The sequence below is a fragment of the Oenanthe melanoleuca genome, chromosome 3 (assembly GCF_029582105.1).
Source record: "Oenanthe melanoleuca isolate GR-GAL-2019-014 chromosome 3, OMel1.0, whole genome shotgun sequence".
Classification (NCBI taxonomy): domain Eukaryota; kingdom Metazoa; phylum Chordata; class Aves; order Passeriformes; family Muscicapidae; genus Oenanthe; species Oenanthe melanoleuca.
In genome coordinates this window covers 35,783,608-35,855,696 of record NC_079336.1, presented here as the reverse complement: position 1 = coordinate 35,855,696, position 72,089 = coordinate 35,783,608, and positions in this window count along the sequence as shown.

The following is a 72,089-nucleotide window of genomic DNA, read 5'->3' as shown; positions in this document are numbered from 1 at the left end:
TGTAGATATATAGCACTATGTCCAAATGAATGCATCAGTTACAATGCAAAAATAGGCAATACTTTGTTTGATTTCCAAACACTGTGAATCCAAATAGACTACTTAAAAGTTACTATTTTGAAGCTTAATTGGAAAAAAAAAGAGAACAGGCTATGACAGAGAAATTAAAAAACAGCATTGGTAGCAAATTAGTAGAAAAGTATTTAAAAATTAAGAAATGTCTCCCTTTTATTCCATGTTTACTAAAAATTAAAATACCATGGTGAAGTTTTTTGAGATCAGTCTCAGCTGTCACGTTAACTTAATTTTTAATAAATTCAGTGATGGTTCAGTAAAAGATAGAGGTTCAATATTACACCAAAAGTAAAATGAGGATTTTATCAAACTGATACTATCTTGAAAGGTCATTTATATTAAAGAACAAATAAGCTGGCACAGAAGATCAAATTTAGTGTCTTTATTTTTCAGGAAGCAAAAATTCCAAGGATAATTTTGTTGCTGGGTGAGTTCTGCTGGGTCATGCTGGACTTGCTGTATATTTAGTCTTTTGCTGTTGTTGCCGCTGATTTTTTTTACAGTTTCTAATTTTTCTGGGTTTTTATCCAGTTTGTACTGAACTGAATTCCTTAGGAATGGGGCTTCTCTTTATTATTGTCTTTCCTCTACCTGCTCTCTACCAAAATTGCTCAACCAGTGTCTTCAGTGTGTAGCTCTGCTCACACTCATCACAAACTTGTCATTAATACACGGTTCTACCCTGTTCTTGGTGCCCACTACTGCTAAATCTCCTTTGTGCACTCCAGTTCTACACGGGAGAAATAGTTAATTTATTTTTTCTTCCTCCTCTTGCAGCTGACTTACACATTTCTAGTGCATAAGTACACTGGGAGACAGGGTATTTGTACTCCTTGTTTGCCACCTGTGTGCTCAAAAGCAAAACCACATCATATAATTCTTTCCAGCATCACTTAGATACATTCATATACTATGTTTATGTCCTCACTGGGTTCATATAACTCACAAGACTCATGTGAAAATTAGTGGCAATAAGATCTTCCTCAAATTTTAATTCCTTATAGGCTATCAGTACTACTATTAATTCTGGATAAAATACCAATGCATTTTATTTATACAAACTTAGAGATATATCCTACCTGATATTTTTAATAAAATCACTTTTATCTCTATGCACTTCACCAATTATCTTGTTGTTTGGTTGTCAGAGTTTTTGTTTGTTAATTTGTTTTTGGTGGTTTTTTGGGGGGGATTGTAAAATTTTTTCTTGCAAGAAGAAAAATCCTAACTAAAAAGTCAAAGCACGTGTTCCCCATAGTTTAGATTTAGCTGGAATACAAATGTACTAGAGATCTGTGAAAGAAAAAGCCCATGTAAGTTAAAAAGAAGCATGAATGCAAATGCACAGAGAAATTCACACTCCTTACACATGCCAACACACATTAGTGTATGTAATTAAAAATTCTGCAAAGCACTTGGGCAGATTCTGACTACTGAAAGTGATAATTAATAAAAAAAATTATAATAACTGTCAGAAGAACTTTTAACAGTGTTCTTTTGCATGCTTGTATGGCCTCATGCAGGTCAGTAGATCTCCCCTTTACCTCAGTTAAATTCCACGTGAACCAGGTACTCCATTCCCTCAGTGAAAACCAGAACTTACATTAATTTGATGTGAACAAAAGGTATAGCTCACACACATGGACAAACACAGAACCTGAGTTACTGCAGATGCTTCAAATCATGCAAGTATTTTCACATTCTAATCACAAATCTAATTTGTAGACACAGAATGCCACATCTATTTCCAGTGTTGGGAACGTTTATATTTTATCACACAATGATGTAAAGCCAGGTTGTATATGTTCAACAATTTAGAACCATCTGTTCTGCAGAAAAAAGGTAACTACTGAGTCAGCCTGAGGTCAGAGATAAAGTGTAACTTGAAGTGCAGCAGGCAAAAAAAGGCTTTTTCTATTGAAGCTAAATTGCAGGAAGGTAAACCACCCATGAGGTGCCCAGCTGGGAAGTGAGAAGTGAGCAACAAAAGCCTCAAGGTGAAACTGCTTCCCTTACACATACTGTCATTTATATTGTTGTAGGCCTCCTTAAACTTTCATCATCATTTAGAAAGTAAAAAGTATGAAAAAAAAATCATATAGATGGCAGGAGTTAAGTATTGAAAGAATACTTTATAAATAATATCGTGGACTAATTTGATGCATTATTTTGAGATCCATTTACTTAAGTTATTAAGCAGAAACCTCATAAAGCCTTTTAAAAATGCTTTTAAAATACTGATATTTCATTTTTAATGAAATTTTATGCATGCTTAGATATTTAAGAGATGAATATATATATAAATATGTTGCAGAACATTTTATTCATTAATATCAACTCTTACAGTTAATAGCTTATGCTTCCTTTGAGAGTTTCTCAGCAAAGATTTTTGTCTTTCAGTCTTGATTCTGGATTTTAGTGGAACTTCCCTCAATAAGTGTCTGTATATTAACAGGTAGAAATTTATAAAATATTTTCCTGTCCTACTTGTTCTATATGCCTCATTGTCATATTGCACTACAAGGAAACATATAGCCTGCTAAATAATTCTTTTGATCTCTAACTAAAATGGACACTGAATCAGCAATCCTGTTTGTACATCTGTGATCTTAAACCTATCTAATCAGTGCTAACTTTGACTTTCTGTCTTTGTTAGGATTGCATCACCTTGTGCTGTGATCAAAACTGATCACTAATACATTTAAACAGAAATACTCAGGCCTTTTTTCAGGTTTGAGTGCAAACTCTTTGAGAAAGAAATCTTGCCAAAATAGAGATGTAATTCACTCCTCTTCAGTGTGAGGTTTTGCAGGAGACTTATTCAGCTCACATTCATATTACTGATATTGTTCGAATTGTTACTTCAAATAACAGCAACCAGAATAGCAGAGGAGAATATTTTTACATTGTTATAAATCACAATAAAAATGTGTTCAGGCTCTTGTATTATTGCTGAATATACAGGCATTATAAACACCATGCAAAACCAAAATTGTTCTGAGGATGGATTGCCTTTCTACATGCATGTTCTATGTATGTCTGTTGTTGTTTAGCCTGTCAGGCAGCTGAACACCACACAGCTGCCCACTCACACACCCCCCCACACACACCCCAAAACACACCCTCACCCCCTCTGCAGTGGGATGGTAGAGAGAATTGAGGAAAGAAAAAAATAAATTTGTATGTTGAGATAGAGAGTTTCATAGGACAGAAAAGGAAGGTAATAACAATACATTAACAATAAAATTAACCTTAAAAATAGCAATATTATCATTATAATTATCATTAATGTTATTATTACTGTTCAAAAATCAAGGGATGCATAGTGTGATTGCTCACCACACACCAACTTTATTCCAGGTGAAACCAGGACAACGTCTCAGACACATCTTATTTAAAGTGCCTAATTTTTAAGATTATTCAACTAAGATCCCTGTTAAACAGGGTACAGGACAGAGGAGTTTTATTTTTGCACTAACACTTTTAATCTCGCTTATTCATAAAAGTTTTTAAAGTGCATAGACTGCAAGTGGATTTAAAGTATCTGAACTGTAATTACTGTCATTAGTGCTGTACCATCTGCATCTTTCAGGAACCAGCAGTTTGAACTAATCACCAATAATTGTTTTCAAGATGTTTAGCACATCTTAAATTTAAACATCAAAACAAAAGCTTATATTTGGCACTGATTTCTGCCAGTGTACTTTTTCCAGCATCCTATATCTACAGTACTTTGGTGTGCTGGATTAAACCCTACATGAGCTTCTCCCCTAGCTAAGACCTGATACATACTTTTGGAAATTGTTTGATAGTTTCTAGTTTCTTTTCCCCTTTAGTAGCCCACATTAGAGAACCATTGTGCATCATTGTAGGGGATCAGAATCCTTGTGGGGACCATAGCATGGAACATTAATTACTTTCCAATACAAATACAATGGTTCTTTCTCAAACCACCTCTTATATTCACTGAAGAAATGTCTGGGGAAAGTTTTATCTGTGTAAATCTATCACACCTGACACAAAAGGAACAGATCACTTCAGCTTTAATAGAAGCTACCATGGTGTTCTGACTAAGATAAAATCATTTTTAGCTAATGTATAGGTATGCACTTTTAATAATTTAACTTTGTCAAAAAGTTTTCTTACTTTCTATGGTTGCTAAAAGAATTGGACAAGCCTCATGTGAAAATGACACTAATATTGTACTTTGTGTCAAATACAAGTACACTTAATTCATATATTCAATATTTCCATATGACTGCCAAAAAGAAGACATTTTAATGAAACAGGATTTTTAAAGAAAGTTTAAAAAATGCAAGATAAAGAATTTTCTTCAGGCTTCTTAGTGTTTTATTCCTTTTCTTTTAGACAGTTAAACTTTGACAAACTGCAGTAGGTATCTGATGACTGTTCATACATAGAACAGCTTTGCTGGAAAGAGATTTTAGAATGGAAATTCTTTAGGACAAATGTATTATGCCACCAGTTTTATTTCTTAACCTTAACAAAATCTACTTATATATCAGCCTCTGGGGTCCTAGTAATATTGTGTAATCTTGCCCCAAATTATTTTGATAGAGAATAGATATGAAAAGGTTCTGTCTCTTGCAGCCCTTTAGTTTTATGGTATTGTTAGCCACAGAATAACCTGAATTATTAAATAGCACAGATAACCCTCTGACATGCAAGAGAATTACCTCAGATACTTATAAAATATCCTACCAAACCAAAACCTGAACTGTACAGACCTGTTCATTCATGCTGTCCTTCCTACACCAGCTGTAGCTATACTGAATCTCATCTGTGTTTTATTCTCAGCTCCTTCATTTGATGAACAGTAGGGTCAGAGCCTCAGTGTGACTTTAGCAAAGAAATAGCCCCAACTCAAACTTCATTCCATATATTGAGGCCAACATCTAACTTATAAGTCATAGGATAGTAAGCAACTAATAACTCTCTGCTTCCTGGATCAGCATTAATATTTTGTTTCTGATCAGGAAAGCAGTCCTGAGGAAAATACAAAATAGATGATGCCCAAAACCAGCTTTGTTCCTTTGTCAGATCCACCTCATTGTACTGCATTAATGATTACAACCATGGATCAGTCCATAAGCATAGGACTGGAAGAGGTTTTTTTTCTTTTAATGGAATAACAGAATCTATTTAATTGGTGGAGACTTGTACAGATAAAACAATCAAACTAATCCAACCACTCTAAGCAGGTCAGCCACAACAGATTGCTCAGATGTCACAGTCCAGTCACACGCTGAATGTCTCTACAGAGACTTTACAGCCTTTCTGGGCCATCTGTGAGAGTGTGTAACCACTCTTCAAGAACAGAAATCTATTTTCTTGTATTCAGAGGAAACAATGAATTTCCATTTGCGTCCATTGCCTCTTTTCCTGTCAATGGGCACTTCCTTCTTCATTACTTCCCATCAAAATTTTATGTACATTGGTAATATGCATTCTGAACTTTCTGCAGACTTAATAGCCCTAGTTCTCTCAGCTTTTCCTCATATCAGGTTCTCTAGTCCACTGTTTCTTTTGTTGCCCTTCACCACACTCAGTCCAGCCATTCATTTCTTTCTTGTCATGGAGTGCCCAGAATTAGGCACAGCATCCCAGGCATCACTTCACCAGGACTGTGAGCAGGATCACCTTGCTAGACCAGCTGACATAACTCTTGCTGATGCAGTGGAGGAGGATGCTGGCTGCCTTTGCAGTTTGTTAAGGGCTTCTTAACTTGGTGATCTTCCTTTGATGGTGAGTCCTCCTAACTACAGATTTTCTCTCTGATCTCAGGGGCCTGAGACACCTGTTTAACTGCTGAAGACAGAAGTAAATAAGGCACTGAGAATCTTAGCCTTCTCCATATCTGTTGTCACCAGTTTCTCTGTCCCGTTCAGCAGCAGCTCACATTTTCCTGATGGTGTTTTTGCAGTTTATGTATTTGTAGAACATTTTATGGGTCCTTTTATGATAATTGTAAATTTAATTTTTAGAGCTTTTTTTCTTTTTTTTAAGAGCTACAGATCCCCTTAAGAAAAAGGTATTTATTTTTTTTCAACAGCTCCAAAGTTCTTTTAGTGAACTGTTCCATGAGTCTGAGTCTCCTTGGAAGGCTTTTAACAAACTGTACATACCTGAATAATGGTATACTGGGGTCATTTGAATATTAACTCCACTGAATCAATCCAACTTCTTGAGGATTGTTGTAGTTTAGGAATCATATTTCCTATTTAGTGTTTTCACTGAAATACTCCAAACTGTGCTGTTCACTCACTCCTCCCTTCTCCCCTGCCATAACCCTCCATCCCCAGTGAGATGGAGAGGAGAATTGGAAGCAAAAAAAGGTAAAGATAAGCATTAAGATAAGAGCAATTTACTGAAAACAGCAAATGAAATAAGAAAATGAACAGTAACAGCAGAATTTTTAATAACAGAGTGTCACCACTCTTGTACATCATATTATTATTAAATATTCTATATTCTATAGAATAACCTCAGGGTCCTGGCCATCAATTACCCTGCTGGATCAAGTAGCCCTGTCCTGGCCAAAACCAGGACAGGTATGTAAGTCCAGCTAATTAAACAGAACATGTTTGGAATGTTGTTTTTAAAATATTTTGGTATTCAACCATTTTAACAGAGCAGTGTAGTATTTATTTATTGTCTCCTTTCCTTGGTTTGATTTTAAAGATTTTTATCAGGTTTATAAGATTTTATTTATTTTTTTTTTTATTTACCAGTAGAAATCTTACATGAAATACTTCCAAGTGATAGTGGTAACTTAAAGAGCAGAGGATGGAATCAATCAAAAGCAGAGACTGACGTTTTTCAGCTTGGCCCTGATTCCTTCAGCCTGATAAACATATAATTATGTATTCTGAGTCTCTTTAAATATATCTAGTAGGATATATATATACATATAGCATTTTCTGGGAGTGTGCACACACAAAACAGTCTCTGAATCAAGGAAAAAGAAGCAGATAGGCTTTATAGCATAATCAGGTCTAATCTTTCCAATTTTTAATTGGAAAATGAAATCCAGAGCCCTGAAAGTCTTTGTATATTGTAAAGCTACTGCATGCAAAGCCCAAGATCCTAAGTCTGAAAGCTGTAATCTTATATTTACAGATTTAGAAAATCATCAAAGGTTATTTGAATTTAGCAGACAGAGAGATACAAACATCAATCAAGGCATTTGATCTAAAACATGTATTTTGATTGGCCATTTCAAGTTTTCAGATCAATAAACAGAATTTGGAAGTCATTGATCACAAAATTATAATAAAATTAAAACAATGTAAATGGTTTCATAAAGATTTTTCATTCTTATGATGTGTATTTTACCATCTTTATTACCCATAACTCTTCTAAGATATAAATTTTGGTTTTTTTTTCACTTAGCAACAATAGAATTAATGTGTATTGCAAAATGGAGACTTCAAAAAGCAGTAGTTTACTCTGTTCATATGGATCTCTTGCAATATTTATTGACATGTTTATTCCAAGAGAATTTTTTTCAATGATTTTTAAAATGGAAAGATGATGATTGTTCACAAAATTTTCTAAAGGCATCCCTACGCTGTAGCAATGACACAACATAAAAATTAGAAGGAAATATTACTTTATGAGTGGTGTGGACAAACACTTAGAATTTAGAAGTAGGTCATAGAAATATCCTGCCCAAGTATCTTGGCTGTTGTGTAATTATCATTCCATCCTACATCTATTTAAAAGATTGCTTTTCCTTTAAAGCAAAGAAGACATACAACTTTTGGAATGTATTACATATATCATCATTTATCACATGCATTGTCAGAGGATTTAAAGATTAAATAAACAAAATTAATCACATACTTATCCATAGAGGGGGGATCTATTACACCCAAAAATTTTGGGAGGTAAACGACCTATTGAAATACCAAGACTTTCAATTCTGTATTACTACATATTACATGAATGCTTTGAAGTCCTTGATCTGTGAATTTTAGTGAGAAACCATAACAATTTCAGAGCCCATTTATTTTTTTCCAGTAGGAAAAAAGTTTAACATTCACAAGCTCACTTGCAACAGAATGATAACAAAATAATTTAGATGTGTACCTACAGAAAAAAATCCTCTGGGTTACTACTTTATTATCTTGCCTTTGACCTCGAACTTGTGGCTGCAATCAACCTCCAGTACCTAGATTACAAAATTATACTCAATTAGATACATAGTTATGATCTCTAAAGCAAATTTTTTTTATGTTTTAGAAGAAAGTAAAGCTGACTTAAAGTATGTATTTCAGATCCATCTAAAATAAATGAAAAAACAGCTGTTAGATATGGAATATATCAACTCAGTACTTGCTCTTTGATTGTTGGAACAGGTTATCAAATGAGTAAATAGAGACTTTTCCTTTTTATTAAAGATGACATATTATCCTTAAAATATATTAAACAGCCCTAATTTTATTTGTACAACTATGTATATTTGGATGAAACTCCCAACAGAAAAAAAACAAATCTGCAGGAAAAAACCATTAGCAATGCTCATGCAAATTAATCTATGCAGGGGAATTTAGGTAATCACTTTGACAGTTTGAATTTGGCAACCTTCTAATGAGCATGCAGCAATAGTGTTTTGTAACTTTGATGACTGGACACAACTCAGATATTTTAGTTGAAAATAGTATAACTCCCAGAACCATGGATGAAATTTTCTGGAAGTGATGCTTGAATATATTTGTAAAATACCTTTATCAATTAAACTTTCTAAAAAAAAAAAAAAAAAAAAAAAAATGAAAGTGACAATGAATTCTTCTAGAAATTGTGTGACTAAAAGGCTGCCATTCATCCTGAATTGAATATTGCACCAAAATTTATCAGGTCTTTGTTGGTTTCTAGATTCATTACATATGGACTCCCCACGTATGGAAGTGGGGAAAAAATGCTTTTAAAGATTGGAAATTGAAGGAAAATCTGGATTAAGTCCTGACTGAGGCAGAAAGCAGAGACAAACTTTCTCTTGGACAAATAGATTGTAGATAGAACCTGTTGTAGTAATTGTTTTGTATATTGTCATTTTTGTACAGACTAGAAATATTATAGAAATAAATACTTTGTACTGCATGCTGACTCAATAGAATAAATAAGAAAAATTAGTTATCCTTTCTCTTGGATCATTCTTGTGTTTGATGTGGCTACAACTGGACCAGAAAATGGAATCAGACTTTATGAACTTTTAGATTTCTACATTTGTTTTGCATCAATATGTTAGAGCAGAAGTTGACAAGTATGGGGTTAGCCATGAATCACTGTTGCAGAAACCAGTGCCCCTGTCAAAACCGTGGTTTGAGCTGTTCACTGAGGTTGTTCACTGGTATCAGAGGCTTCAGAATCATCTCGTGCCAGGGAAAAAATCACTACTGATAATAACAGCATTCCAATAATTAATTTATATGTAGGATGGATAGCAGCAGATGATCATCTTGAGAGTGTTAAGCATCGGGATAAAGTGTGGGGTGTTTCAATATGTAACTATTTTGATCAGGGAGAAATATATGTTACAAATAGTAGGTGCAGCCAGATATTCCTCGTTTTACATTAATTAACCCAATATTTGTATATGTCATGAACACAAAACTGTGTAAGACTGAATCCACATTAAAGCTTTGATCGCTTTGCTGGTTTTTATTGTTGCTGGGGTTTTTTTTTCCTGTTAAAAAGAACATTTAATCCTCTCAAGTTCTATTTATTTTCTTTTCATAAAGATTTTATTGGCCTCAGGGTAGATTGAAGTAAAAAATATTTCAGCACTGGAACCTTAATTAATATAATTAACACAGGTATTCACACCTGACAGGTTTTTTCTTCTTTTTTTTTTTTTTTACTTTAACAACATATCTAAAATTTCACCAATTGGGACGATTTTGGTGATGTCTATATCTAATTTGTATTTTTACTTATAAATATTTATGAGAAGAAACAGAAAATAGAAGCTCACAGAGATTCATAGCAGAGAATGTTTTGAAATTCATGTTTGTTTGGGATGATAGGCTGTAATGGAGCTGTTACTGCTGCTCATGCCCACCCCTACTCAGGGTGTAATCCATGGATTACAAACACAATGGACCACAGCAGATCCTGCTGCATGAATGGCTGCTGATATGCATAACACCCAATCATTCTTCAGATAATTATTTTGTCTAAATTTAGAATGTGGAACGTTGACACCATCAAAGGTACTTTTAGCTGGGCATCAGAGTAGAAGGTGTTACAGGATTTAGCATGTGTTAGCATTAATTGACTGTTATGTCTGTCATGCAGATAAACTAGAAAATGGAATTAAACAGAACAATAGAATGAAAACTGCCTGGAATGCTACCATAAGAAAATGTAGCTGGAAGATGGAAATTTATAAAGAAATTTTGCACAAATTTTCTTCATGAACTTTGTTATGAAGTCGTTTTACTGTACTTACATTTAATTTGTGTTCTTTGAATGCAGCAAACTTCTAAGAAAAAACTTTCTGAAAAAAGATTTCTTTTCCATTATATCATTCTAAAATATCTGTATCTTGCCGTTTCATTTTTGATGGGGGTTTTACACTGATAAATTAAATTGCTACAGGAGTGGTTTGTGTGTGAAAAATGCCTTTTAATTTACTATAATGTGGAATTTGTAAATTTTTTTACATCTTTTTGTTTTGGTTGATTTCTTAGTTTTTGCTTTTGATACCTAGACATAGGAAATTAATTATTTTTTTCCAGCTAGATATTTTTAGAAATAGATATTTTTAAGTTGGAAAGAAGAGAAAATTGTAGTAAACTTATAACTGCATTTCTGTGTTAGCTTCAGCAGTGAAACTTTGCTCAGTTGGGCCAACAGAGAAAGTTACAGTGAATATCTGACTTCCTGCCATAAAGCTCAGCATGTAATAATAAATGCCAATAACAGTTGTTGTTATTGCTCACTGTAAAGACAGAAAATTTTGCTTTCTAAAGGACACCTTGAGGAGTAAGGACACTGTGGGTTAGCAAATGAAAACTTGTGAAGGAAGTCATGAAAAAGATCAAAATACAAAAGAGTTGTTAGTATTAGTGGTCTTTAGCATATTCACAGACAAGTATTTCTTTATTCCACCCTTCTTATAATCAAAATTCATTTAGTTTCATTTTATTTTTTGGTAACTCATAATCCATAGAGCACTAAACTGGAGAACACTAAAGAAAAGCACTGAGTTTATTTGAATGACTATGAAATGGTCATTCAGCAGCAACATACTCTTTTAATTACACCCTATTCATTAGCAAAAGGCTTTGTATTTGGATACAGTTATTACAAAGGCAACACAACTTTTCTCTTTGTGTGGGTTATTCAGTTACAGGTGGAAACTTTTACAGCCTCCACGGTATAGACTTTGTGCAAACAGAACTTCAATTATCTTTACTGACAATCTGCACAGATACAGGAGGAAGGAGAACATAAGCAAAAACTGCAGAAATATTTGCCTGGTGAGCCAGAGTGAAGTTCTAGAAGAATCTATATAATTCTAGTCATTAATAGAACCAGTGGAACCATGATATTTGAGGAACTGGAGACTTGAGTAGGCATGAGAGTTTTACATCAACTACTTAATGATTCAAATTGGGCAGGCCTCTGAAGCAAACAGTACATGCTGAACACACTCAGGGCTTTAATGGACATGTTAAATGTCATTCTGGTGTCTGAGGGCCATAATTCTTTCTCATTCTTGCCACATCCAACTGCCCCCGTCTGTCTTTCTAGAGTCACTTCCACATCATTCTTGCCCTGTGGTTTACTTCTGAAAAAATTCCATGGGTTTCAAAGAACAGCAAGAGCTCCATTTCTCATTAATTTTTGTTGTGGAGCAGTGGATTTTTACAAACACTACAGGTATGGGATCTGATTCCGTGGTTTCTGCTGTTAGTTGCTCAAGTACAAAGGTAATATTTAAATTGTGTCAAATGTAAAAGAGGTTCTTCCCTCCTTCCCCCACATGCAGCTTATCATTCTGGACAATTGATTTACTAGTTGCAAAAAAAATGAAGCTTGATTCTGTAGGTGAAATAAATTTCCTATTGGTCAACTGATGTTGCATCCAGAACTAATTTTTTTTTTCTTTAATTAAACTGATAGTGTAAGCTGTAATATTTCACTGGTTTAATGCTTTATCACACTTGTGCTTAAGGTAAGTGTAACTTCAGATTCACAAGGTTTATTTTTCTGAAGATCTGAATTTACAGGCAGGAAACATGCAGGAAACATGCAGGTATTTCCCAGAAACTTCCCTGACAATTTGTACAAAAGTTTAATCAGCATATATATTTGGATATTTTTAGATAATGTCGGATATTTTGATCTATAAAAGTTTTTCAAATCAGGAACACGTCATTTTCTTAAAAATATTTTAAAAGTAGTGTGAGGAAAATAAATACAATAACCTGTGTCAAAAACAGGCTATATCAAAGCCTGAAAAGTCATATTACACATCCTTGTGACATCATATGGAAGATATAATAATGATTTACTTGGCACTGCTGTATTATGAAGCATAATGAGATCATAAACTCATGAAAAATAAAGCAAATATAATGAGATCATAAACTCATAAAAAATAAACCAAAATGCAATTAATATTTATATGCTGTTGCAGTTTACTGCTGATTTCTTATTATAATAAAATATTAATTACAAAATTAGATAGGAACTCTCAGTGGAAGCAACACTATTTTATTTTTTTAAAAAATACTTTTATGAAATGAAGAATATTTTAATAAATAATATCCATACACCTGTAGAATAACATTCTAAGTTTTTGTCTGATTTAGAAATATATTGTGATAGTTAATTTTAGATGCACTGAGAGAGTAAAGTATGAGTGTCTTAGTGAAAAGAAATTGCATTAGGAACTAGAGAATACAAAAAAGAGTCATATACTGGGAATCAGAGCTCTGCAAGCTTGGAATAAAATCACAGCAGAGCTCACACCACCACTGACATTGTATGAGCAGAGTGGTTCCTATGAGGCTTTTCATTACATTCACAGATGACCTCTATTACTCTGCTCTTTCTTGACAATTCTGCAAGGAAAGGACATTCCAGAATGCTATTAAATTGCAAGCAGAATACATATATAAAAAAAGGAAGTTGAAAGTTACACTCACAGCTCTACAGCTATGTGGACCAGTGGTCAAATGGTCAATTATCTGTCAGCAAGGTATTTTGGAAATATCTCATCTGGCAGCACAGCTCACCCACAAAAAAATCCTCAGTTAAAAATAAGTGAAAATAAAACACAATATAATGTTATTTTTAAACGATTGTGAGACAAATTGCATGGAATGAGTTTTAATTCTAGTTTAGCATGTGGTTTTATCACATCTTTCAAAACACAGCTTTATTTAAAAGACAGAGGAAGGAAGGAAGGAAGGAAGGAAGGAAGGAAGGAAGGAAGGAAGGAAGGAAGGAAGGAAGGAAGGAAGGAAGGAAGGAAGGAAGGAAGGAAGGAAGGAAGGAAGGAAGGAAGGAAGGGAGGGAGGGAGGAAGGAAGGCTCTATTATCAAATATGAAGTCACTCTTTTTATGAATGACATTGATTTTAGATTAGATTAAATTATTCCACTTGTAAGCTATGTGTGGAAGTGGGCATTTGTTGTAAAACTTATGAAGAATGAGAAGTAAATTCCTATTCTAGTGAATCCAAAACACAACACAAAATAAAACAAAACCATCAACCGACACCAACTTATTTGTAAAAGAAAAACAACTTGTATTCTTATGTGTCATCCAACAAATAGTGTAGAATCTTGCATTAAATACATTTAGAGAGGATTCAATTTTATCAGAAAATCAAGCTGATTGTTTCAAGTTATTTAATATCTTGAATGAAAGTGAATGATTAAATATTTCACCCTTGCTGAGGAATTTAGAAAAACGTGAGCAAAAATTCCTTTTGTGCTGCTCCAGTACTGTCCATACTTTCTGGTAGACACTGTATCTCTCCTTTTTTCTTAATGGTAAAGACTCCTGCAAGTGTATTTGACCTTATTTCTCTTACTATGAAAAGAAAAAGGTTTGATAAAATTTTCTACATATTCAGATAAAAAAGAGACTCATTATTGCTAGGAGATAAGAAGAGTTGTTGTATTGTCTAAATTTAGTCTGGTGAAACACCATGTTACTTTCATTAAACTACTTTTTAATAATACATTTTTCTATACTCAGCAGAGAAAATGCATGTCCTCTACAAAGGAATTCAGAGCCAAACACACTAAAGAGAAAGACCACCTGTAATGGAAAGAAAATATTTTAAACAGAAATACTGTCTTATTGAGATGATGATTTATAGTATGATAATATGAGTTACAAAATCACCTATCAAGGATGATCAGAATTAAAGTCTTGCAAGTGAGATTTGCCTTTGCCATGAAGAAACAATACCTCACCTTTGAGCAATGCATCATGGCAGTGAGAAACAGATAAACAAGAGAAACCATTTGTTGTGGAGAAATGATTATATCCATGCAGATCCCTGGCTGTAGTAACACAAGCATACATCCTTTGGCAACAGCAGTTTTAATCTTCTTTTATGCTTGATCTGCATTAGATTGGAGTTATCTGCTGGCAGGTCTTGGCTCTTTAGTTCAACCCGAGGATGCTCAAAGTGCAGTGCTTTCCCTTCAGTGCTGATGGTTGGTCCAGCTAATCCACTCAGTGGAGTCCAGTGCTGAGGGCACAATTTCTTTATGCAGTTCTACATCCACAATTAGCACTCCAAGCCCCATATGTTCTTTTGCATAGTGACACAAAGGAAAAGAAAACCATCAGGCCATTCTGCTCTCCTTAGTTTCCTGCTAGGTGAGATGTCAGTGACAGAAGGGCTTCTCCTGAAGGTGCCATTTCTCACAGCTGTAGGTTCAAATATGTGTATGGAATAAGTTTAAGCTCAGAAACTGAAAAAAAAAAGCATACTTTTGAGCTTGTCTTCTTATTGCACACTTGGAATTCTTTTCTTCTTTTAGATCGTTGGATGTTTTCCCTTTTTCTTATACTGGCAAACATTCAAGGGCAAGAAGTCTGACACATGAAAAAATCTGAATTGACAGACACTCTACAAATCGGCAACTCAGCTAGTGAAAATAGAGAATATGAACTGAAACTCACCCTGGGAAGGGAATCTTGACCCAACACTGTGGGAGAAAGAGCAAGCCAAGCAATTTCAAAATTAAGGGATCAAGGTGAACTGGATCATTTGATCATTTTCCTTGAAGCAGTGCCAAATATTTGAAGGCAAATTGAATTTGCAGCAAGGAACTTCAGCACATCAGGTAGAAATTGAGCTAGCTTGAAGGAAAAAAAAAATCTATGAAGAGGTAGAAAAGCATCAGATGAGATCCTCACTCCTGATAACATTTCTTTGAACAGCTCAGGTTTCTCAGAGGAGCTGCTAAATTATTCTGACTAAGCATCTGAATACCTCTTCTGCAAGGGAGAGGCAGTGCAGTAGCTGCTTAGTTTCACTGCAATGTTAGCTGTCTTAAGGGACTCTACAGCACACACAGAGCATTTATTGGATAGTCTGACACATCAGAAGAGTTCCAACTAGTGTTTTAATCCTATTACTTACAGTAACTAAAATAGCACCAGTATCTACTCTACAGACATTTGAGCCTAAAGAGTAGAGAAAACAAGGTGAGGCAGAAACAACATTGTGCTTCTGTTAAATTATGCCCCAAATCACCATGAAAAAGGGGGTTTGGGGTGTTTTTGGTTTTGGGGTTTTTCTGTTTTGTTTTGGATGGAGGTTAGTTTGTGTTTTATTTGTCGTTGGGTTCTTGTTGGGGTTTTTTTTTGTGTATTCATTTGTTTATTTGTTTGTGTTTTGCAAAGAGAATAGTAGTGAATAGCTAAAGAAGTTTCCCTCTTCTTTTTTTTTCCTTTTCTCCTTTCCTTTCCTTTACCCAGGGATTTTACATAAAAGAACACACCACAACAATATGTATGTCTAAAAAGCTGCATGTTGTTGCTAAAATGCAGGTTGAGGATCTAATTTTAATTGCTCGTGCTAGCAAAATCCCAGGAAAAAAAAATAAATTTATGTTAAACCATTAACATAGGAATCATGTATTACAGAATACAATTTTCTGACTACACATGACAGCAGAAAAGAGACAATCATTTAATTCAACTGAGTGGCAACAAGGTATTTCTGTAACTGAGGGCTCTAGCAAATTCCAATTTGCCATGCATTTTGCACACAGCTTCTCTAGGTAAAGTCTCATGTTATCATATTGGCTTTTTTAGGCTAACAGAGCCAGAGATTTAGAAGGATTTAGTCTTCTCCAGTGAATGCAGCAAAACCACATTTGAGCAGAAATGCTACTGTCTAAAGAAATTTTGAGTTTTGAAGGATCTGTGTGCTACTCTGACTCCCTATAATGAGCATGATGGTGTTTCAATACCTAAGAAAGGGGAAAAAAATAAAATATATCCAAATTTTTTTCAAAATGAAGAGAAGTACTCTATGCTGCAAACAAGTATGTATGAAAGGTCACTTCTGGCTGTCCTGGTTACTCAGGACTCAGGATCTGCTTAAGGCACATCTGTGGACACTCTCAAGCTGTCCTTGTTACTCCTGTCAGACTATTTAGTCCCACCTCTTTCTGGAGCACTCCTACATACCTCCATATTTCCAGTTTGATCACTCCCTGCTTAAACACAAGGGTTTTGTACGGTTGTTGAACAGCTCCTCATATCAATAACTCTGAGAGTGAGAAGGCAACTGAAAAGAGAAAGGTGAAACAAAATTTGACCAGAGCTAATTCCTTTTATAATCTGTTTTTCATGGAGTTAGTGAGTGGGGCATTAACATCCTTCCTTTCCATGCTCTCAATCAAATGGCTTTGTGGGCCAGCAGCCTGACATTACTCAGAACTTTTGTTGGAAGTTTGACATAATTTAAAATTATCCAAAGCTATCTTCTGCCTTCCAGTGGAAAAAGAAGAGTGAATTAAAGTTTTGGTATGTGTTTTATGTGTTGCACAAGGCATTGAAAGAATTTTACAACAGATAGACTTGTGCACTTATTTCTTCATTAAGCATCTGAAATTGAAATTTTCCTCTTCTGTGTATTCTATAATCTTACAAAGTCAAGAAAGCAAAACAACAACAAAGAAACACAACAACAAATAAACCAAAACAAAATCCAACAACAAAAAACCCAAATGAACAAAACAACTAAAAAAACCCCCAAAACAAAACAAAACAAAAAAAACAAAAAAAAAAAAAACAAAAAAAACAAAAAAAGCAAAACAAAAATAAAACAAAGCAACAACAAGTAAAACCCCACAAACAAAAAGGAAAAAAAAAAAAAAAACGCTCTTCTGATTATTTAGTAAATATCACTGAAAAAATTTAAAAACAACAGGAAAACACATACAGGTACAGTGAACACTATCATTATTGTAATGCACATGCAAAGAATAATCTCACTACCAATAATGCTTATGTTATACCTTCGAATATTCCTTTTGATAGGACTACATTTTTGTGCTTGAGATACTTATTTCTATCGTTCTTAAAAACCTGAGAAAGGACCAAGAAATTATCAAGAGATTTGACATAAAATAGCAAGATTATCTTTAATCTGTCCAAAAATTGTCTGGTTATACCCCAGTATTTCTGTTAAGCAAGTGTAAGAAAAGTTGAAAAATGTGCTTCTATGAAATGAAATTTTCTTTAGTTACATTTCTGTATAAGAAAACTGTAAATTCCATCAAGTAGAATCAAGATAAGAGGTATATATTAAAGACAAGAGTCAATGAATATAAGACATTTTATTTGAAATAGAGCTCTAGGTAGTTTCCATTGCCTGAGACAGAGAAATACTCTCACAAGTCATGATCCCTTCAATTAATTTCGTTCATGATGAACTGGCACCTGCAAATGTCCACAGCACAATTCACCTAGATCTCTAATTTTAGATGTCTTAAGCTCTCTATGATATATCTCACCCCAAACTAAAGAGGCTGCATGATCCCCTCTTCTGAATAATGTCACTGAGAGTGAGATCTAGCCTACACAGCCTTTAGTATTTAACATAGAAATTTTATTCTTTAAAACATTATACAATTAAAGTCTCTTTTAACAGAGACATCAGGAAATTAAACCTGAGAACAAAAAGCTGCAAATTTACCCAATTACACCAGAACTACATTTTTCCATGTGTGCTTTTGTCTTGTACTGATGTGGATGTTTTGGTGTATGTTTCATGAGATTAATTTTGACCTCTTAATCAACCTCTCTTGCAAAATTGCACTTCTATTTAGCAGTGAATCTTTTGGTAAAATCAGAGATTCATGACTAGTTTTCATCTCTTGAGAAAATATGTAGTACAGAGCACAAATGCTACAGGATATAAATTTGAGGTTGTTTGTTGGCACATCCTTTTAAAACCTTCTAAACTTAGATAAGTTAACCAGGGGCATAGAAAACACAATGAAATGTTTTCTTGACTATCAGGAAAAAATTAAATTATAGACTCATAGAAAATGTAAACTAGTGGTAGATGTATTTGACATTGCCATGACCATGAATTGATTCTTTCACATGAAAATCAAATCTAGGAAACAATCTAGGAAAGGAACAGAGATATGTGAAATGGTTTTATGATCATGCTATGCCTAGAAAAGAAGAATAACTGAAATGCTGACAAAATGCTTAATGCAAACAGATGTTTTCCAAATACTTATTAAACATAAAATAAAAGGAGATAACAAGTCTTTTCCCAACAAAGTAAAGAACTAATATAGGGGACACATGTTTGTTACCACGTAGTTACAAGTATACTTGTACAAGAGTATCTGTACTGAATTCAATAGTTCTGTGCTATCATAAATTTCCAGATACATTTACCCATCAGATACATTACATTGAGCCTTCAGTCACCCTGCAGAGAGCTGCCATGGGTTTCTCAGGAGCAGAGTCCTGTCTGGAAGCTGAAAAAGTTTTTGAAAAAAACAACAACAAAGAAAAACGCCCGCATTGGGCACCAAACAGTATTTGTCCTGGCTTAGGGCAAATTTTGGGAGGACATTTTTGAAGGGGTGTCTCTAGACAGCAAATTTAAATGGCCCTTCTCCTTACTGGTTCAGGAGGAAGATCTTTGAGAGAAGTGGGAAAACCGTTTCTTTAACAAGCAAAGTATTCGTGAATATGAGAAAATGAATTATATTAAACTTGTATATTAAATATATTAAACTTAAATATTAAATGGAACTTCTTGTTGTTTTGAAGAGATGGCAAATTCAGAGAGAGAGTCCCTTCTGTGGTGTGTTGCTCAGCTTGCTCAGTCTATTGTCAGTCCTTTCAGTGCTGGAAAATGCCTCACCCTGGGCTCTGGTGGATTATAGGCATGAACTTCAGGTGGTTTTTTGGGTTTTTGTCTAGAGCAGGTTTGAACAGTATTTAGAAAAGGAAAAGCCACAGTCCAGGAAACCTTTTTTTCCTCAGTTAGTTAAAAAAACTGACTAAAAGTAAAGGAGAGCTCTCTCTTGCTCTCCGTGCTGCGGAAAACACAGTCCATGACAGAGAATGCAGGGGAACGAGTGCAGACACACATTCCTGTGCACAAACTGTGCACTTCTTTTTACCCCCCTTCACTCTCAGAACCAGTCTTCAAGGCACAGAACTCAATATCAAGCAAAAGCAGAACAGATGATTTGGTATACATGCATCATAAACTCACCCTAGGACAATTGAACATAACTGTATATAATTGAACTATTTAGAAAGAAATAAATTAAAATTATACACATAGTCCTCAGGATTGGAAAAGTATTTACAAAAGAAAAAGGGGGGTGATTTATATAATTGCAAATCTTACTTGGAGGGGAATAGCAAAATATGCTGTATATCCAGCACAAAAGAGATACAGTGAGAGAATGTATACAAGGGACCGAGGCACTCATGAATGTCTAGAACAGTATGGAGGGTTTTGAGTTAATGTTGAATATAAATACCAGAAATGTGGGAGGGCACATAGTGGGTAGAGAAATGGGATATTATGAGAGCTGATGGATTCCTCTCTCAGCTTTGAGTCTGAGTCTGTTTTGTGAACTTTGCTGAAATATTTAGCCTTCCCAAATCTCCCTTTTCCATTCTGTAAGAACAGACTATCTGATCCTCATGAGTATTGAGAGGACTAATTTAATTTTGTCAAATCCTTTTAAGTCCTTGGATGAAAACCACTTCATATGAATACTACCAACCTTACTTTTTAAAATCACCATTAGCAGTGGTTGTTCCTTTTTTTTTTTTTTTCCTAGTTATTGGAGTCAAAGAATTATTTGAAAGCACCATTTTTCATAAAATCACATTGTTTCTATGTAAAAAATATGTCAGAAATTATTTCTGTGATTCACTAGAAAGGTAACTCTCCTTTGGTTTTGATTTCTTATCAGTCCACAATAGTTGAACACTGTACACACCCTGGAATTCTTCCATAGGAGAAAAGCCTGTGAACAGTTCTTTTTTCTTGGATGTAAGAGATACTGTTTTGAGCCTGGTGTTCCCATCTCCTCAGAATAAGCAATTTTATGGGGTGATCAGTTTTTTTGGTTTTGAGGTTTTTTAGGTGTTTTGGTTTGGTTGGTTGGTTGGGTTAGTTTTTTGTTTTTATTTTTGTTTTTATTTTTTGTTTATTTTTTGTTTTTTTGTTTTTTTTTGTTTTGGTTTGGTTTGGTTTGGTTTGGTTTTGGTTTTGTTTGGTTTTGGTTTTGTGTTTGTGTTTTTTATTTGTTTCTTTTGTTTTGATTTTTTTTTAATGGGTTATACTTTAAAATGGAAAAATAACTCTTGCTTCTTCAAAGGATATATTTGAGATGCTGTATTCTGAGTAGCTAGAAGCAGTTGCCAGGAGTTGAGAAGTCATAGATTTAATGATGAATAATTCATTAACTTTAAGACAATACAGATTCTTTTACATGTCTTTCTGTAGTGCTTTCTTCCCTCCATGCCCTTTACATTGAGTTTTGGATATTTTCTCAAAGCTATGAATATTCTCTTGGGAACAATTGCTACAATTAATATCATTATTGCATTACAGACACCAAGATACATATCTGATATCATTGGTAATTTCCCATATCATGTCTATTAATTCAAGAATTATAAAGAGGACAAAATAATTACCATTCCTTTAAATGCTTAGAGCCAGATTCATTCTGTAACACACATATCCTGCTGGCATCAGTGCAAGTTACCTATGCAGTCCAATGGTTGAGAATTTTCATGAGGAACAAAAAAAATTTTATAATCTGAGCGCATATTAGCAAGAAGTACTAGGATGAAACTGTGTACAGCATAATTCTGGATGAATATCAGCAGAAATATCTCTTTAGAGATAAATCTTTAGAAGAACTGGAAAAGGGCCATGGAAATGTAGACTGGACAAATTATTCTGATAAGTGCTATCAAAAAAAAGCAGTGCTGGAAGCTTGCTAGAAGTCGCAAATATTAAAAAAAAAAAAAAAAAAAAAAAAAAAAAAAAAAAAAAAAAGTTCTCTCAAATGCAGAAAGAATTGAGTTCACTTCTGCTGGTCTGCATAATTAATGTAGTTTAAAAAAAGTCCAAACAGTTCAACAAATAGAAATCAAGTTCACATTTAGAGTCTTAATGCCATATATTTTATTCCTTGTGATTTATGGAATATTAGGATTCATACTGCTTTAGAAGTTGTGAATTTATTTTATTTAGGTCACTGTCTTCCTTTTTAAATGGAGAAAGATACATGAAGTTGCTTGAATTTCCAGTAGATCTGAATTCAGTATTTCACAATATCTTTGTAGAGTTCTCAAAAGACTGAAACAATTTCATTCAACTGTATTGGATTTTTGTCTTAAAAATGACATGAAATATTTTCATGTTTGTTGAGGAAAGAGGGAGATCTCTTTCTGACAAGCGAAAAATTTGAAGGTTTTGTACACAATGAAAGGCAAGAATGACCAGGTTATTTACAAAAGAGCAACATCACAATAAGCAAAATTGAAAGATTCTGTTGCAAGGGCGTCTTGACAAAAATTCTTACTTTCTTTTCCAGAATTGTTTCCTTTCTGACTGGTTGTTCTTGACATATGTTTTATTTCCCTAGACTCATTCATATTCAAAAGAAGTAATTAATCTATGAATAGGTGTGGTTGCTTTTTCTTGTTTTCATCCTTGCTATCATATAAAAGTTTCCTAATGAAACAATTGATTTCTACAGAGTCCTTTAACTCATCAGACAAGTGCAGGCAGCTTACAGTAGAAATGGTCAAGTTGCAAGATCTTTGCTTTCAATGCAGACTGCTGGAGGTGACTAAGTTTGCCAAGGTGAGAAACATACGTTCTGAACCTCTTAAATTTAGATGAGTAAGTAACTTTTTTTTTTTTTTTTTTTTTTTTTTTTCCTCCCCATAAAAGTAGTGCTGGCTTACCAGTTTTTGTGATTGGTATAAGCATTTACTTTTGCTAGTTTGTTTTTTTTTAAAGGTCTTCTTTCTTTCCCTCCTCTGCTTTGATTCATTCAGTCTAGTGCTGTCCTGGGAGCATCTGATCTGGTATTCAGCAGAAGCAATAGAGTCAGAATGAGCATCAAAGAAAACAAGGGTTTTTCTTAAGGCAGAAAACAGATGCAGTTCTGAAGGTTCTTTGCTTTCTACTTCCCTCCATCTCCTTCCCATTTTTGAGGAATGGCAAATGAACCATTAAAGTGTTAAATTCAGATAATTTCTGCCAGAAAGTATGTGAAGCCTAAATCCAACAATTGGTTTTATCTTTTTTTAAAAATCTTTTTGTTCACCAATGTGATGACTAGGTCATCCACTCAAAATTCAAAAATAATAAAAATTACACCATAGTACAGCTGGAGGAAATAGGCTTGCTGCAGCAATTATTGAGCTGAATTTTATTTCTGGGAGGACTGATTTCATTATCATTTCAGTCACTTCTGAACAGAAGACTAGGGTTTCGTTGCAGATAGTGTAATAGATATTCCTGAAGCAATTGCTCTCTGTCTCCCTGTGAAACAATGCAATCACTATGAGTGTTTAACTTTCTTTTGTTTCTTCTTGTTTCCCGAAGGATTCTCTCTGTCAACGGCGCTCTACTGACACTTAATGTTTATACATTCTTCCCTGCTTGGATACCTGCTATCCATTTTAGGATAATGGAGCTCCTGCAATCAACTCACATCAGACCACCCAGACAGTTCCTCCTTTTTTCTCCTCGAGAGCTGCAGCTCCCTGATTATCCCTTTGGTTTGAGCCCTCCAGGCTGCATTTCGTCAGAGGAACCATAATACTTCCAGATCATTTTTAGATATCATTCAGATGGAGTTTTCTAACCCTATAATATTTTTTTTGTGTATTTGGAGCCAATTTAGTTTGTAATTTGCTAATTTATTTCTACAGTATCTTGAAAAAGTGATATATAGACAATAGTGCTTCTGACTTTATATGTACCTTCCAACAGGTGAATATTTGAGTATGCCTAATGAAAGCCACCTAGAGTGAACTATAATTTATTTTGCTGTGATTTACAGTCAAATGTTCCATTTCCACAATAATTTCAGGTAACCTCCATGCAGTTCTAATGCATTTACAATTTATATATGTTCCAAAACATTTTTATGTGATTATACTCTAACAGATTTGCCTTAATGCCCATGATAGAATGACAGAGGCATTTCTGAAAACATTTTTGAAGCTTGATTTACGTGGGTTACCATCTTCAGATTTCTTTACTAATAGACTAATTGTTCAAAATTGCAATTACAGTGCTTACTCTAGACTAAGTTGAAAACCTCACCAAACTTGTGTTTAACAGTGTGCAGATGACTGAAAAACAGTTCTGCAGTGTGGACCTTATTTACATACAGTGTGTATCTCTCTCCCTCCACAAATATGTATAAATAAGGAACAAATGGCTATGTTATGATATATATTGGATTAATGCCAGTGGCAGAGTAAGTAAATGTGGATTCATGATTAATTCTGTAGTGACAAAACTGTTGAGCTGACAAATGTGTTACCTAATTGAGATTGCTCTATCATTAAGTACATTACTTTTTATACTGTAATTCAATTGCTCCTGGATCTTCAAAAGGCCTCATCCTTTTAAATCCTGACTTGATTTAAGCATTTAAGTTAAAAAGTGGAGTTGGGAGATGAATTTATAATTTCAAAAGAGACATAAAATAATATTCTTTTCTTCACTGTGAGGAAAACAGGCAACAAAACCAGAAATCCTGTCTGTATCAGAATTCTTATCTGTTATCCTTAGGTTTAATTTTCTCATGGGAGAAAAAAAAAACAAACCCAAACCAACACCAAAAAACAAAAAAAACCACAACAAAAACAAACAAACAATCAAATAAACAAACAAACAATACACTTTCTATTTTTGTTTAAACCTTCCTTTTAGAAATATCACAACTGTTTATTTAAAAAAAAGCCAAACAAAATTTTAAGGTACATAAAGGGAGTTTACATGTTCCTGTCCTTCTGTGTTTATTGAGTGAATATAATACTAGATTTGTCATTTTAGGTGGAGAAATATTTTTTGTAATATATTTTACAATACTCAGAAAGAATAATGGATAAGAATTAGCTTATAGAAATAATCAGAGGTCAAAGCATGAAAGAAATTTTAAAAAAAAGAAATATGAAGAGAAAAATGAAAGTGTGTGACTAATATGAGACAGAATGACAAAGAAACTGCTGATTCTCTTAGATGCTGCAAAAAAGTTTTGAGGTAGATATTTTATATGTGCAAAATAGAGCAGTCTTTTGGGATAGCATATATAGAATAAGCAGTCATGAAAAGCTTTATGAGTCTGTGGACATATTTTCAGCAGGTAGTGAAATTCCATAGATCATTAATCAGTCATTAATGGAAAAGATTGAAATATCTTCATTTTAACAGATGCCAGAATAGATGAGGGAAGAAGTCTTCTCTGATGACTCAGCTAAGTATCATTGCTTTGATTCTCCTGAGTGCATCTTATATCCTTCAAGGCTTATTAACTGCCTCATCATGAGCTGAAACAGTTTCTAATACTATAGCATGATTTGTGCTGCCTGAAACACAACTTTAAATTGTGATGTCCATTGAAATGTGCATTAAAGTGGAACTAGAAGGCAATGAACCCCCTGAGAGTCATTTCATCGGTTTTTGTATCCTTCAGACTGGATACAGGCTTATCTCTGCAGACAAAAAGAGAATATTCTCTTACAATAGCATCATTACCATAAAGGAAGCATGGTCCAGAAGTCAGAGAATAAGTTTAGGCTTCAATTGCCACAAATTCCACTCCTGATTTTTCCATTACCTTTCATTTTTTTCAGTTTTTTATTGTGGAGGAGATGATGATCCACACTGACACTGCTGCTTCTGGAGCTCCAGAGCTGCTCCATAGGTGCAAAAAGTTTCCTCCATGGCAAAGATAACATGGTCTGCACTATCTGAGGTTAAACCTCAAGGGAAGAGGAAGTGTGAGTCATTTACATTGCCAGAGAGGTACTGGACATCTTTTCAAAGGAAAGTGGTCAAGACAGAGCCCTGATGATACCAGTATTGCATTTGTCAAGCAGGTAGAATACAATGGTTGCTTGTCACATACCCAAAATATGACAGCTTCTGTCATACAGAAAATGTGCCTTCGTGTCAAATGACTCCAGTAGACATTCCCAGTCATGTCCTCTGGACTGGTGTGAGTACAGCTGAAGACTAGGAGAATTAGATGCTCTTCAAAGCTGTTTTTGTTAATGTTCTTTTTTCCAATACAAGCTCACTTCTTTTTCTCATGCTGCCTTTTGGCTCACTTAAGCCTTTGGATAGCTGTCCCATTTTCTGGCTTTTGTGACTCCAGCCCCCAACTCCACCTGTGTATTGAACAGGCAATCTTAATGTTCCTAACACTGTGGTTTGGGCAGGGCCCAGACATCTCAGTCTTGCAGTAGTGAAATGCTTTTGATCACTTACTACTGTACAGGTGACTTCACCAACCTTTGTTAACACAGGGAACTCAAATGGAAGTTAAGTTTAGTACACCTGAAAGATATGCTTTTATTCTTAGGGTTGAAATACTGGCTTCCCAGAGCTAGCAAAAAACCCAACAAATGTGTGTTCATATGAGCCTGTGAGAAACATAGATATAAATTCCATTATCAATTATTAATTTTAGGGCACTGTACCCACACAGAGTTCAGAAAATTGACCTCCAAGATGATCACTTTACATTTTATGCAAAAAATAGCAAGCAATTGCAAGTTGTCAATCAAGTCAAAACTTGATAGTGAGGTGTAAGCCCATCTAAAAAGAAAAATAAAAAAATTATACATACAACATATAAGCAAGTCAGTAAAAGCAGACTGGAGTGTCTTTGCAGCACCTAAATTGAGCTGTATAAGCTTCAGGTGCCAGATGCATTCTTATGCCAGCTATTATTTTTAAAACAATGAATAAATCCAGTTTCAATCTGTTTGACAGGAAAATAGATTTACTATAACAGAGAAGCTGATCAAATATAGTTCCAAATGAAGCTTGCACTTTAGCTGATTTGTCAATAATTATAAAAATACTGATTAGTATAAGATGTGAGCTGGCTGGATCCCCTGAGTACTTGGTTCTAAAAAAAATCCATCATACTTTTGGCAGCCTACCTGGAGATTAATGAAGGGTTCACACAGAAATAGCATTCTATGATTGCACACAAAACACATAACAGCAATTATGGAATAGATCAACTAGCTTTTATAATAGCAACCATGTTCCACATGGTCTTCCTTGCTGGTTATTTAAAGACCCACAGCAGTTTATAAAACAACATAATAGGTTATTTATTAGGTGTGGTTATGCCATGGTCTAATTTCTTTGTAAATCACTTGATTTTTTTTTTTTTTTTCATTAATTTCAATGGGATTTAAATCATACCTTTAATAACAGAAGTGACTAATGTGATCACCTTCGTGGTCACTGATTTTTATTCCTCCTCAGCTGGTAGTGAGAAATGCTTTCATAATTAAATTGACTGGAATGTCATCTATAATGAACCAGTATGATGTGAGAAACCAGCCAAATAAGTCTTCTGAAGGTTTCCTCAGTTGCTGCAGCTTTGTTTTCTGTCTCTTTCCCTGCCTGTCTCACAGCCTACCCCCAGTCAGTGCTGCTGCTCCTCACCTTCCTGAGCACAGAAGCTCATGTTACCCCTTAGCAGAGGTTAGGTTCACCTTAGTAGGGAGTCAAGGTGGCAGAAAGCTGAAAATCAAGGAATTAGTCTTCTTTGTGAGTGCAGCTTTCAGGCACTCTGATCTCAGATTTGTTGTTCCTTTGGAAGAAAAACATAGTGCCTTCTTTTCAATCGTTTTTTTTCCTGGTCAGGCTCCTCACTTTCCATTCACTTTCCTCAATATGCAGGGAAGGGACATCTCAGAATTTCAGTTCTGAGAACTATTCCCAAATTCTTCTGTAGTTTCACTTTTTGTTTCCTAAAGCAAAAAGGGTAGTGAATTACCTTTAAAACCATGCTTCTCCTGTTTCCACTGCTGGTGCTAGATTAAAGATTAATATTTTCTAATAAAAGATATTATTTTCTTTCTTTTTCTTTTTTTCTTTTTCTTTTTCTTTTTCTCTTTCTTTTCTTTTTCTTTTTCTTTTTCTTTTTCTTTTTCTTTTTCTTTTTCTTTTTCTTTTTCTTTTTCTTTTTCTTTTTCTTTTTCTTTTTCTTTTTCTTTTTCTTTTTCTTTTTCTTTTTCTCTTTCTTTTTCTTTTTCTTTTTCTTTTTCTTTTTTTTCTTTTTCTTTTTCTTTTTCTTTTTCATTTATTTTGCTTTTTTTTTTTTCTTTTTCCTACTTCTCTTTCTTTTTCCTTTTCTTTTTTCTTCATGTTTCTTTTCTTTTAATACTTCATGTGTTTATTATCATCTTAGAAGACTTTTTTAATTTATCTGTCACTATACTTTTACTACTTCTTTTGTCTGTATCATTTCAACAGACTTTATTTTCCAATTCCTAATGTAGTCTTATGTCACAAAAGCTCATCAGAAGATTTTTTTTTTATCAAACATTCTATAATATACAAATCCAGGAATGCAAAACTGTATATTATCTCATTTTTAATTGAATTTTTCTGATAAAATATTGAATGCTTTGTTTCCTAATCTTATTGCTTAAATTGCTTCTTTTAAAATATCTGCAATTTTCTTAGAATTTTAAAGACCACAGAAATGTCATCTATAAAATAACTCCACCATAAAATGTATTATTTCATAAATTATTTCAGAATTTATGATCCTTCTTTAGTGTTCTTTGCCACGACAAAGCAAAATAAAACACTTCTGTTATCAGTACTTCTCCTTCCCACTAGTGTTTCTTTCTAAACAAATTAACATTTCCTGCTTTGTATTTTCCTCTTATTTTGTCATTCATTCATTCATTCATTCATTCATTCATGCATTCATTCATTCATTCATCTGACCACTCCTTCCCTGCACCACAAATCCCTCTGAATGTTGTGGTTTGACAGCTGATTTGCTCCTTCAGTGTCACTGAAGCACTGACTAGGAAACCTAAACATGCAACATGCATCTAGATCTCTAAATATAGATGGGTGTCTTAATATTAAATTTACCTCAGCCCAGGGGCTTGTGCATAGGTTTTTAATTCTGTTTGAGCTGCCAGTTGGGCAGTTAGCACAGACACCCTCCTCAGCTAACAAATATGACACAGGAGTCATATGGGAATGTTTCCACCTGGAGCAGCAGCTGGAGGCCATGCAGTAAGCTCAGAGCATATCAAAGGTCACAGAGCATCTGTCCATGTGCAAGGTGCTGAGTCTCGTCTCTTGGCAATATCAGCACTTGGGCAGCTCAGTTGCCTATATTTGTGCCTCTGGACATTTAAAAGGGTCTAAGGTATTCCACCTGGCTTCCATCTGCCAGCACAGAAAAGTACAGATGTCCACAGGTGTACACTCCTTTTTATCCTCATAACTGAGAAGCAGCCCACTACTCCAATCTGTGGCAAAGCAGATAAATAGAAGATGTCACCTGTGCAACTATTACTTCAAAAGCAGACTTGCACAAGGTAACATTGCAGACGCATTTTTCTTTTCCTGTGACTGTTAACTAAATTGCATAAAACCAAAAAATCTTCCTGAAGGATTGGAGCAGCCTTCAGATGTTTTAATTAAAGAGTCTGATAACAAGACAATATTGTTTTTGAGAGCTAAGAGCCCCATTGTGGTTATTACCTGACAAACCTTTGCTCTGAGCTGCATTCTTTCTACCATTGTATACAACTGGATAGCCCAAGACATTGACTGCACATGTGTTTAGCAACTATTCCCCATCCAGCAATGTTTTGTAAGCTCTCATTCCTTGCACTGAGAGGCGCTGCCAAATTTTCAGATCCTAGTGTACAGCATCAGATTATGGTTGTTGTAAGATGGTCTGAACTTGTATCCAGGGGAGATAAGTAAAACTGGTAAGTGTTACTCTGAATGGAAGGGAGTGAGGGACTTTTGTGAATGGCATAGTTGTTTCCATTATAACTCATTAACTTCTACAAAGAGAATGTTCAGCTATTAAGGAAATACAAATTTTGTCTGCTGAGGTCCTGATTTCCTCTGTGTACACACAACTATCTAAAGTCTGAATGTATGCATGGTCTCTTACACACCCATGCCTCTCAGTATCCAAGCATATAGCTGGATGTTTAAAAAGCAGCAAGCAACTATGGAAATAAATACACACAAAATGAATTTAGTGTTTGATCTTGAAGTACTCAAAGCTTTAATAAATATCATTATCTGCCTGAGATCTCAGTTTTTATTGTAATGAGAAAAATAATATTTTTCACACATATGAGGAAAAAGGTCTTATATTGTGCACCCTAACATTTCAGATGTTGTAACATTTGGAAAAATACACAAACAAATTAAAACCAGAAAACTTGCTTCAACAGTCAACTTCTTTTTAGAGTTAGAATATTTTAATCAAATGTTATGAATGACTGAGAAAAGGAGAAAGAGATGACTAATGTTTTTTAAGCCTCTGAGTTAATAATACTAGCAATCATTAAAGAGGAAATGACATCATTTATTGCATAGTCAAATTACAGCAAGGCTGTGATACAACCTAATCTTAATAATAGACAGAATTTTAATTCCCAGACAGAATGATAGAAGAAGGGGTAATAAAGTAAAAAACTAAAACTGACACCATGATTCAATGATAGGGGTCAAATTCCAAGGGATAGTGGGTAAATCTGTTTTTGCAGAAATGTACACAAGAACAGAACCAGAGCCAAATTTATATTTTGCTGACATTTTCAGTAGGCTATCCTTAGCCAGCAGCAATACTTCCACTCAGCTGTTCACTGATTCTTCCTCCCTGTTTGGCAGGACAAAAGAGAATAAGTAACAGAAACAGAAAAGTTCATGGGTTAAGATAAAAATAGAGTTTGTTTACAAAATACCACCATGGGCAAAGGAGACTTGATTTGGGAAAATCTGACAAATAAAATACTTAATTATTGATTCAGGTAAGAGGAAACAGAAATCTGCTTCATCGTGTGGGTCCTCGCAAGGGCTGCCAGGAATGCAGGAATTCTCCTCCACAGAGCACCTGCTGCTTTTCCTCTGGCCTTGGCTTTGCTATTCCCTCTGCTCTTCCTTACTCTTTTTGATTCCTCTTGCTCTGCCTTTGAAGAGAATTTGCCCCCACAGAACATCTTCCCCTTCAGTCTCTGACTGATGCAGCCCATCACCAGCTGCAATCAATGCAGAATTTTAAGAATTTTTTCTTATTTAGATTCCTCCTAAAAACAATATATTGCTGACAGACATTCCTTCTACCATGGCCTCTAAAACCTACTTTTTAAAATTTTTGACATTTCATAATTGTAACTTTTCTCAGAATCTATATGATCATACTAAAATAACCAAGATATGTCTTCTAGTAATTGATAGTTTACTGTGACAACAGAAATTTTGCAGCTAAATAGACATATAAAGAGGAAAAAAATGTCTGCTGGAGGAACTAAAGCACATTATCTGACTTCAGTAAGATTTTTATTTTTTGAGAAAGTATGGCAATATTGCAATTGCACAGGCTAAAACTAAGCCCTTTTTTTTCTTGTGTGATGAAATTACTGTAGAGAGAAACTGCTGTCTACTAGCCACAACATCTCAATTTTTTTTCACTAATTGAATCAATGATTAACATAATTTAATTTTAATATTTTGAAAATCTCATTTAAAGAGATTGCCCTATTGTTCATATCCTATCATGTGTTAACACTGACCCTAGCATAATTGGATACTGGCATAATATTTTAATGTTGTAGTGGAATATTTCTGTTGAAAATTATGATTGGTGCATATTCTTGATCAGATAAAACAACTGTTCAGTGAAAGGATTCCAGTGGTTCTCCTATACTAGCCAGAAGTGCAGCTCAGTACACCACATTTCTTAGTGCTTGTTTTAGCATATGCAAAATACAGTTATCAGCAAATCAGGAAAACAAGATTTATTATTAGCTGCTCTTGTGGTCCACCAAAAAATATGATATGTGAATATGGAATGATCTATAGGAATCATTGCTTTAAATAAAACATTAAAGATTTTTTGTGAGAGATAATAATATGTAATCACAACTGCAGAGTTTACATTCAAACTTCTAGGTTTTGTCTTGTCTCATTTGCAAATTCCATCCCTCTTAGGATTCAATATTGTAGTATCATGCTTCTCTTAACCACTAAAAATTACATAAGAAATATAGGGAGGAAAAAAATCAATTTGTAATTATTCTTTCCAGAAAATATTTTTGTAAGTGTATAAAATTGACTTAAGTAATTTTAATATAAAATTAAAGAGCACAGCTCTAGAGAATATCACAGTCATCATAATAAAACATCTTCATGACCAGGAGATTTTGATCTACTAACTAAATGCAAAATAGCAACACAGAAGCTATTTCTAGCTGTTTACTGTTTCAAATTATTTGGGTTATATAGACCAAAACATATATATTTTCATGGGGTCCTCATATTGTTGTAGGACCTTTTTCTTTCTGCATAAATTGCAGTATAACTTGCTTTAGCCAGCAGCAGACAAGGCTCATCTGTCTACTAGTGACAATAACTGGTATAAGGGCAAGTAACTTACACAAAATTCCTAATCCTTTAACTTCTAAACTTGGCCTTGATGTCTTCTCACTATCACTGATAAACACTCTGAAAAGTGGAGGTTTTTTTGAAATAAAAGGTTCTCAGCAAATCGGTACAGACGGCTCCATCAGAACCTAATTATGGCTGTGGAGCCAGAAAATAGATTGCATTTCCCATACATTATTAATGCTCTTCAAATCCTCATTTGTCATGTTCAAGGTTATGTAGAGATGACATTCAAGGAACCCAAACTTCTTGCTAAACTCATTTCAACAATCCAAGTCCTTTATAGGAGCAACTTCTTAGGATATATTAAAACTGTAACACCATTCTCCTGGGATGGTACAGAAACCATAAGGTTGTAAGAAAGTTATTGGTGATGAAAATTAAGTTCAGCACCATAAGAAATAATTTCATTAACAGACTTTCACTTATATAGTGATTAATAAAATGTGTATATAAAGAAATAATTTGTTTTGTAGGACAAGATGATGCTTGCTGCCTGCACATGGTACCAATTAGGCACCTTAAGACCTGCAGTTAATAAAGAAGCACATGACTAGAAGGTAACACAAAATATTATTAGTCAATGAACACTGATTCTGAAAATTTTTAATAAAAGAAAACACACTTCAAATGGAAACCATAAAATATATTTGCAATTTCTGCTGCTAGAAGTATAAGAGACATTTTATAAAAAAAACCCTATAACTATATTGTACACACTTATTTAAGTACTCCAAATAAAGTAAGATAAGCTTTGAAAAAGTAAAGTAAGTTTTAGGCTTCCAGTATGCTGAAACTTCAAAAATAACTTGAATACAAAAGTGAAATTAAATGAAGCTATGTTTTCACAGTTTCCAAATTCCTCTTAGTTTCCTGGTGTGTTAAATAATATTGGAGGAGTAGCTGATGTTTCAGGGGTTTTATCATGTCTTGGTATTTCAGTACAGGAAAGTACTCTGCTTTATTTCAGCTTAAGTAAACTAATTCCTAATGGAAAAAGTGAACGTTCACAGTTATCTGTGATGAAAGATGAACAAAAAATGTGTTATGAACACAGCAGATATCTAAAACATCTGAAAAGCATAAAGCTTCTCCCATTCTATTCACCACTGTTTATACTTGCTGAAGCTATAAACCACTTGTTAGAAGAAAAATTGTAACAAATTAGGTACTGGCTTGTAGCTGTTGGTCACTTAATGCAGAGTTATCCCAAAAACAGCTACTCAAACTTTTATAGAACCTTATCACGGCAAGCCATCTTATCTCACTTTGCATTAAAATTGAAGGCTGACCCATTTTACAGGTTTACTGTTCAGATACAACGAGATAAAATCCAAGGGACCAAATTCAACATGTATGAAACTTCTATTATCTCTGTAGAGTTCCATAGATGATAACTACTCCACTAAATCCAATCGGTCTTAAATTTATATCTAAAAAAGGCAATTGTAAGCCAAGGGAAATTTTAAATAGTTAAACCCCTCCATTTATTGGCCTTTTTCAGTAATCTCTTTGATATTGTTTCAGATACTAGGATTTGAGTCAGACTTTATTATTATCATTATTCTCTCATATCATGATTCTCCATCTTCTTGATCTTGTTGAAAAGCTCTTACTCTTCCAATGTGTGTGTGTGTGTGTTTGAAGCAGACATTGTGCCAATATATTTTGCTAATGCTCTGTGGAAATAAACAACAAATATACAACATCCTCATGATACTGAGAAGGAGAATTAAACTTCTCTTTAAACAAAATATCTTGAACACTCAAAAATCATGAATCTGAATCAATATATTTGTCTATTTTTACAAGCATACACAGAATAGAGTCTGGAAAACTTTGTTGAAGTAAGGAAACTTTCATTCTCATATCAGTGTACAAAATTAGATAATATAAAAAAAGGAATTGTAAAAATTAAACCTACTAAGTTGTCATATCAAGTAACAACAAAAGTCAGCATACAGATATGGGCAGAAAAATGACCACTTACAAAGATGCATGTGGCCAAAGAGTCAGAAATAAACTTGATGAAAAAACATAGGAGCCAAAGACATCTAGTCTAACACGAAGAACTAATTGCAGTCTAAATTTTAGGTGTTCAAATAAGTGCTGAAATACACATTGACTAGGAAAACATGACCATTAAAAGTCTCCAGAAGAATATTGAGCACATCTATGTGAACACCACAGGTTCTGTCCCAAAGTTTAGTGATTTTTTTCACATGACTCTTTTGACTGAATTGAATGAATATGATTCTCACAGCTTCTACAGAATAGGATCACAGAACAGGATTGTAATTCAATATCTGATTTGATATTGCAAAATGAGGGTTTATCAATAATGATAATATTTTGTTGGATATTTTGAACCCTTTTTGTTTTAGTGGTCATTTTAGTACACTACCTTTTGCTTTCTTATTTCTTGCCAGTACCACAATGCAATTGATTGATTGTAACACATGTATCTTTTCTTTCTCTCTTTAGTCCCAACAAATTTAGAAATATGGATGTATTCCTCTTGACCAATAAACCTAAATATTTGTATTTTACAAGGTATTATTTTGGAATGTTTTAAAGCTGCTTTCCAAGCAATTGCGTATTCATTTCTATTGCAGAAAATCTCTTTTTTTTTTCTTACAAATATTTTCAGGTTTTACTTCTTTGCAAATTCTTGAAAAATAAATCTCCTGCCTTGGTGTCTACAAAAGAACAAAAAGGAAATGCAATGTTCAAATTGAATGAGCAGAATTTAAGCAACACACAATTCACAAAATCTATAATGTCTATATTGGCCATATAAGTTGCATAGCTAATCTTTTAGTTCCAATTTAGCTAGTGAATGCCTATTATAAATTTTAATTTTTCCTCATAAATTTCTCTGTTCATACATCTAATCAAAGTGTCCTTCCTTGAATTTCTTAGTTCCTTATGTCATCTGGAACAATGAAATATCCACAACTGCATAAACCTTCTGCATGAATGGTCACATATAGCTGTATGGAAAAAGGTTTTCATTCCTTTGGTTTCTAATTTAATTGGTTTATATATTACAGAAGATAAAACTAACTGTGTTTTAATCTTTCCCTCCATGATATAAGCAGCTAAAAGCTTCTTTGTTTCTAATACCATCCATTTAGAGCAGAAAGTCACACTCTGTTACTGTGCTCCAAGTATCTACAAATATCTATGTTATAGTTTATTAACCACTCCCCAGGTGCCTGTGTGCAAGTTTTCAGGCTGAAGATCCTTTAATTTCTCCAGTCTACAATTAACTTCTTAATTTTATAAATGTGTTTTTATTTCTCATTTCTCAATTTTTGCATCAGCTCTTAATGTAGTATAAATGGAAAAAGTAATTAATGCATTGTTTGCTTTTTTCTTTTTCAGTTCATTAATAGAAGTAGGTAATGATTCTTTCATTTCACTCAGGCATAAATAACTGAAGTAATCAATATTGACATTACATGGAAAATTAGAACCTTATTGTAAAGATTCATCTGAAGCTCTAAAAGTCTGAGGTGAAAAAGAGAACGATTCAACAAAGTTTAATTAACTAAACAATATATTTTGCATATAAAATTATATGAGGTATAAACATTTTTAAAGGAAACAACTGTTTATGTTAGTTTCAAATCTTCAACAGATAGTGATTAAAGCTCATACACTGCTATACATCTTTATCTTTGCACACCATTGCAGTTTGCTAATCAGTTTAGCACAATGCTGAAGGAAAGAAGTACAATATAAACGTACAAATTTGTTACAGCCAAAATAGGCATGTACTTAAGCTTTGAGGACATTGGTCTCAATAATTGCCACCAATTTATTTATTCCACAAATTAAAAAAAAAAAAAAATTGAAAGGGAAAAAAAGTTCTTTTTTATTTTTGTCTCCACTTTAACTGTTCTTTTTCAGGGAAACATTAGAACATACAGGCCCAGACTGATGGACTGTCTGACCCAGTATTTTGTCTGCATCAGCAGTTGATTTTTTTCTACATAAGAATGATGCCTGGGAAGTTATATTCTTCTACCTTCTACTATTCTTCTATTCTTCTATTCTTCTAATGCTCTCTCAATCCCCAACTGTTATTTAACAGGAAACACCCAATTCTGCATTTCTTTTACATTAACTCATCATCTTTTCTACTCCTAAGCCTGAGTAAACATCCTCATCCATGTAAAGGAATTACACTTCTCTGCACCAGTTTCTGAATATCTGCCTCCTTCTTGTTTTGAATTGGGATCTGACTGACTTGCTGCTCTGAGCCTCCTAGTTCCTGTGCCATAAGATGCAGTGAACATTAATACCTGTGTGCACAATCCTGGGACCATTCATAAATTTGTAGGGCTCTATTAAATCTTTCTTCAGCCACCACTTTTCCAGATTCAAGAGCTTTGGACTTTTTGCATTCTTCATATGGGTGTGGCTCAATACACTCAAACTTCATTGTTGCTGATTTTTTAAACTTTGTGCAATGTTTTTGAGAAGACAGACACAAAACTAAAGACATTTCTCAAGATGCAGCTGATTCATATATTTATTGAGACAAATAATGATTTTTGTCTGTAATCACATCTGGTTAGCTTCTCTGCATGATGCTGGAACTATGAGCTTAACAGAATTTTCACAGCCCAAGATTCTGTTTCTCATAAGGAATAGCTCAATCCAGAGGCAATTTCCCCAAATTTTGATTTCTCTTCTAAATGTTTTTGTGTTCTGTGTTTCTGTGTGCATAGATATAAAAGTATTTGAATCAATTCACATTCATCTGCACTGAGTTTATTCTGAAATTTTATTTTCAATTTTTTTTTTCCTTTTGAGGATTTCTAGTGAAATAAATTTAGTATCCTGCAGCTTATAGAGTTATACAGTTTCTTTATATACCCAAGTTTTTAGAAAATGACTAGAAAGTAATGGACAGAGTCTATTTTGAGCAATAATGAGTAAATTTCATTGAATTTGACTATTCAGTCTCTACCTTCTGCCTCAGGAGATGTTCCTCCTCCTGGACTGAGTAAAATCCTCCATAAACATTTGTTGCAAGCACAGTTAGAATTTAAGGCAAATGCTTAAACATGTTATCAAACTTTCAGGAATGGTCAGGATAAATACATTCCTTTCATTTATGCAGCTTTTAGATGCTGTCAACTGCACGATTATAGTACTAAGTTTATGTCATTGCATTTTTAATTTTTTTTACAGAGAGGTGCAAGTGCCTTCCTCCAGCTAAAACATATGCATACATATTCTGAAAAATATTCTGAAGATAAAAAGTGAAAATGGGCTTGCACAGAAACTTGTTGAGTATTGTCTCCTTGTGAATCTATGTATTATCTGAAGACTTTCAAACTAGGCCATTACAATCAGCTCCAGTGCAGAGCTGTCTAGCTCATGATTTGAAGGGATATGAAGCCAGCTGGGTGTGTGCTTGTCTCCATCTCCAGGATGCTCACCTAATGTCATCTGTCATATAATGGATGTATTTTGGGTAGGAAAGAAGGGGGAATGCAGCCTTGTCTGAGTTCTTTGTAACAGAAAAACATGGACCCTGGGGTGTCCATATGCCACAGATTTTCTCTGTCTGTTACACTCAAAACAAAACCAAAAAGCACATAATAAAGACTGAGTGATATCTTAGTGTCCTAAGATACAGGTACTGACCTAGTTCCAAAAAGGAAGTAAGTACTTTCATATGAAGAACACACTGATGCAAAATCGAAAATGTATCTAAATTTTATCCCTGATCTTATACACCATATATTAACATATAATATTAAATAAATATAGAATATACTGAATAGATTATCAAATTAATAAATAATGCAGTAGATTTGGTACCAATCATTTAGAAACATAGAATATTGAGAAATAATTCAGCATGCTTTAAGATATTAGTTCTTTGAAGGTTATCTTTTAGAATACATTTGGTATACATATTGAAACATTTTCAGTACTGTTTTTGTCCTTGACTGCAGGACATATTGCAGTCTGTATTGCAAAACAGGTGAAAAGCATTTCATACAGCCCAGTAAAATTCACCTTTCTCAGTTTCAAGGGCATCCTGAAGTTTCTGCATTATTCTGTAGTGGAAAAAGATCCTTCTCTACTTGGATTCTGCTGCAGATATTTTGGTGACTGAATTTTAATGACATATTCCCTTTTCTCCTCATGGTTTTTGGTGATAAATCATAGCTGCTGAATTTTCTGTTATGCATTGTTTGGTACAAGATAATGTTGTTCATGCAGCCTGCCCTCATTATTTGAAAAGAAGGAATCACAGACTTCTTTGAAGTGCATTTTTCACCTTTTATACAATTTATTTCCTCACACAAGTACAGTGTTTGATACTAATTTAATTTAGCACAATATGTTGCCATGTAATGTTTAGTCTGTATGAATATTTAAGAAACATGAAAGAGACTCACAGTGACATGTGGATGACTTACAAAACAAAGAAAATCAAAGAAGTAGTTGAAGAATTATTTTGCTATTGTACTCAGCCTTCTTTCTTCTCAGCTGGGAAGATGACATGCAGTTGTAATGCCTTGCCCCCTTTATATAACATTAGGCAGAAGGAGGATGGCTGTGGAACTCAGACCCATATGTTTATCTACCAATAACCAACTGATATGTTTTACATATATTAGTGCATGTGAAAACAGACATACACATATACTTATGTTCCTGTATTCCAGTCTTGAGAAGTGAGCAGAATTTAGTGTGCTTCAAGGGCTTTTAAAGACTCTAGAATGATATCTCACCATCAAACATTAACATGAATTAATACAGAGAAAATGGAAAAAGACTCATCAACACTGACAGAAAGGGAGGCCTGGCAGTACAATGATGTACAGTAGTGATTTAATCTATCTCTTTTTTGCTCAGCTTTTCTTGTCTTCAAGAGCTGTTTAGCTGGACTAAGACCAGTGATTTGTAATTTAAAGGGCTACATTCCACTAAATATACTTATCTTTTCAGTTTCCTCAGACCATTTAGAAGATTAAAGTTTTCCTTATGAAGCAGTTCAAAGAAAGATTATTGCTTTCATTCCAATGTATTTGTGGGATGAAGAGCAGATTGAAGTGGGCCATGATGTTGGACATACATATGTGTAAGACACTGGTAGTTATCCTACAATCTAGATGTTTCTTTAATCAATTAATAATTAGTGAATAGATAGTGGATATAGAAAGCAGTAAATGTGCATGTACAAGGCAAGAGACAAAGTGGAAAAATTCCAATATACAATATTCCAAATCAACAATTTCTAAAAAGTATTACTGGTCATGATTAAAAGGCTGTATTTATTGGTTAGATTGTTCTTCATTTGCTTTAGTGCAAAGGAAGCATCATGGCCATTATCCATCCATCCAAATAAGTCTTCCATGAGATTTTCATACTATCCCTCACTTTATAGCTCTTGCAGTAGAATTCATTTCAATAACAGTATTGCTTTTATTACTTGGCTGTGGATGTGACTCCTGTTACAGTGAACATTAGTTAAATTAAGTGCCTTTTATTTAATATCTTACATCTTACATTGGATTGTTTTTGCTTCTGGTGAGTTTCATAACTTCTATAGATTGCCATAGAATAAAACACATTAAACTGAAAAAAAAATAGAATCTATGATGCTGTATTTCTAAGTGGCTTGGATGACTCAATCAGCATTTATCTCAGTGATTCCCTCTGCTAGAGGGAAGTTTTAAAAAACTGAATCATTTAAATGGTATTAAAAGCATGAAGAACAATTAATCATGCAAGGGTTTTTTTTCCTTTCAACTTCATTATAGTAAAATTTTCATTGACTTTTCCTGCCACATGTCATCCTCTGCTGGATTCATATGACTATGTGTGACAAAGCAGCCAAGAAAGGTATTAGCTATTTTTTCTGTGAACCCTTCGGCCCTGCACAGAGGTAAATCCAAAGATTATCTTGAATTAGCTCAGAAACATGGAGAAACTTATTTATCTCCCTGAAAGATGGGAGGTCATAGGAAGGTTTCAAACATGTTCTGTTCCATTCCAGCAAAGATCAAGGCATCTGACAGAGGCCTCACATAAACTACTTTATACCTCCACTATGCATAACAGAATAAAAAATGACACCTTATCTCTTCCTTCAGGATATCAGTACACTTAATTTTCCAGTTAAACAAATATGGATGTCAATTTAATGCTGTAAAATAAACACAGAGTAAGCCACCTTAATATGCTGCTACCATAACAAATACATTAGTGCTAGAGCTCATGATAAGTGTTAACTTAAAAGGGAAAGAATTTCTCCCCCTCGAGAAAGTTAAATATGGTAATCCAAAAAAGTCAAATTTGCAGAACCTGATATAACAGTCTGTCACAAAAAAAAAACAAAAACCAAAAACATTTCTTCCCAGTTTCCTCATGTCCTCTTCCTGATTCTGTGAAATACAAAGTGCACTAAAATCCCTGGAATACTTAAAGTAGCCTGATACAGGCAAAAATTATAGTACAAGATTATCTTAAAGACTGAGTGAAATCTTATATATTATATAATAAGCCATATTAAATACTGACTTCAAAGTATTTAAGTAACTTTAGCACAGGCTTTTTTTTTATTCCTGCTCATAAGCAAAATTTATTCTTAAAATTAGTATTTGTTTATCAACAACAAAAGAGACCTTAATGAACAGCTTGCTGCTTTGTTTGCTCACTTTCTGACTTTCTTGCTTGATTTATGATTAACTTTTTAAAGAAGAATTTCTTGAATTATACAACCTGGAACAAATATTTAGTTCTTGTGACCAAAAATAAACACCACATTCTATATTTTGACATTCTGAACTCCAGAATTACAAAATACATGCAGGTTCCAGGATGAATAATTCAATTTGTACTTTCTGTCCTGTGAATCATCATGACAAAGAACAAGCTCAAGTATTCACTGGCTGATGGGTAGCTATTAAGAAATAATAAATCTCATTAATTTCTCCCATGAAATTATCTGGTAATAATGTGATAACAAAGCAGAAGCAAAACAACAAGATACCTGTTGTATTGATGATGATTTCTTCTGTGTGTTTTGTTGGTTCTTTTTATAATTTCAATCAAAACAACAATTTTTTTACCTTCAAGACATCTGAAGTAGATTCTGAGACACTTTAATTTTTTCTACTACATTTGGATGTTTATTCTGGAGAAAAAACATGATAAAATAATGATATCTTTTACTTATTTTAGTTTCCTAGTGCCTGTTGCTGAGAACCCTTAGATTTTTTACACACCTGTGATACCTTTAGAAGCATATCCTTTGTCAATTTTAGTGAAAGATTAAAAACTTATTCCAGTGCACCCAACAAACATCCCCTTCACAGCTCAATATTCTCTATTTTTGTTTTCTTTGAACTATCCTATTCCCTACCTTCTGTGGTCTGTCCTTGCCAATAATCTTAATAGCATGTTCAAGGCTGAACATTTATTCCTTCTTGTTCAGCCTTTTACATTTTGTTTTCTCCTATAGATGATTTTGGCGGGTTTTTTTCTTAGGTATGAAGCCATAGATTGGAACTCTATATACACTTGATATAATTTTAGCTCACCTAATTGTTCTTTGGAACATATAAAACGAAGTTTTTAATGTTTGGCATATTTTAGGAGAGCACTTTGTAGCAAAAATATACTCAGGAGATTTCTATTTAAATGACAAGATAACTGCTTATTAAATGGTGCATTTATTTTAAGACCAGAGGATTAACAACTTTTTTTTTTTTTAACTCCTTTGGTAACTTAAAGTGGTGGCTTTCACATTTCAGAATTCATGCATGTTTTTTCCTGTGGAATCGACATAGGAATAGCAACATTTTCTGGATTAAAACTCAATGCTGCTTTGGTGAAAACTTTATTTCTTTGCTTGAGTAATTCCTCTGACTTTTTTTTTTATTTAATTTTTTTTATTTGTATAAAATAAGGCATTTGTTATTTCTCAATTTAAATTGCTTTTTATTCATGCAGGACAAATTAAAATAGAACTCTTAAGAGAATCATATCATCTTGATTGCCATAATAAGGTAGAGGCAGGTTCCACCACTATTGCTTACTGACCTGTGTCAATGAGTTCTTATTTCAAATTCCAGCTCTGTAAGGGACTTTAGGCTACTTAGTTAATCTCTGGATTAACTAAGAAATATAAATCATTTTCAGAGGAAGAAATCTTGGATTTCTTCCAATTATTTCAAATTGAAAATTATTTATAATATTTTTTGGAGGTTTACAAACAATTTAGTCTGTTTTATAAAAACAGCTCAAAACTTTATTATTGCAATCATACAACATCAAATTCTCATGTAGTCATAATATTATTTCTATTATAAATTTTCAGAAAAAAGTGGATGAAAATGAAACACAATCATAAGAGTTCTACATATAGGCTGCAGGTCCAGAAAGACTGTGAGGATTACCATGAGCACTGGAGGGTTGCTATTTGTAATGGGCCATAAATATAATAAATTACTCTCATTCACCCAAGAAAAGATATGTTTTCTCCCTTGAATATACAGCATCTATAAAGCTTTAGTCCATGGTTTTCTAGGCTTGTATCAAGCTAGATCCTTGCCAAGAAATGGAACAGAAAGATTGGCCCAAGGGAAAAAAAAGAAATGGGGAGGCAGGAGGGAGAGATAAAGAGAGAGAGAGAGAGAAAGAAAGTAAGCAACTTTCTAGTAGGTTTTACTGTGTTACTTACTATGCTTAATTTACTTTAGTTATTTACTATTTATTAATAAGTTCTAAATCAGAACTAAATCAGAGCATGGGGTGCTTTTTAGTCATAATTGACAGCAACTGAGGAAGGACCATAAGAATTTAGTAGAAGTTGGTGCTTCAGAACAGATGCCTTACTTAGTGGGCTGAAAACACAGTAAAGCTGGGGAAGGTGAATGATTAACATTTGAAAAATGAAGGAAACTTTTGATCTGTTCTTCCCTTGATGTGGATTTCCTATACTTTCTCTGTTTCCTTATATTATTCCTCTTCCTGCCACAAATCCATTTAAATGACACTTTCCCCCAGCATGATGCCTCTAGCATGAGGCCTCCAGCTTTCACAGGGTCACAAAATAAGCCAATTTAACGAAATTTATTCTTGCTGCATTATTTTTCCATCACTTTAATCATCTCAATTTGCTGTGAGATCATGAGTCAGACTCAGCTCAGTGGAAGCAGTGGGTCTATCCCATTCTAACACGTGTTGATCTGGTCCATTGGCAGCTGGGTGAGGATCCAGAGGCAGCTCTCTCAGATTCTGTAAAAGATGTAACCAAAGCAGAGGTCTGTACACCAAGAAATTGTGTGTATCAATCACAATAGTATCACTTTGTATGGATCATTTTATTACCAATATTTTTGCTTAGAACTTCTCTTGCATATTAAAATATGTAAGTAAAAGCAGTAGTTAAACATTTTTCAAATTTGGGATGAAACAGCCAAACAGAACAAGCTGTAAGTATTTTTCATAAGCCTGTGGGATATGAGACCACTAAAGGGGTAAAGATGAACAGATGTAGCTCAACCTAGGAGACACACCTAAGCTGGCGAGGAACAAGATATGAGTAAAAGAGTGCAAACAGACAGGACCTTCTGCCAAATTCACAGAAAAAATAAAAAAAAATCAGGATCAAATGAGACATATTCTTTTGAAAGGGATGCCATAGCATTATAGCAACAACTATAGCCAAGAAAAAAAAATATGACAACTCACTACAGTTCTGACAGAAGAGCCTCAACCTCAGCACCTAAAGATTATCAAGGGCACTTATCTGTACCAAGTATACAAAATCATCCTGGTGGTATTGCATAACCACAACCATCTTAGGATATAAATATAAAGACTGGGAGTTTTATAATAGTAAGAATATACCATTACCATGATTCATGATGTTAATAGATTTGATGAAATCTTTATCCCCAAGTTAGTACCCTGCTGGTTGTATCAGTTTTCTACACATTCTCATCACAGCAATCTGCCTTTGCCTAATTCACATATTTATGTGCACTCACATATTTTTACCTCAGCAAGTAAAAATTTCAGGAAGTCTTTACAAACACCCGCAGTATATGTGGCACCTAGATATACAGATATATAGAAATAGATAGATAGATAGATAGATAGATAGATAGATAGATAGATAGATAGATAGATATACACACATATATACACATAGAAAAATATATAAATGTTCTGCTACAACAAAGGACTGTGGAGAGCTTAACTCTAAGATAAATATCTCAAACTAGCAACATGATTTTTCTATTGCTCTTTTAACTTCAGAGCCATTCTGAGAAAATTCTCATTTCACTTCTTATTTTCACCATCCTCTTTGGGGTTCCAAATTATTTCTCTTGAGTTTACTAAATTATTTTAACTTAGTGAAACATGAACTATGTGTATTCCAAATTTTACTTAAGTATGTGAGTCATTAGGAATGAAAACTGTTTGAATGTCTCACAAGATGTACTATTGATTGTTGTATGTATGCCTGCATTTCTAAAAATATCAGCATCAAGGGAATTGTAAACAGCATAGACACCTTTCATCACCCTGTTTGTTTGTTATTTTTGAAGATATATATGCACTCTTTGGCCATTAAGTTTTCATTCTATTCTTTAATACAGCAGAGGGTAGAACTCATTAATCATATGCCAGGCTTGGAAACTATAGTTACAACTCTCAACTTTAAGAGCAGCAAACAGAAAATGTTCTCTTTAATACATAAACAGGTTTAGTCAGTCAATGCAAAGCTATCTTCATTGTTTTTCACTGAATACTGCTCTCTGCTTTTTATTCAGCATATTTGCTGTTTCTACAGGAAACTAAAATATCATGGTTACAGTACTCAGTATGTTAAATGTCTAGTTAGTATCTCATATTTGAAAGGTGCAAGTAAAAATGCTTTATATTAATATGATTACAGTTATCATTGTTTTTAGCATTAGAAAGTAGAAATATAAGATCTTTATTTATATGTATAAACTGTACATTAGAGATCACAGTTTCCACACTTTTAATGACAAAATATGACTGTGTATAGAAACTTGAGATGACTCCACAAAGGTTTTGTCTCTTAGACCAATAAAGTATTTCTAAGATAAGTTTTGATGGAAAATAGATTTTTGTTTTCATAAAGGTAGGTATGGACAAGGTTGCAGTCAGATTTGCATACAAATACATGTACATTTGAACTAGGAAGATATTTGTAGCATCCCTAAAACCAATATTCATTAATACTAATTTTTTTTTTTTTTTTAATGCGGTAGATTTAATTTTGTCCATTGTAGCTGATATTATTGCAGCAGCTTGGAAAAACATAAACTGAGACCACTGCTTCTTCCAGCAGAATCCATCTTTGTTATACACATTTAATATTTCTCTGTTTCTACCGCTGGAAAGTTTAAAGAAAGCCTTGGGAATGGGCAGGAGGAAAGACAAAACACCCAACACCTCCAAGCACCCCTTAGAGCAGATGTTTCTGCCCTTATCAGATGCTCACTCAAACATGCAGTCCCCAGCATCCTGAGAGACAAAAAAGGAGGCAACCACACCTGGTGTTTATGGCTCTAGTCATTCCTCTGGTATGCACCTTTCCCAAGAGAACAGAGAGAGTTTATAAAAGTTAAGATAAGTGTAACAACTTGCTCTTCTACACAGGGCTCTCCTTAAGGCCAAAGTGCCTGCTGCAGGCCCTCTCTTCTGCAAATATGTTGCTATGTTTTGGATTTATTGTCAATAACACACATCTTTTTATTAGCTGAGCAATATTTACACATCCACTACCAAAGAATGATAACTTCTTTACAACTAGTAATATAGATTGCTGTTCTTAAAAAGATAAAGTCTGAATTATTCCAATGTATGTCAGTATAAGTATTATATTTAAAGGATTATTTTTATTTATTTATATTTTTATATTTTTATATTTTTATTTTTATTTTTATTTTTATTTTTATTTTTATTTTTATTTTTATTTTGTTGTATTTAAAAGGTTTCTGTTCAGAAATACTTTCTTAGATGCATGATGTGTTCCAAAGACTCTTGAGTGACTAGTATCTTAATTTTCAGTTTATCATTGTTCCTTAATCCAAACTTCTCAAACTTTTTTCTCATTCCAAGTGATGTGAACTGATTTTTACATTGTCATAAATTAACTGTTTTTTCTTTTCAAAGGCTGTCATGCTTTATTTCCAAATGATGTCGTCCTCCTTTTTTATTTATGAAGTTAATCCCCACATGTGGTTGCTTTTATGGAGACACCTCAGTTCCTTCATACTTCCACTTAATAGGTTCTTATACAGGAACTTCAATAACTGTTTATACAGAATTAGACACCTATTCCCTAACTCACCTTGTACAGTGCTGAACATTTAAAAAAAAAATCCTGTTTAGGAGAGACAGGAGAAACTGCATTCAGGATGCTGATGATGCTGAAACTAAGTTATATTTAAAGTAGGGATACAAAATCACTTTGTTTAGGTTACAGTTTGCATGTAAAGAAAACCCACAGCTGGTTCAACTCTAAACTTGGAGCAGCCTGAGATTCCCCACCATGACTTTGATGTCAAACAGACTGTCTTTATGTCTCGCTAGCAAAGAATGGATAAGGCAGAGCTAATCTATTTATAGCTTTTGATATTTTCATGAGAAGTAAGTCAAACACAGACAAAGCTATAGGTTTGCTGGCAAACATAAGAAAGTCTCTGAAAAATCTGTCTTTCATAATTCCCATTTATGAGGAAATTCTTAAAAAGTGATTATAATATAGATTATTAGCCTTGGCTCCAATGTTTCCAGTGGCAAATCACAATGTGGGAAAAATCTACCTCTCTCTGTGAGTAGGAGAGTGGTACTTAATTTTATGAAGGACAGATCTTGCATGTGAATGTAATGTCTTGCACTCTTACGACTTCCAGGCTGAAAATAAAAGGGCAGCCTGAAAAAGTTGCTGTTGGTGTAAGGTCCAGCAGATAACCTTAAACTTAGAGGTGCAGATCACTGTGAACAATCTCCTGCAAGTTTTTGTCTATATTCCAATTTACCACTGAATACAAAGAATATTTCTTCAATGGGATTGACATTGGATACTTGAGAAATTCTCATCAGAGGAAAAAAGCAGACAGTTGAATTACGTAAAGATAAATAAATAAACTTTAAAATAAGGCCCAGCAACAATGAATTAAAAAGGTTCTCATTAATGGGATTCAGACTCAGTAACAATAACTGTATATCCACAGTAGAGAATAACTACTGAATCCATAAATATTCAGAGTCAATTTTAAATTTTTACTGATTTGACTTTCCAAGAGTAAGTTGACTATATGTCTATGTCATCTGTCTGTCTGTCTGTCTATCTATCTATCTATCCATCTATGCATGCAATCAATAACTACAACTGATTACTTTTCCCTGCTCAGTGAAAAAACAGAAATAGATTTTTTTATTGTAATGTCAGGAAGGAACTAGTTTAAGGAGGAAGAATTAAAACAGCAATTAGGAGTCAGTATGATATGGGAGAAGTAAAAGCAAGTCACAGCCTGATCAGGTGGGATGGTTTTTTTTAACTTTGAGATAACTCTGGGAAGATAAAAGAGTGGGGCTACTAAGAAAAAAGGAACTCTAGAGAAAGGTTGCTTTCTGTACTACACAAGATACCATATAGAGTTTTAGATACTGCTGTAGATATAAGTCACTGTCAATAGCCATTGCTTATGGACCAAATCAAAGGCAATAGTACTTGCCAACAGGGTGACCATGAGTTGTAGAGAACTTTAAAGTAGGAACAACCCAGGAGGGAGATAATGAACAGTAATCAAGTGAGAAGGTGGCAGATTGGGCTAGAATGTTGAATGTGCAAGTTTATGTGCTCAAAGTGCAACCTCTGGAAGTTTTCAGATGATTCCAAATTAGGAGCAGATGCCAACACACCAGTGGGTTGTGCTGTCATTCAGAAGGACAAGAAAGGACAAGAGAAGGACAAGAGAAACAAGACAAATGGAATCTTGCAAAGTTCAGCAACAAAAAAAGCGAAAAATAAAAGTATTTCACTCTAGGGAGACAAGGGGTACCATAAAGAAGGGCAATTCCTTAGAGATACGAAGAAAAAGTAGCAGGTGGCTTTCCAAGCATCAGTAATGGTCAATAAAAGGAGTTGATTCAAAATAGTCTTCCCAAGGGAAAAACATTTAACTGATTGACATAAGGAAAGGAGAGGATAGCCAGTGATGCATGCATATTGGAATTTACTCGCTTTCCTGAATTGCAGAGATTATTTACTAACATTAGATTAATACTGTTATTCTATCTGCTTCTTCTGGCTCACAGCTAATACCTGGAAGATGGAGGAGTAGTTAGATTTTTAAGGTGATAGTGAGTTCAAAAAGCCTGACTTTTCTCTATAATTTCTTTTGAAAAAAAGAACCAAACCCACAAAATAAACCAAAACCAAACCAGCAACCAACCAAACAAGCAAAAAACCAGCATGAACCTTTTAAAAAAGTTTTCTTACTGAATTGCTGTGCAATTCCTTTTTGATATGATCAAACAGATACTCTATGTTACTTAGTGAGAAAATTTGCTAGGTCAGTTTTCAGTAGGGTATATTCATTTTTTATTATCTATAGAAATAAAAGGCTGAAGGCTTCAATCTTTGGAAAGCTCAAATACCAGTATAACACACAAACACATTAAAATGGTTAATGACCAGAGGAAAACTAAATTACTCTAGAGAATACATTATAATTACCTCAAGCAAATATATACGAAGTTTTATCTTGTCACTTTGATCCCATCAATCTATGCAATATTGCATTTTATCTTTTCTGAAAGTTTGTTTATAGCCCTTCCTCATTTTTTTTTAAATCTCAAGACTGATTTCTAGCAACTTCCACAGTGTTCCTATTGTTACTTAATTCCTTATTTTGACCTGTTTGTTTGTTAAGTGACTCTGGAAGACGTGTATTTAGGATAGTCACCTTATTAATTGTAATTTTTTTTTTAAATTTTCATGTCATCTTATACTTCTACCCCGACTGGTTTATGGCCATTGTATTCCCAAGAAGAAAGTTGGCACCTGCACCCCACAACTATATTCACTTAGGTGTGAGCCATGCTTGATACATTTACTTGAACCATAATATAACAATTCTAAAGATTGAAGTGCTAAAACTACAAAGGTGTCTAAGATTCAGCGACAAGATCCCTTTATTATGCACTCTGCTACTCTGTGAAATCTGCATTGCTAATTGATGGACACAGGCAGAACAATATCAAGGAAAATTTATAATCCTCTAGAAAGATTTACAAAGCACTGCATGAAGAGTACGGAGAACTTTACTCCACAGAAAATTTACATGGGAAATTACACTCTGCTTACCTCTCTCAATGAAATAAGCATCCTTGAGGCTAGAACTGTTCTTTCTGCTATATTCTCACTGCTACAACTTCAGTGTTGGAGATAAGTATGCCAGGTCTTCTTATATTTTATCAAACACTTAATAGCCTAGTAATAAATGTAGTCAGATGAAATCCTAGAGGCAGAAATTTAAGTATTCCTGCTTCTAGTTTGACATTAGGAGTTTTACTTATATTGTTCATTGTCTTACAGGCATGGGTTTAAAGATAAACTCAGTGTTGTGCATCTGAACCTGCTCCACAAAAAGGATATCATTTTATATTTATAAAAGTACAGGTCTCTCTGTGTCTATGTAGATAACCCTGGTGGCACAGCTTTAGTCACACATTTAATCAGAATTTTTGCCATGATATTTAAAGAGTTTTCACGATGTCAAAGGGCAGTTAGAAGAATTTGAGTCAGCCACTCCTGTAAATTTCAATTTCCCACTCCCAAATTTTCAATATCCCAGTGATTCTGTAAGCATTATGTTATTGTTGAGGGGTTCTACTTAAAGAAAGTTTGATGAGTTTGCCTGAAAACATGTTATTCTATCTTTTCCTTCTGGTTTGCAGCTGATACTTAGAAGATGGTTTTTATCAGGAAATAATACATCCAGGTGTTTTGGGTGCCAGCTCACTGAAAACACTGTGGATTGAATTTATAATTAGGCAACAAAATCCATCACAAAACTTAGCCTTGAAATGACAAGCTCCTTATTGAAATGTTGACTAAATTCTTCTAACACGTATATATATGATCTATATTTTTCTCCTACAAATTCATTTTAAAGATTCTTCTTGTCTGCAGCTGCTGGTAATTTTCATCTAAAGCATGCATTTAGTTTTAAAAGTTTTTAAAATAGTAACATAAAATGACGAAAATGGAATTTATCCATTTCTCTAATAAAAATTTCCTGACTGTCTTGAGCAACATTTTCACATGGCCTAGTTTCCCCATTTTTTTAAAATTAGTGTTCATTCCTCATTTTTAAAAAATGTTCATTTCCTATGTTTTAGAAAATAATTTTTAAAATATTATAAAATTTTGAAATAGTTGGGATATAGTATTATCAAATGCAAAGACTAATAATTGATGTGACTAAGAAATTACTTCCCCTCTTTTATTCCTTTATCAAGCTAGGGAGTTTGAAGTTATATTATCGAATAACACCCTGACAAATATTATTTTCTGTAATTAAATGTTGCTTACCACTATTACTGAGTTTCAAAAGGTAGAAGTTTACATTTATAAACCACCCCCCCCACCCAGTTTTAAAGATAAATATATGAAACAAAAACCCACAGATTTTGATGAAATTTTGGCTTTCAGATAGATGAACATGACCTATTCTCAGTTTTCTTAACTTGTTGCTACGTGGTCCAACTGGATCCTTTCTTTATATTTTGCTCCTTATTCCACAATCTCAGCTGATGCATAAGAAACAATTTAAGAACTCTTTTTTTTTCAGAAGTGTTATGGTTTTAAGTCTTTCTGATGATGTTATCCTTTTAAGCTGAACAATTCCTACAGTGATACTATTTCTAACAATTTCTTCAACCTTCTGTATTATGTGCAGCCTTTCATCTCATTTTCTTTCATTAATTTAAGTTACTGCTTTAGGCTGCCTGCAAGGTTTGTAATATCAAGTGCAAGTACAGTAAACACTGGGATGTGAACATCATTTGTTTTAATTATCCACATCAAATAATTCTATCCTTGTCTTTCAGAAGAAAGCATGTTAAGAAGCTTCTACCCTTTCTTCTCCATTTCTCTGTTGTCGAAGGTATAGTTAATTCACATTTTAGAGATGGCTTTGGTGTTATGATTTGTAAGACAATGGAACTAAACAGCAGTCTAATTCCATCATTCTATTTTAATTAAAGAGGCATTTTCTGGAATCTCTTCATGTTAACAGCTCAGACCTCTCAGTTATTAAAAAGAAAAAAGATGTCAAACCCCTTTCTGTTAGGATAAGTCTTGTATAGCCATATTTGTATCAAAGAGAATAAATTCATTTAAATACATCTTTATTAGCTGCTAGGTTTAGCATATGTTCATTATTTCCTGTCCTGTAAGAACTTTATTTTTTAGTGATTACTAAGGCTTTCATATTAGTGGTATTTTTAGAGAGAAGAACTTACTTTCTCATTGCTAGTCACTGAGTATTGGATTGAAGGGAAAATAAACAAAAAAGTTCTTGACCTTCTAATGTGAGGTTTCAATTTAATTTAGGAGCTCAGATCCAAATCTGTTCTCCTGAAAATTCTTATTCAGCTAATTTCTAAAACTTAGCACAACTTATCTCTTAGGGCTTTCCTCTATTCTTTTTTTCTTTTTTTTCCTTTTTTTTTTTTTTTTCCAGAAACCTTCCTTAGCTTGAGTATAAATTTATTCTCTTTTGATAGAATTAAACTGTTTCATAATTTCTAACCCCAAGCGAGAAAAGGCATATTATTCTTTAAATCTCATGCTTGTCTTGACCTAGTAAACTATTATATCTATGCAGTGTTGATAAAAAAATGTATAATTCTTTTTTATTACTGCTTTTGGTCATCAGCAGAAATAGCCTCAGTTTAAGAATAATTAAGCAGTTGTGGTTTAATTGTGGAATAATGAGTACAAATTTCTTATGATTCTACTGAAAACCCAAGAGATGAGATGTCTAGTTTATAGACTGAGTCTTGCTCTGAAGAGGGACATGTGGCCTGCCCCATGCCTTTGTGCACCATATTTTGTCAAACAAATTTTCATAATGATCTGTAATTTCTAAATCACCTTTAGGATGTGATGAGCAGATTGAGGGAGGTGATCCTCCCCCTCTACTCTGTTCTCATGAGATCCCACCTAAAGTATTGGATCCAAATCTGGAGTCCTCAGCATAATGACATGGACCTGCTGGAATGAGTCCAGAGGAGTTTTGAGGGTGATCAGAGGGCTGGAGCACTCTGAGATAGGCTGAGAGAGTTGGGGTTGTGCAGCCTGGAGGAGAAGGCACCAGGGACATTCTAACAGCCCTCCAGTGTCTAAAGGGGCCTGCAAGCTGTAGAAGGATACCTTCCAAGGGCATGAAGTGCTGGAAGTGTTCAGGGCTAGGCTGGATGGGATTTTGAGAAAGCTGGTTTACTGGATGGTGCCCCTGCCGATGGCAGGGGGATTGAAACCAGGTGAGATTTAAGGTCCCTTCCAATCCCAAACCTTTCATGATTCTACACTCTGTCTGCTTTCCACAGATGGAGTAGAGAGTCAATATGAGGATAAACTGGATTGTTTTTTGATTGCTACTAACAGGTGACCACATTACTTAAACCAAAACGCTTTTAAATAAGGGCAATGTTTTCATCTGCAAATTTATTACTCTCAAAACCAGCCAAAAAACTCCAATATGACAAAAGAACTCCAAGTTGGCAAATGCCTCCATCCAAGTATTTCATCAGCTATACTTCCTTCTATTTAGTACTACCCCAGGTTCATCAGATTGGTTGTGTCACTAAGAAAAGACTTCCTAGATTAAGAATAGCTCACCATTACAATACAGTGGCAAATTTACAGATGTAAAGTAGGAGACTGTAAAAGTTACAGTAGGAGACTGTAAAAGTTATAGTAGGAGACTGTAAAATCACATAGGTATAATTCTGCTGTTAAAGTCAAGTATAAATATATTACTTACAACATCTGAAAGAAAAAATAAAACCTGAATTTGTTTTCTCCCTGAAAACTAAAAACTGTAGATGAAATAAATCTTTTGTTAGAATTTGTCAGATATATTTTATCCCATAGGAAGACTGTAATTCCTATCTACTTAACAGATTTAAATTCCATCTTTTACTAACTGATTGCCTGTCAACTCAATTTACCTGACAACTTTAGACAATGAGTTCTGTTGTGTATGGATAAACTTATAAATCCTGTGAAAATTATGTCAACAATACCTTGATACCAAAATAGGATTCCCAAAGCTAGTTTGTGACTATCATGACCTAAATGAGCACAGCCATTCTAATTTTGGGCATAAGCCAGTGACACACTTTCATATATAAAGGTTTTCCTGGAAGGCATTCATTATTAATGAATATAAGTGCCATCTCAACCTGCTTTTCAAGAGCTGTCTCTAGTTTACAAGCAGTAGCATTATGTAAGTTTTGCCATGGTCTGGAGTGCTCCAGTCCTCCCCTATTGTTCTTAATTGGAAACTGACTGAATGCATTAAGTCTGCAGATTGTACAGAAGCTCATTCCAGAAACCAGGATTCAGGGTTCAGCCCAGTCAAGAGTAGGATGACTGACACCATAAGGAAGCTCAGTAAATCACTAACTTTTTCATTTCATAAAGAATGTCCTTTTTCATACCTTGGTAAAAATACTGGTTAATTCTGGTTATTTGGCAATTGATTTGGAACTGCTGTCAAACAGAAATGAGAAAATTAAAATGAGTTCTGAGAGCCTTGTGGGGAAAAACTATTGTCAGAATAAAGAAGCTGTGCTACTGGCTTCTCTGAAGAAGAGTCATTTGGTGGTTAGAAAACGATACCTTTTACTTCTGCTGTGTGGAGCACCTGTCACTATATTTGTAATGTCTCTGTGACATGTTTGCTCCCTTGGAGGTTTTTAACTTGACTTTCCCTCCCAACTCCCAACCCCATATGATAAAGAGCTTGTGTTTATTTGACATTGAATTCTAATTTTTTTCAAAAATCTTTCAGAATTATTGCCCTTAGAACATCACTCAGGGAATTATAAGTCTGCCTTTCCTAATCTTACCTCAGCATGGTGCCAATTACCTTATCTATTCTCAGCACAGCAATCACCTCCAGACAGCCATATAAAGAGCCTGACAATATACATCACTGTCTGTAAAACACCACAAAAGTCTGGGCAGCAGCCAGATTTCAAAAGACCTTGGACAAATTTTTGAATTGTGTCCCTTGCATCTTAAAATGATTTAAGAACATTTAGTCCACATCATGCTTGAATTTTGAATTCTGTTTCAATACTAAAAACAAATGGCAAACCATTAATTGAAGGATTTATAATGATCTCTTCTTGTACTTAAAAACACTAAATCCCCATCCTACACCTACATGTGTGCCTTTCTCAACAAATGTAAGCATTTTCTCATGTGTAAGGCATTCACTCCTTTCTTTCTTCATCCAACACTGAACCAGACTCCTTCTTTTAATATTTCTGGAGGTAGGCATACTGCTTTCAATGGTGAACTGTTGGTCTTGTTGTTTTAATGGGGATTTATGGAGTTTCTGACTGAATGGCTCATGAGCATGCAGCAAGCAAATCCACTGTATGTGGGCCAGTTGATTGCACACCCACCACAGGTGTGATGGCACCTGCTTGCCCAGCTCCCCTGAGTAATGGGAGCTCTGCAGAGCAATGATTTAGACCATTATTAGACCATTAACCTTGATATGTTGTCCTCTTCCCACTTGGTTATACATTGCTCCAGTTTGTTTCCCATCTCCTTCTTGAGATTCCCAGCAATATCTGGAATCTTGCCTCAAATTTGCAGTCCACCTTTCTGCCCAGTGCTGGAGTAATAGGGATACAAATGACAACACAGATGAAAGTGAAGAGGAAAGAATGTTCTTGTGCTGATTTTTTCAATAGAATTGAAGTGCCTAGGCAGTGTGAAAAATACTATTAGTCCAAATCTGCTTCATTAGGTACCTAAATACTCCCAAAGAGCCTGCTTTAAGAGATAGAAGACAAAAATATTCTCTAAAAGCAGAGATGCACCTAAAGGGGAAATAGAGCAAAGAAATGTTGAAAAAAACCTTATGGAGAAGAAAAACTGCCAGGACTCAGAAGGAGCAGTAAATCCTCAGGGCTGTCAGTGTGGGGTCCAGCTGTCAGTGTGGGCACATCCCAGCACCAGTCAGGAGCAGGATATCCAGGGGGAGCTGGGGTGACCCCAGCCCTGGGTACAAGGCACATTCCTGGGCTTGGGACAGGTGAGGCTGGCCCAAGGATAGCTGAGGGTTGGACCCTCAGACAGGCAAGGGAGGGCTGTGGGAAGCTGGAGATGGATCAGATGTCGTTGTTGGGGCACAGCCCATGGCCCAGGGACGTGAAATGAGTTCCTGGGCCAAGAACAAAAAAGGGAGCCCCCGAGGGGTGGGCAGGGACAGGCAAGACTGTGGGTGCCCCAGAGCCCTGACAGGAAGATTGATGTTAGGAGTCAAGAACTTCATTCTTTGTTACCTCCTGTTAGGCACCTATTCCCTACTTCACATACCCCAGGTTATTTCAGAATATGCTTTTTGAACCATATTCATTCCACTTAACCTTACAATGATGAAGACCCTTGGGGTAGATTTGTATAATTTCCAATTTCCTTGATCAAAGGAAGAGATGTAGACCTCCAGAAGGCTTTTCAGTCAAAGGTCTGAACTTTCCTCTGAGACTGTCTAGGTCACTCCTTCACGTAGCTCTCTCTTTTGACTTTACAAGGTTGACTACACTCCCAAGTATTTCAGTAAGGTGCCTCAAATTAGGCAGCATGAATTTGTGAGTTACTGCCTATGATCTCTTTCTCCACATGATTCTTCTCTACTTCTCACAAAGGGCTGAAAATTCAGTCCTGAGGAGATGTCATGGTCTAATCTTGCTCTTCTAACTGACTGTGAACCTGAAAAATAAATTAATTTACTACAGGTAGATAACATAACATTGCAGCTTTCAGAAAGAGGAGCACAGACTCAGACAACTTCCTTATAGCTCTCTTCCTCTTTCCTCCATGGAAAGAAAAAAAATACCTAGAAGGTTAGTGCTGATTTCACCTAGTCTGCACTAGGAGATTGAGTCATAAAAGCAAAAATCGTTCTCGAGGCAGAAATAGTTGTAAAATCATGTTAAAGACAAATGCTCTTCCCTGGCTGAGGCAGTTTAAGTTTCTAACAACCAAAACTAGGTAGCACAGTGAGAAGGGAAGCACATCTCCTGCCTTGGCAGGGAAGTTACTCATGTCAGGATATCATAGCCTTCATATGGTAGAAGCCTGCTAGTGGCCAGACCACCAGCTAGAGCAGATTCCATCCATGGAATTAGCAAAGGAGACTGCATAGCAGGAGAGAAATACACCACTACATTCTATTTTCTTATAGTAAATCCCTCAGGTGATTTAAATAGCACACAGGCTCCATGTGAGCAGTTCAGGGGGATTGCTCCAACTCTTCCATCCACTTTCACTGTGAATCTGAACCAACAAATTTAAACCAAACCCAACAAAAATGAGCGAGTCCTGGAGAAGGCAAAACATTTTAAGCTGCTTCTAAAAACAGTTCATGGAATTCTTTAGCTTAGTCCTACTTATGCAAAAGCAGGGGGAGAGTGCATTAATCAAAGCCATCTGGGAACTGTGCAACATTATAAATGGGAGAGATTAAAAAAAATATAAAAAGAAAAAGAGAGAAAGCCAACAATGTAGAAAGATATGAAGAGGCTCAGAAAGTGGATCAGAGAGACCAGGGGACTGAAATCATGGCCAAGAGAACAACAGGGGAGCCAAAGGACAAATTGCAGAAGGGAAAGGAGAAGCAGAAGGCAGACTCTGTGACTCAGTATCATGCCAAAACACAGCTAAGAAATTAAAATAAAGACCTGGAGAAAAATGGTATCAACAAAAATTCAACATATACTCTGAGAACAGCATTGTTGCTCTACTGCTAGCTACCTACAGGTTGATTTCTCTAGACATAAGGAGGCAAAATCACTGAGTAACTCATAACTCTTACCTGAATGTTTCCACTATTCGCTGACTTTTAGGCCTTCAGACTCACAATTAATTTTTAATGCAATTTTCTAGTATAAAAGTTGTTTTTCTGTCCCAGTGATTGATATTTTTAGGCTTAATATATTTTTTTAAATCTATTTAAAAATAGATTAAATTTATGCATTAAAACTTTGTTCTTTTGGTATAACAAAATCTCCTTTTAAATTAAAATGGTATTTTAATTTTAGAAAAGCTTATTTAATGTTAGAAATTTTGTCCTTTCTTTAAGTCCTTTCTTAAGACAGTTTATGATAATTTTCATTAAAAAATTAGTCAAAGTCAGATCTTGAAGCTATCTTGGAGTATCTTGAAGCTATCATTTCCAAAAACTGTCATATTAACAGAAATTGGAATTTTTAACTTTTTTACTTAGTCACCTGCTCTCCATGCTCTACTGAGCTCAGGCATCACAGTTCAGTAAGAACTAAGTTGCTGGATTTTTTCCTGTACAGATTTTCCTTTGTTTCAGGTTGTGCACATATTTATCTACACCTCTTATTAGATTCTTGCTATGATATAATGCCTCAGGATCCAACAAACCAGCAAGTGTTTTTTTTCGTGATATGTGCTTTTTCCACATTTCTGTGTACTTCTAATGTTTGAAAACATGATTTCTTCATACCACCTTTTGTTTCATTAAGTATAATACATAATGTAAGATAACATCAAAGAATTCCAAGGGAGTCAGCCTATCTTTTCATGTGTGGGTAGGTGCTTAGCAGAATCAACATTAATTTTTAATCTCTTACTACACGTACTGAATCATTAATGCCATATTTCCAAACACATAGTTGCCAATGTTTGTTTGGGTTTTTTTTAAAGTGTTTCCAGAAAGCTTTTTCACTGCTTGCTTTGGCTATGGAAGTCTCATTTTCTTAGTCCTTCTCAACAAAAATGGACATAGAAAATCAACATCTGTCAGTATTAGTGTTTAGAGGAAATTGTTTGATCAAGAAAAGCTAAACAACTGTCTTGAAACCACTAGCCCTTTTATTTTATTTTCTTTTATTTGAGGAAACTTAGTAGTATTTTAATAATAATAATATTTTTCTTCTACATTCAGTGTTTTGAGGTTGTTTTTTATTAGCTGCAAAGTGCTCAAAACAGGATTGCTTGGGTAATGCACTACATGGCTGCCTTCTGCAAGGGATAGTGGGCATTAAATGATTGACATCAACACACAGCTTTCACTCAGCTACTTAGATTTTGTGGAGTCTTATAAGATATATTGCAAAATGCTCTCAGGAATCTTTGCAAAGGCTAAACAAATTCAGAAGGGATAGTTAAACCATTGATATATGGTTATAGCAGGAGTAAGTACAACAGTGAAATTAACCTTACATGCAAAATTTATGGATCCAACATGACTTCTTCTTCCAATTAGCTGAAATATTCAGCCTCAGTATAAATAGCCTTCAAGGAAAGAGTAAGGATGCTCTGATTAACATAGTAAACAATCTTGCTTATCAGTTAATAAACAAAACAACAAAAAACCATCTATATTTAGTAGTCTGTTGGCAGACAGTCAAGCCTCAAATAAACAACTGTTGTGTTGAGATCTAAACAAGACTGAGGATGTTGTGAGTCATAGATGGAAATTTCTAAGAAAAGGCTGTGTTTATAACAAAGGAAACTGAAAAGTCACACGGTTTTCAGATATAGAATTCAAGACGTTATGTAATTACAGTATTTTGTAATAACCTTTTGGCTGGGGGAAGGTGCTTTGTTTTCAGTTTCACTGTTTACATTAATTATATATTGAAAGCTTATTTATTATGCATGAAAGCTAACAAGGGTAGAGACCTAGACTACTGCTCATAGTAATTGTGTCTTCAACAGCATGAAATCTTGGACAAAAATGTTGTAAAATATTAGAGATGAATTTTAACTTTTCCTTTGTATATTTGATTTTCCATCATCTGTAAATGTTCAGTGTTGACTGAGGCAGAAAATCTATCTGTCATAGAACACTATATTTTCATCATCCATGGTTTCTAATGTGCTACTCGAACACCACACTGTGCATATCTGAGTTAAGGTCGCAGTTTCCCAGAAACTTTGCACAATGCAGGCAGAATTTATTTTCAAGTACATGGATTTTTCCAGATGTCAATATAATCAAATGCAGTATTATGGCATTTAACTGTTATGCATGTGGATCCTTGCTGTTTGAGAAAACAGAATGTTTTCTGTGATGTGTGAGAAGCGTGGAAGTTACCTAGCATAATCTTATTAGCTTATGAATGAATCTTTGAATATTCTGATTATTGCCTCTTGCAATGAAGATCTGTACTTAAAATTTCCAAAGGCAGCTAAAACTGATGGCAGTTCTAATAAAAAAGCTGTAATTTAAGAAAATATCAAATCCTTGGTTAATTCCCGTGATATAAACTTTAATAACTAAAATAGAATTTTGTAAGTTCCATTGATTTATTTTGCTCATCCAACAAAGTTTGGTATTTTCTAGGGAGGGAAAAAAGCCCAGTACAATTTTGGGCTTTAAAACGATTTTTAATGAAAAATAAGGTTTAGAAATAAGCTGTTTTCCGTTCAGAAAGGAATTCAGAAAGAAAGAGCAAGGCTTACTTTTTTTAATTCACAAATGAGCTTTTAATAATTTTTGGTGAAGACTATATGAAAAATCCTGACAGAGGCATTGTGTCAAAAAGAGGTGGTGAGGGGGGAATCTCTTCAGATATCTTTGTTTAACAGCTACTTCATATTTCTTCTATATTATGTCCAGTTAAAGACAAAAGATAATGAACTTTTCTTTTTCAAGAACTGCTGCTGTTGTCATTCATGTTTGGCTTTAAAATCTGGATCTTAATCTTTATTTTTTTAATTATCTTTTTATAGATTGTATTATTTTGCATAATATTTGTTCCAATAATTGAGAAGAGAAATAAAAGGCCTGTTTTCTATCCAACAATATTCTCAAACTTAATTTTATCAAAAATTTTAAAATAACATTTTCTACTCTGGAGAATAATTATAAAGCACTGAAGGTTAAATCATATGCAGCTCAGTACACAGTTGTCTTGTCATATAATCTAGTTTTTCAAAGAAAACAGACTTTTCTACTAAAAAAATATTAACTTTTTTTGTACCGACTCACTAACTTAACAAATTTTATTTAATGATAATTGGATTAGTCTTAACATTTTAACTTTGTGTCCAAATACAATGATTTCTCAAAGGCAGCTATCAGTACTGCTAATCTTTCAATCATGTGAAATTTCACCCAACATTTTTATGTGTCCCGTTTTCAGTTATTTCTTGCAGGATTTTAATGTAAGGTCTGACAAAATATTCATGCAAAAAATGAGAACAGCAAGCCAAAAAATCTCTGGCTGAAGGAAAAGATGTACAGTTAAAAACCCTGAACATTACTGAATGAAAACACTTGTCTCTGCAATAATATCTTAAATAAAATCCAATTCTTAAAGCATGCAACAGATATTTGACAGGAGATATAAAAACCAGACTTGTATTCAGTATTTTTGAGACCACGTGAAGAAAAAAATACGAAAAAATATTCAAAAATATGATATGACTTTTCCTCCTCTAGATTATTCTCACATTTTATTTCTAACCACATGCAACTGTGAGGAACTTTATGAAAGACCACATATATGTTTCTGGGCTGGGGAAGCACACCTTGTATTGGAAAACAAGATGTTAATGAAAGTCTAACTAAAGGTTTAGTAGGCTAATCAGAAAATGAACATAAATCTGTTTAGAACCATATTAGCTCTTACAGTCCAAAATATTAAGTTACAGACTATCCCAAATTAAATAACAGCTAAAGCTGACGCACACAAACATAGTAATAGCTGCCATTTTTTCTGAGTTTTTTCACATTTTCACAGGCTTCACATTTTTGGTGGGTTGTTTGGCAAGTCATAAGCATCCCAACCTATTTTGAAACTAATTTTTGTGGTGTGGGTTTTTTCATCTTGTTATAAGGTGTCATTGAAGTTATCCAGTAAAATTTATAACAACCAGCTTCCTTTACTCACTTTTGTTTATGTCACTGCTCTCTCTGTTATTTGCAAAAGATAGTTCCATTCTGTTCCCAGGGTTGTATTCCTTTAGTAAATAATAATTGACCATTTCTGAGTAGGGTTTATAGCTCTGGAACATCTGGTATCATCCTGTACTTGCAGTTTCAAGGCTTCTGATATCATCTTGTTAGGGGATGCCTGCTATAAACCATAACTTGATTTCATAGCCTTCAAGCCAAGCCTAGGTAATGTTTTATTAGTACAAGATAGTCAAAGATAGAGCTCAGTTTTAGGGCCATTAATAGCTGCCTGCACAAAAATGATGATTGATGATCAGTAGTGTATTCATGTCCATAGATGCACTATACCTCTGTAGCTACCTGTTATTAATATCTATTAGTTTTGGCATATCTCTCTGAATTTATCAAAATTGCTTCTTAACAATATTCAGGATTATTAGGATTCCAGTACTTAACTCTTTCATGCACCTACCTTGCAATGTCTAAAATCTCACACTGCTAGGTCACCTCCATACTGGGAACATTTCTGGAACTAAATATAAAGTTTTTCCATTTGAGATGGGAAATCACAGAAAAAATAAGGTGTCATAGAAATGTTGTAGTTATGAATACCTCCAGAATGCTTCTGTTGAACAAAAGTTAATTCTACAGTCAAAGTACTCCTTAAAAAGATTCACTTTTGCTTTCTTCCAGGAGTTACATTTTTGTTCCACTTCTATAATTTTTTCTTTAATCAAATATAACTTTGTTACATACAGATCAAATGTAGATTGGTAAGATTAACTAGCTGCTGTAATTTTTGTAATGAAAGTTTTGAAGTGCCCTCTCTTTCTGTTTCTTTAGCTGAAGGTTTCTGAACAGTTAATTAAACTCCCTCAAAAGTATTAATGACTGGTGGAGACTGTAGGGAAAGACATATGGAGAGAGAAAAAGATCTGTTGTTTGCATCCCTACTATTCTGTTTTATTGTAAGGTCATTTTTCGTAGTTTCTACTGTTATTTCTCCCTCTGCCTTTATTTTCTGACTTCCAGAAACTATACTCAAAGAGTGGGAGAGAGGAAAGTGTGAAAAAGTACAGGAATACTGAATTTAGTTCATTATGATTAAAATTCAGCAGAAAATTGATGGCAATATTACAATAAGATTTGCAAATCTTTCTTCAATCATTAAAAAGGATTTTTTAAAAAGTGTAGAATTGTATTCACTCAGTTGAGCTGCATATTTTTCTCTCTTTTGGGTGAATGAAAGCTATTTTGACATTTCAATCTATTTTATATTTTGAGATTTTTATGAAACAGGAACTCTGTCATCTAGAGTCTTGCAGTTGGAAGGACAAGCAGCAGTTGCAGGAGAAACATTGGAGAACATGCTTGTTGTTCCCCAAATCAGAACAAGATTTTCAACAGAGCCCCAAGAGTACAGATAGCAGATGAAGGAGATGAAAGAATCAACTGGTGGGAGTGGAATTTTCTTTCTTTTATTAGTGATGTTGTCACAGCTGAGTAAGTCAAAGTGAAAGGAATCAATTTCAGTGTCAGCCTTCATTTTCTAATTTTTTACCATGTTTGCTGGACTGAACACATCTTTCACTCCTAATGTATTAATTAAAGAAGTCTTCATGCTCCCACAGTAAATAATATTCACTAAATCAGGAGCAGATATTTCCTCTTACTTGAATGGCTATATATATTTCTCAGCTAAAATATTTCAAAATGGAACAAAATCCCAATTTCTTACCCAAAATATGAAATTAAATCATGTAACAAGGGAACTATGACATTTACAGGACATGTTCCTAATACTAAAAACGAGTTAAGAACTCATGTTTCTCACCTTGAATCATAATACAAGAAAAGGTAATGATTTTGCTTTATACTCATTAACATGTGAGAAAGGTCATTTTACTTTTTAATATTTGTTTTCAATTTCTGTGGCAATATGCAAATAACTCTAGATGAATTCAATGGATGTTTCTCCTGTTACTAGAAAGTTGATGGGAGTCTATATTTCCTCCCTGGATTCAAGTTAAACAGTGTCTTTTCTAGAATTTACAAGCAGCTGTATTAAAACGGTACCTAATTTATTAACCATAAAATTCCATCAGGTCCTGAAGGAGCTGGCCAATATCTATAACACTGATGTCATGGTGTGAATTAATATTTTACTATCTGAAGCGAAATCAAAGACTCTGTTTATGCAGTGGAAAGTTCAGCAATAATTTCTTTTTTTTTTCTGCAACAATTTTACTAAGTAAAATATCTCCTCAGGATATTGAAAAATAACTACTGAGGTATATGCCCATCTTGAGCAGTGGTCACATTTTCAAAAAAGGTCAGACATTTGGGCTGTTCTGAAATTAACCAGAACTGGAGAATCAGAGCAGCACTCCCATTTCTAGAACTGATTATTTAAAAATTAGAATTTTTTTTTGTAAGAAATAAAAATATAAGATAAATTTCTCATTAAATTATTTTATGGACTTGAAAAAAATTCTTACCTTTTCCTTTCTTTTCAAAACTGATGCTTTTACAAAACCTAAAACTAATAAAAATATTAATGGTGATTCTGTTACTAGTGTTTTCCCTTAATGCAGCTGTTTAGTAACATACACCCAAGATTTTAGATGTTTGATTCTTCCAAATGTCATCTCCAAAAGTCAGTAGCATGTGGTGCAGATTCCATCTGTTAGCCCATGTTCTAAGAACCCTTTGTGGTCACAATTCTTGTATAAGATCACTAGAGATCAAATATTTCCGAGGCTTTCAGTATTCCTACATGCCTTTGCTCCCTGGCTGCATCTCTTATAATAAATTATGAAGACAGAGAAAATCCTAGCCCCTGGAACACATTTTGAACAATGCTTTTCTATTTCCAGATATTTAAAGCAGTCCTTGGCAGTGTTTTGGCCTTGACCAACTAGCACTACCATTTCCTGGCCACAGCTGAACCACTAGTATGTCCCAGAGATGATTTCTATTAAGTGGTCACAGTTACTTGTCTTTGGGGAAGAGAAAATAATTGCGTGAATAAAGACTATTTTGGGATATTTGCCTTGGAAACTTTCAATTTACCAGCCTTGTTTCCACCTCTGTATTGAATCTCAGTCATGAAGTGTTTAGGGGCAAATGTTTGGTAATATTTTAAGGACACGATTTTCACCTGAATAAAAATATTTTGTGGGCTTTTCTTGAAAGTAGCAAAATTCTTTCTTTTGTCTACATTGGTTTCATTTAAAATTTCTGTCTGAGACCACAGCCTGTACTTGATCTTGAGAATTGTTTAGGTCTCTGAATGCAGAGCCTCACTGAATTTTCAAGACAAAGTCCGTGGTCCCGTAAAACAGCAATGCCTTTTCCTCTTCTATCCATTTGTCTATGATTTTTGTACTTATGTGAACTTAAAAATATTCATGTTTTATGGAGATATTTTCCTTCTTTTTTATTTGTTTTAAATAAGGCATCTTTTGATTTAATTTTGTTTCTCTTCCATTCATACTAGATATTCACTGTCATCAGACAGTGAATGATTGTTCTTTACTTCCATTATCTGAGGTAATTTTGATTTTGAGGACCAGAGCCATCAGGATCCTTATACTTCTCTTTTGCAGGTTTACTTAATTATTTGTCTTATACATCATACATAGAGATTGTATATGTATAAAAACTGTTCCTTAAGACTGAAAATATTTAACTCATAAATCAGGAGGTAAATCAGGAAAAATGACTGTAAGGATAATGTTTTTGACTATATGTGCCTCAGAGTTTCTCATTTGAATGAGCAAGTTCTGACTTATGCTACACTTCAGATCTTCACTACAGAGCTCGGCTGCAGAGCCTCTAATAGTGAGATTTTCTTTCTGCAAGTTGTCCATGCACCCAATTTGTACCTTTTAAGTTAATAAGGAATTAAATAAAAATTAAATCTCTCTGTTCCCTCCATGCACAAAAACAACTTTAAATAACTTACTGGGTATTTTGTATTCTTATTAATAGAGAGGAGAATTATAAGAACTGCATCTGTCTTCAAGATGCTTTAAACTGTAGATGCAGTTATATCAGTATATCTTTAATACCTCTCTCTTCTCCTCTCACTGCTTTTTCTTTCTGTTTCAAGATTCATAATCAATTCAAAGAAAAGAAAGTGAATTTCACGGATCTGGCAAATATACTGGTGAAGAATACTTTCAAATGTTTTGACCATTAGAGAAGATATGTTTCCCTGATATCGTACTGACCCAGTTTTTGAGTCCTATTAAAAAATAAAAAATCTATCTTGGGGTACTTGGAAAAGCAGAAATATGGTTAGTGAAGGAATTATTTTTAATAAAGTAGGCTCATAAACAAGATTCTCACCCTTAATTTTAGATTATTCTCTCCTTCTAAGATCAACTTTGGTGCTAATCAAATTAAAACTTGCAAAATATCCCAGCTATTGTAGTATATTTAAATAAAATAATAGCAATATTTATTGGACATCAAAATATTGTTTAAGAACACAATATTAGGGAATTTTAACTCCCTAAGTAATTTTTTTAATCAATTCCAAGCAAAGATTGGCTCCATGTTGCTCAGTAAGGTCTCTTTTTTACATCTATGGCATGATTGAAAGAAAGCCTGACTAGCCTTGCCAACAGGACCATGGACAGTGCCTAACTGTCTGCAGTGACTTTACATTATTACCACCCGGTCACTTATAACAATAAAATTAGCAAAAAGACATAGAATAAAATATATAAAATATAAAGCTTTATATTTTAAATAATACTGTCAATTTGTAATGGCAGCATTCTCCTCCATGTAATGTGATATTTTCAATGGTAAATATCTTTAAAAAATGTTATTTATCTTTTGAATAGATGATATAAGAGCAGTCTAAAGAGTATCTCTAGTTTGTGCTGCAGAGAAACTATTCAGATTATAAGGACACCCGTCTACAAAAGCTTACAAACACCTCCACTGTGTCCAGTTTTATGGGGAGCTCCAGGGCTTTGTTGCTGTTTCAAAACCAGTTATATTACACAAACAAGGACAAAACTGCAAAAACTGGTCCTGTCATGTGCTTTGTAGAGAGAAATATTATATGTAACAGTTATAGAAACTTTACCAAATTATCAAGTACATATTCAGTGCATCAAGGCTCCTCTGTCTGAGGACCATGTTCCATCCAAGCAAAGCTTTATTACAGAACATGCAATAAATTGTTTTAGTGATACCAGTGGAATGATTTGCACTTGTTCATTCCAAATAAACATGACAGTCTGGCTCAAACAGGATTAAATGAAGACTGAGAGTAAAAAAAGGTAATCACTTCAAATTACAGCCCTAGAATGAAACCATGAACTAGCTCCTATAAAAGTATTTATGGGCTTCAGCTGTTCTCATGCTGAAGACATAAACAATCCTTGTTTGCTGATGCTTAAATGTCTTTAAGAGAGAACAGTTACCACCAAATCTTCCAAAGTAACTGAAATCTCTAATTACCTTTTGATCTATGGGCAGCTTGCTCGTTTTCTTTATTAATGTATTTTGGCCAGAGTACCCTGCTGGAAACAGACTTATTTAATAAATCTCTATAAAGAACTCCATAACATTTGTATGTAGCATGAAATACAATTTGACCATTAATTGACCTTTAATGACTAGTGTTTAGAAGAAGAAAAAAGTCAAAAACAACGAAGTTGGTGATAACTTGTTCACTTCATCAAGCTATCTTCATTGCCCATTATCTCAGGAGACAATTTTGGCTTTCTGTTTTCAGAAACATCCTGCCAGAGTAGTGGTGTGTTGTCTGCTTTTTAAAGTTTGAAAAGACCTGGTGCAGATTCTGCAGTTCCATTTAGCTCTTCTCTGGCTGTTTATTTACTTATGGAGAAGAAGCCAGTTATTACCCCCTTTGATTAGGAATGCACAGCTGCAAAATGAGATTTTAGAAAACTAAGCTTTAGATTATCAGAAGATTGTCTCTGGGAACACAGCCTAAGATCTGGAGTTCCTGTGTGAGGACAATAGTTGTGGTATTGTGTGGGATCATGTTCCTGTTTTCTGTTCTGTGCTTACCTTCAGGATGGGATTGATCTCACCTATAGAATTATAAAACTAGGCATTTAATTAAAGCTAGGTGTTTAGCCAGATGAAAACTAGTTTAGTTAACTTTCAAAAATTTAACATTCACTATAATAGCAAAAATAAAATATAAGCACATGTTATTATTTGCAAACATAACAGGTAAATCTTAAAGTAAAATTAAATAATGAAAGTATTAAGAATAAAATATACGAAAATTTAATTTTATATTAATCGTTTTAGAAACAGTAGTAGCTTTCATTTTTAGCTCTTCATTATCAATTGGAGTAAAAAATTCCTCTCCTGCTGTTATCTTGAATAAAGGAATTGTACAGCCTTCTTTATTATTCTTCTAAGTTGAATTTCCTGTGGACTTTTAAAATTTTAAAATAACGACACTGAAATTAAGGCACACATTCACACAGAATTCACTTTAGTTACTGTGGTTGGTAGACCTTGGCTGAGCACCAGGTGCTCACAAAAGCCTCCCTATTGCTCCCCTCCTCAGCTGGAAAAGGGGAGAAAACACAGCAAAAGGCTTGTGGATCAAAATAAGGACAGGGAGAGATAACTCACCAATTGCCATCTTGGGCAAAACAGAATTCACTTGAAGAAATTAGTTTAATTTATTGCCAATTAAATCAGAGTGGGGAAATGAGAAATAAATCCAAATCTTATAAGCACCTTCCCCTATCCCTCTCTTCTTCCTGGGCTTGATTCTCCTCCTGAATTCTCTGCCCCATCCCTGCCAGCAGCACAGGGAGACAGGGAATGGGGGCTGGGCTCAATTCATTACATGTTGTCTCTGGTGTGCTTCCACCCTCAGGGAAAGGACTCCTCACATTCCTGAAGGAGTCCTTCCCATCTGAGACAGTTCTCCCTGAACTTCTCCAGCATCAGTCCTTCCCACTGGCTGCAGTTCTTCATGAGCTGCTCCAGCGTGGGTGCCTTCCACTCTCAGGAATGACTCACAAGACCTGCCAGCAGAATCTGCTCTGGCATGGGGTCTGTTGTCCATGGATGCACAGGTCCTGCCAGGACCCACAGGGCAGCAGCCTCCTTTGGGGATCCACCTGCCCGAGCCTGAGACCCTCCCTGGTGCATATCTGCTTCACAGGGGAGGTCTCTGATGGGATCAGCCTTGCCTAGTGGCAGGTCCAGGCTGGAGCCAGCTGGCATTGGTCCCATCAAACATAAAGGAAGCTTCTAGCAGTTTCTTACAGAAACCACCTCTGCAGCCCACCCCTGTATCAAAACTTGACATGCAAACTCAATAAAATTACCTTTGTGACATAACTAATATATTGTTTGCCATGAGTCATTTTTGAGCCCAGGCCTATTCTCATGGATGTCAGTGTTACAGAAGCATTACCTTTAATAGATAATTACCTTTAATAGTATCTTTTCACTTAAAAATATAGAAGCAAAAATATTGAGGAGTACTTATCTGGACCACTTATGTAGACATTCCTCTTATACTCCTCATTTTTTTGAAGTATGAATTAAGACAATTTTGCTGTTTAAAAAGACCCTGACATAACTTACTTAAGCAATGAGGACTGGCAGTTCAATCCTGTATTTATAATTCCTAGTTACGATGTAAATCCCAACTTTTTTATAGTTTTATACTTAGTGGCTCAAAAAAAATTCCAGATCAGAGGATCTACCACTGCAGGAATAAAAAAGTTTCACTGCTGGTTCAGATACTATAGATAACCAAAGGAAAGTGGATATTTACTTTTTCATATTGCATACAGATACAAGCACACTTCAGTGCAGGCAAATGTGAATTCCAGTTTGAAAGTGTCTGAGAAATATTACCATTTTTTTCGACATAAGAAAAAATCATATTCATCCCAATTTGAGTATCCCAATTCATTGTAATATTGTGAAATACACCACAATGAAAAATAAATCAAAATTAAATTTATTATTAATTATTACACCAATTTGTTGCACTAAAAAGATAAAATTGTAAAAAAAACAGTAGGCTGATATTTTTTATCATTTATGATCAGTGAGCTGCCTACTGGGGTTAAACTACAACAGTCAATTTAATTGATAGCTGTGGGTTAATCAGCCAGTAATCTTATGTTCTCTAAGTAACAATAAAACAAATTTGAGAGGCTGAGCACATCTGAGAAGTCCACAGATTCTGCACTGGATGAGCTGAGACATTCTGGACCAGCAGAGGAAACTACTTGGATAACCTCAAGACCTTATGTTTAGGCAATGAAGCCCTAAACATTGAATTTAGAAATCCCAAGACCAGCATAGAAAGAAGAGAACTAAATGAGAATAATATATGTTAAATATAAGGAATTTAATAAAGTTGTTTACTGCAAATACTGTACAAGTTGAAAACAGTAAGAGATTAATATTCAGATCTTTGCCAAAAACCCTCACCCAGTCATGTATATTTAAGGCAATCTTGTCATATGAATGGAATGCAATAAAATAATGGATAAGTGTTTAATTGTTCTATGCTCCCTGTCAGAACTTGTTTTAGTACTCGGTTTAGAGGCATGTCTTTGAACACATCAGCTGAATTAAAAAAAAAATTAAATTAGAGGACTTAGACATAAGCCTGGAGTCTTCCAAGCTCTGAAAACGTGTACAGAGTCCTCATTTTCTGGACTGAACAAATATGTCTATATATTTCTGTTTGAAAGACATTGTGTCTCAGATAATCAAATGTGCTGTGAATGTGAGAAAAAAATTTACTAAGCCAGGGTTGAGCTATACTATAATTCTTTTTATTATTTGAACTTATTAAAAAATAAAAATTTTATTTTAACTTTGATTACAGCATCATTTGAAACTAAATATTATTTTTAATTTTAATCCTCATTATTTACTAAATTATCTCAATAAGTGGCAATGAAGATTCTATTTTTGTTACCCATAGTGGTGCATATTTTTGCTGAGTCACATCTAATTGACTTCCTGTAAATTCAGTAAATGTGTGTGAACTAGAAATAACTGCTGAATTTAGGCTAATACACATCTAGAAGTCAAATGTGTTAATGCAGGCAGTCCAAATAAAAATCATGGCAAGGAAGTCATTATAGTCTGCAATTCATATAATGGATTTAAGATGTGTGATAGAAATGAACACAATTGTAGTATTTAGAAATGTAGAATGCCTTCTACACAGTTTTACAATAACTCTTAGAAAATAAAATAGCAATGATGGTATGAATATAAGAGACAGCTCATGGTTATAGGATCTGCCTGCATCTCTCTTCTCTTTCTGGTTGCTGCATTCATCTGTCACGTTTGGCTTCTTGTGCCAAATTTTCTTAATGCAGCATTGTAGGATTCTTCCATTTAATTTTAACTTTTTTTTATTAATTTGCAGTTTCAAGGCTGTTAGATATTTCAATATGACTGTACTAGAAAGAGGCAAGGCTGTACAGAGCTGCCTCACCTGCTCAGCAGCATCAGAGGCTGTTGTGCACACACCCATTAACAAGTATTTAGGAACATGGCAAAGTCTGGCAGTGGAGACTTAAGCAGTTCAGAGGCTCAGATATCCACAGAAAGAAGGTAGATCTTTGCAGAATCTCATTAACATCTTAAATGCAAGTTCAGCAGGGACTTTCATGATCCTTTTAGGATTTACCCTGAAAAACATGCATGATTAGCCATGCTACTTAAAGCCTAGTCTTTTAAAATTATGGGGTGGCTCTTTCAAGCACTTCAGACTATTAAATCACTTATTGAATCCAGCTCTTCTGTAGCCCCTACAGGACATAAGCATACATAATGCCTAGAACTTTCCTTCTCATCACATTATTTCACAAATATACTGTTTTTTCTGGCTAGCTTCTATTCAGAAAAAGCTTGAAGGTGATAACCTTAAATCTTAGACCAAAACATTTGAACCTGAGTTTAATTAAGACAAAAGAATGGTTTGGAACACTTCTAAAGGATTTAGATGAGACCTAGACCTGAAACCACTTGATGAGTTTAACATGAATGTTTCCAACAACCATGTGATGACCAAAAGTAAGGGAAAGCACAGACAATCCCATGAAGATGTGTTATTGGGGGCTTTTCATTTCAAGTGTTGATCTCTCTGAAGTGATTTAACTCCTGAGGATACATTCTTGATTCAAAGTAAATATGTTTGACAGCTTTCAGCAACTCAAACCTTCAGGTCCCCCCAACATAATTGGATTGTGTTTTCAAAGAGTTTCTTCCTTTATCCTGGATTGAAGCTAGCAAGCTCTTTCTTAATTATATGCTTTAATGCTTGTTGAGAGCTGAAGGATAGGAGCAAATAAGCTAAATCCCTCCAGATCAAAGTATTTTTACAGAGTACAGTACTTTGCCCAGCAGCAAGAGACATATCAAACATTGACCTCTCCACAAAGGCGTTTAGCCTCGTGGTTGGCCTTCTAACAGTTATTTGTGATCTCTTCCCCTGTTTGCCACAATTCATTTCTCTTCTCTTCATAGCAGATTATAAACTATACAGTTCACTTAGTGCAGTA